We start from the raw sequence: 69,888 nt of genomic DNA on the forward strand, positions 1-69,888 counted from the left end.
CTTTGCAGATGATTGACAGATTGGAGTTTTATCCCTTTTTTAACAACTGTTTTATTGTTAAATACAGTCCACATACCCCAAATCACAGGAAACATGTTTAGCTTAAGCTGTTAGAAGGTGACGATCCTTGTAATTGCATCCCCAGGACAAGAGATAGAACCTAGCCAGCCCCGCAGAGCCCCCCACATGCTGCTCCCAGACAAGCCCAGCCCCCCAAACCAGTACCCCGACTCCTACAGCAGCACCCACCACGTTCCTTCATCATCGTACCCCCAGTGGGCCTCTCTGAACACTATACCACAGTTTTGCCTTTTTTTTAAACCTCGAGGTACTTTTTTTTTTTAAACCTAGAGACTCTTTTGTCTCCTTGCAATGAGTTTGCTCATGTACCTTTTATGCTCAAATTGAATCAGTCAGTCGAAGTATAAACGCTTTTTATTAGTTCCAGAGTAAAATGCGGCACTAACTAATAACCGTGAAAGCTATTCATTTTCTGAAGAAAAAACAATAATTGAGCTTTAAACAGTTGAATCAGGACATAGGCTGATGGTTAATATAAATAATAAGATGTATTTGCTTATAATTTCAGGGAGAAATAGACAGTTTGAGCTTATGAAATTTCAATAACAATAAAGGCAGAAAATAGAGATTTAGTTATAATCCTGATCTCTATAGACTTACCAGCAGAGTCTCCCATTCCTTACAGGGAGCAGGATCCCTCTGAGAATTCTGTTTCAGTTTGTAGACGTTTAATTCCTTTTAGGCCATAGATCCTTAAAAAAAAAAAAAAGTCTCATTTGAGAATTGTTCACATCTTGTGAAAATACATTAGAAGCCACATGTCAGTTTGGCCATGTGCAACTTTCACGAAGTTCAAAACTCCAGATCCATGACAAATCATTGTGGAGGCAGACATGATGAAGAGAAATACACATAAACCAGGCTCCCCACACACATTTTGTTCTTATTGTTCAAACCTCAGAACAACAGACATTACAAGAGCGCCTCAGGAAGGCCATTCCTCATAGCTTCCGGCCCCGGGAGGCTCACATTTAGACAAAATGCTTGAGGAAGTGACGGCTGCCGACTGCCAGCCATTTTCCGAAGTTGAGGATGAAGGCTTTGGGGAGCTGCCTGAGCATCCACCCTCAGTGCAGAGTTTTTTCTAGAAACATATTGGCCGCAGCTTTTACCTGAATGATCTTCGACTGCACTGAGAGAGGACGGATGTCGTCCGTCCCAGGCACTGGTTGAATAGGAGTGTTTACCAAGCATCACCGGGGTGCAGGAGAGGAGACCGGGAGCGATCTGCACCGACAGGGCTGAGAGATTGCTATGATGACCCAGGAAAATGTCAGCATGTAAAGTTTGGAGACTCACATTTATAATAATAAAATTGCATTATTCCCCCCTTTTCCCCTAATCCTCACCCGAGGATATTTTTCCCATTGATCTAGAGATAGTGCATGGGAGGGAGGGAGGGAGAGAGAGAAACATTGATGTGAGAGACACACCAATTTGCTGCCTGTGCACCCACTCCAACCCAAAGCCAGGGATCAAAACTGCAACCCAGGTATGTGCCCTTGACCAGGAATTGAAACTGTGGTCCATGGACTGACACTCTAACCACTGAGCAAAACCAGCCAGGGGGGCATTATTCCATTATTATTCCATTTCTGGTGGGTAATGTTCCAGGTTTATGATTGGATCCCAGAAGTTTGTTTGAGGACATTGATGGTTGACTCGGGCTCCTCAGGGCCCTGGGCTCTGCTCCTGGGGGTGTGGGCAGAGCAGAGAGGGATGGAGGGTCCCCAGGCCTGCAGGTGCTGGGCGTGGGGCACAGGCTGGCAAACGTCACCTGTTAGCCACATGTCACAGATGAGGAGACCTCAAAGCTATGTGATCTCCCTTCCACCATGGGCCAGTCTCCCAAGTCCCCTCTGGGCAGCCCTGCCCCTCCCACAGCCAGCAGCCACGTCCTGAGCCCGAGGGAGCCCGGGTCCATGTGACCCCAGTCTCTCCTGGTCCGGCAGCAGGTGGGCGATTATTGCCTCCCCTCAGCTTTGGAGATGGTGCAGCCACTTTGGAAGACAGCTTGGCAGTTTCTTACAAACTAGACATACGCTTCCCATGGGATCCAGCGCTCATGTTCCTTCGTGTTTACCCCCTGCGGTGGAACATGTCCACACGAAAAACTCACATAGATGCTTCAGCAGCTTTATTCGTTTTGCCCAAACTTGGGAGCAGCCAGGATGTCCTTCGGGAGGTGAACGGACGTGAAGACTCGGGCCCGCTCGGCTCCCCTCGCAGGGAAGGACCCGCCGCTCAGCTGCACAGCCTCCAGCTCTGGCTCCTCCCCTCTTCTCAGGGTCCCCAGCTGATGACGGACACCACGAGGGCCCCCCCGGGCCGGCCATTCCTGCCCCACGTGGGCCTTTCGAACAGGCAGTTTTTGCTCCAGAGTTCTCCGCGGCTGGCAGATGTTCCGCCAGGTCTGGAAGGTCTGATGGCTCCTCCTGCCCAACTTTGCTTCCTTCCTGTTCCTTTCATGCCCAGCACGTCCTTTGCACGTCCACCTCCACCTCAGGGACAGCTTCCTGGGGGTCTCCAGCGGGGACGACTCCTTCATCGTCACCTGCCACACGCACAGTTCTGGGTTCTCAGGGAGCTGTGGTCCTACACAGCGGGTCTTTGGGACCTCAGTGAGTGAGAGCTTGCACCGTTATATTTGGCTCCCAGAGAAACACAAGCATTTCGTGGTCACCTCTGTCCCAATGTCCCCCCTCCTCCAGCTTGGTGTATGGATTTTCCTGTCTTGTCAAGCAACACGAATCATCTCTCGCCTCTATGTGTGGTGAGGGACCTTGCTTTCAAGGGCAGGCTCTGAACCCCGGGGGCCAGGGTTCAAATCCTGACTCGGCTACCTTACTCTGGCTGGTTGACCTGGGACAAGTCATGTAACCTCTCTGTGCCTTACTTTGCTCACTTAGGAGTTCCCTCACGGAGGATAAAGACAGCGTCGGCCTCAGAGGGCTGTGGAGGTTCAGTGAGCCAATCCCACTAAATCGACTGGGCAGTGCCTGCCAGAAATAAGCTCTCAATAACCCTCAGCTATTCTTATGGGGAGCTCAGTCTCGTAACTTAGTTCTTCCCTCTCTCTCTTTTTTAAAAAACATATTTTTATTGATTTCAGAGAGGAAGGAAGAGGGAGAGAGAGATAGAAACATTAATGATGAGAGAGAATCATTGATTGACTGCCTTCCGCACACCCCCTATTGGGGATCAAGCTCGCAACCCAGGCGTGTGCCCTTGACTGGAATCGAACCCGGGACCCGTCAGTCCACAGGCTGACGCTCTATCCACTGAGCCAAATCGGCTAGGGCAGTTCTTCCCTCTCATGGGAGGGCACACACAGGCCCCCAGTTATATTTGAATTTCAGAAAACAATGGACAATTTTTTCAGTGTATGTCCTTTATTACCCCCCCATCCCCACCCCCATTGTCTTCTCCCTCACTCCCTCCTGGCTGCCCCAGGAGCTCCCCCTGCTGGGCACAGCACTCCTGTGCTCGGGCTCACACTACCCCAGACTCACTGCAGTGCCCCAAGACCAAACAGCCTCCTGGTTAACAGAATTCATGCCTCTTACTGCCACTGAGGTTTCAAACAGCACCCCTCCCCACCTGCTCCCACACATTACATACGTTTAGGGCTTGGTTTTATAATAAGAAATATTTTATTGCAGTTTCTTTCAGTTAACAATGTCTGAGACCTTTTGGAATGAATGGCTTGGACTTCTGTCTAATACACATAGGTCTACCTCATTCATTTTAAACACAGGTTTGTACTTTAGAATGCACAAAAATTGTTGTTATTAATTTCACTACTGGTGAATACTTCGGTTGTTTATAAGTTTCTTTGGCCACAGACATTGCTGCAATGAACAAAGATTAGTGAACAAAAATGCCAAGAATATTTGTTCTGAAATGTATTGGAACCTATTACAAAGCTAGCAAGAACCACCCAAACGGCGGGGCGCCGCGGAGAGAACAATGTAATAAAATGAAAAGCCTAGAAACTAAGTACATGCGGGGCCTTTCTGTCTGGTAAGAGGGGCCTTGCAGCTCTGTGGACGGAGAACAGGTGACTCATCGAATAAAGCCTGCGGCCGGCCCTCCATCTCACACGCATACGGCCCCAAATCATTACAATTTTACATGAGAAGCTTGAAACACAAAAAGAACGAGAAACAAATAAATCAGGACAAAAGGGCTTTTGAAGCGGGAAGGCCTTTGTAAATTTCACACCCACACCGGAGCCAGGTTGGCGTTCCCCGGGAGACCGCTCTGTGGACACCCACAAGCCTCGTCTACACAATTAAAAGACAAACCACAAATGAGGGGGGGCGGGGGGGGGAGTTGGCACCATCCGTGAAAGACCATATAAATAGTTTCAAAAACTCCATCAGAAAACGAGCACCCGACAGAACAAAGTCCTGAATGGCCTTATTCCAGTAAAAAATAAAAATAAAAAAAATACTAAGGCGCACAATATAAAAATATGTGCAAACTTGAACGTTAGGAAATAATGCAAATTAAAACAATTTAATGCTATTATTTTTGCAGAGCAGGAAGGCAGAGATGTAAAGAACCATCATCCCCTCGTAGGCCTGGACATGGAGAGGCCTAAAGCCCTCACACTTGGCTGGTGGCAGTTGGAGGTGAAGGACTTTCTGGGAAAGAGGCAGCCGGGCGATTTGGTCTATAAGCCCGAGCGTACGTGCCCTTCCGTCATTTCCTTGGCTGAGCCTTCTTTCCCACTTCCCGCAGTGGACGTGGGTTCCGGGCTCCCCTCTCCTCCTGACCTCCCAGCCCCCACCTGGGTGCGGGAAGGAGATCGCCAGGAACCTGCACCTCACCCCCTCAGGGCAGCGGCCTGTCTCCAGTGCAGGCCCTGCACCCTGACACTTCCCAGTCACCTGGTGAGCCCGCCAGGCTTCCATGAGCTCAGAACAGCTCTTCCCCTGCACACCCCTTACCACGCCCATTTCTCGGGGTGACTGTCGAGTCTGGAGCTTTGTCACCACATCTGGGGCCGTGGGGCCTGAGAAGGCAGGCCCAGTCCTGTGCTGCTCTTCCAAGTGCTCAGCCCCCAGGACTCCTGCCCTGAGCCCCGCCTCCCGCCGCCTGCACCCGGGCTGCAACCTTGAGCTCCTGACTGCCTGGAGCAGACACAGGTCCCCCAACACAGCCAGACACGGCATCATCAGAATAGGCTCTGACCGAGACATGGCATCTCAGGACAGGCAGAGCTGGGACCTCAAACTCGCTCGAATAATAAATCAGGGAAAAGAGAAAGAAGGAACGAGCCCAAGCAGGGAAACCTTGTGACAGAGAAAACGAGGGCAAATGGAACGAGAACATATGGAACTTTCTATCAATTCAGAACCTGAAAGTCTGTGAACTTGAAAGAAAAGTACGTGGGTGTGTGTCTGTGAGACGGGGGCGGGAGGGAGGAGGAAGAGAGACAGACAGAGAAGCCTGACCTTGCTCAAGGTCAAGGGAGAAGATAGGCAGTTCACGCATTTTCCTGGCCCCTCTCCCTGGCTTTGCAGAAATGAGTGTGGAAAACACTGAGGCCGGTGGGAGAAAGGCAGGGCAGGAAGGAAGGCAGACCCTCTCCTCCCACGTGTCCCCCCAGGCCCTCGGGGGCTCAGCACACCTCCCCTGGCCTGCTGACATCCCAGGGGGGCAGCGACAGGTAGTCCTGCTGCTTCAGGGCTTTGAAGAGCTGAATGGCGGGCACCTGGGGAATGGCCGGACAGGAAGGCTTCTTGGCCGGGAAGCCCTGGTCCAGGTCCCTGCTCTCAGGACAGGGTCCAGGAGAAGAGGACTTACTCTGGGGGGACAAGGGGCCAGATCCCATGCCGGGGAGGAAGCAATAGTCACCCACCTGCTGCAGGACCAGGAGCCCCTCGGGGTGCGGGGAGACTGGGGTCACATCGACCCTGGGCTCCCTCGGGCTCAGGACCTGGCCGCTGGCTGCAGGAGGGGCAGGACTGCCCAGAGGGGACTTAGGGGACTGGCCCATGGTGGAAGGGAGCTCCACATAGCTGTCAATCACTGATTTCATGGGGGCGGGGCCTCCCAGGGGCCCACGTGCCAGTCCGGGACAGAGGCTGTGGTTCTGCTCCGAGAGGAGGCCAGGGGGAGGAACCCGGGAGGCAGATGGTGCCTCCGGGGGTAAGGCGAGTGCCAGGTCTGCGGTGCTGACATAACCAGAGGCCACGATGCTGTCGGCAGGGCGCCCGGACACAGCGGACACAGCTGTGGGGCTGTCCTGCAGGCCCTGACCACCCACCTGCAGCCCAGGAGTGTGAGGGACAGGGCCCGCCCCAGTCTCCATGGAGGGGCTCCCCTCCGCCCTCCAGCAGGGTCTCCTCTCCGCACCCCTGGCCTGGCCCTGTCCCATCACCTGGGCCAGCGGGACCAGCTGCACCTGCTCCCCTTGGGGCAGGCACAGGTACTCCAGGGACCCGGGGGGCAGGGGCTTCTGGCTCCCACCCATCTGCGGGGGCTCCTCCTGGCCCAGGAGGTCCGGCAGGGAGCGGCTGTGGGGCGGCCCCAGGTAGGGGCCATTGAAGTCGAAGCCGGAACCCTGGCTCTCGGGGCTGCTTGAGGGGGCCGACAGGCAGGGCGCGGGGCCTGGGGGCAGCTCCACGGGCAGGTCGGCGGCGGCCGGAGTCGTGCGAGGCTCAGATGGTGAGTCGTGGGCATTTTTAGGGTCCTCCACGGTGAGAGGTGACACCTCGCTGTGCATGCGGTCTTCAGGGGACACCCTGTGGGGAGAGCAGGTGCAAGATGTTGGGACCACCCTGGGCAGACACCTCAGCTCCTGCAGGAGGGGCTGAGGGGGGCTGGGACCAGCAGGGCTCACGGAGAGCACAGCCGGGGCGGGGACCCTAGAGCAGGGAACCGGCCGTGCTCCATCGCCCTGTGGGTCTGGCCCTCCAGCCTCTTGTTGAAGGGCCTCCTCTCCCAGGTGAGTCCCTCTCACCCTCTGCTCCTTGACAGGCCCAGCCTCAGGGCCCAGGCCGATGCCCAGTCCATGCATGCTGTCACCCCCTCATTCCTCACCTGTGGCCTGCAGTGCCCTGTCCGGGGGTTAGCAGTGCTGGGGGCGCAGGTGCTGACCCCATGAGGCCGAGGCAGGGCTGTCCCCAGGCAGCAGGGCACAGAGAGGTCACCTGTCAAACCTGAGCTCTGGCTCTTGCTAGCCTGGGAATCAGGAAGTTCTTCCAGCTAGCCCACTGGGATGCTCCTTGCTTTAGTGCCAACCGCCTCCTTGGGCCTCTCCACACTGAGCCACAGGCCAGAGGCCACCTCCTCGGAGCCTCCCATGTGCACGGTGGGACCACCCTCCCGCCTCCCAGGGATCCCAGACCCAGACACTCACCTCTCCAGGGGGGTGACAGCCTCCAGCCCAGGGAAGCGGCTGTCCCAGGGTCCCTTGTGTGCGGGGCTCCTGCTGGTGAGGGCCGACAGGCCGCCGGGGGGCCAGCGCCCCGCACTCACGTCCTGGAAGAGAGGGCGTGTGTGCCGGTGGGTGTGGGACCGCGGGATGGTGTTGGTGGAGGGAGGGCTGTGGGGGTGGCAGGGGATTCAGCGAGTCCCCAGAAAAGGGGGGCAGCTCAGCATGGTCAGGACCAAACACAGCCTCTGGCACCAGGAGGGAGGCCAGAGAGGGGCGGGACTTCCTGGGGTCCTCCACCCCAGCACTGAGGACAGGGACCCTGCTCTGGTGAGTCTGCTTATTGGGGTGTTGCTACCTCCATACTCACCCCCTAGTCTTCCCACACTGGCCTTGAGACCCTCCCCACCCTCGTTCCCTCTGTGGTCCCCTCAGCCTCCTGGGATGTGCCCAGCCTCGTGGCCCACCCCCCTCAGTCCTGTCTCATCCCCCCGCCCCTGCCTTCTGCCTACAGTGACCTTTCCCCCCGGGCTACCCGGATCCTGCTGTCCTGTCCTCGGAGAGCCATCCTGCCCCCCCCCCCCGCCCTACCTGCCCTTCCTGAGCCCACCTGTGCACTCCTGGCATCCCACCCTCACCCCCTCCTGCTCCACGGGGCCCCTGTGCACTGCGAGGGCCGAGGGTCTTCAGGGATGAACTCACAGGTGCTGGCCTCGCTCTCAGAGCCTCCCAGCCCCTCCTGGCCACCTGTGCCCCACTCTCCACGCCCCCAGGAAGGGAAGGAGGACGTGGGCACGGGGACATGGGCGCAGCGCAGAGGAGCCTTTCCCACCACAGCCGCCCTGACCGCAGGGTCCTACCTGGAACAGTCGGCTCTTACTGGGGTTGGGGATTTTCTCCTCCCACTTGTGGGTCAACCTGGAAAGACAGCAGGGAGGTGACAGCCACCAGAGACCTCAGGGCAGCTGCCCATGCTCAGATACAGAGGGGAAACTGAGGCCCAAGGAGAGGGTGAGATTTGTCCAAGAACCCCCAGGGAGTGGGTGGCAGAGTAGGGACTGGAGGGATCTGCTGTGGGATCCCTGTGCCCCTCCTAGGGTCCCGGGTACCCCCACCCCCACTCATCATGGAGTCCCCTTACCTGTACCCGTACGTGCCACAGAGACGCAGGGCCAGGAGTAAGGCCAGGGTGGTGAAGACTAGGATGAGGGCCAGGCCCCACGTGGGCAGCACTTCCGGCAGCCAGGAAAGAAAAAGGAGCATTAGCCTCTGGGAGGGAGAAGCTGGGGCTCAGGTAAAAAGTGAGGACGAATGCAAGTAGCAAGTGCAGGGAGATGGGGAAGATAAGAAATCTGACCCAGACCTTCCCAGCTCAGACCTCTGTCCGGAGGCCCTGATGTTTGTGGATGGTAACTAGAATTTTGTGCTGAGCGGTCACTGGCCAGTGGCTGCCACAAAGGCTAATGAAGCCATGGGTCATATTAATAGAGGACTAAGGTCCAATCTGAGGGAGGCATGACGGTGAGACCTGCTCTTCTCTGCTCTCTCAGGGCCTCATCCGCAGTCTGTGCGGTACAGCAGGTGTCATTTTTCAATGACTAGTGTCACACGGGAGGAAAGGATGCTGGGGTGGGTGCAGTCACACCTCTGTGTCTACATCGCCCCTGCCCCTCACCCCAGCTGGGCTGTAGCGGGAAGGGAGAGTGTTGGGGGGAGGGCGGGGGAGACATACCCCACTCGGTGTCCCAGGAGCTCTCCTCACTCCACTCGCTCCAGATCCCGCTGTAGCCTTTGTAGGGCCTGACCCTCACTCTCGCCTGGTACCTGGTGGAGGACTCCAGAGGCGGCAGTGACAGGACGCGCGTGTTCTGGAGGGGCTCTGTCTTGCTCTCCTGCGGGGGCAGATGTGTCAGCAGGTGTGCTGAGGCTGAGGCAACTTCCGGGGATCATGTGGGCACAGCTGCAAACCCCTCCCTGCCCAGGGCTCTGCTACCCGCCAGCCCCCACCCCTCGCTGTGGCTGCATCCTCAGGTCTGCGGCAGGACCTCTCCCACCAAGGAGGACCCTCCTTTAGACCCAGAGAGAGAGAGAGAGAGAGAGAGAGAGAGAGCACTCCGGGTGGGACCGGGACCACACCTCTCACAATGCACCCCTGTGACATCGAGGCCCAGAAACCCTAAGGGATCACCCAGTCCCATCCTCATCTTGAGACCCCTGGACCTCCCAGCTCCCTGGGGGGCAGCCTGGACCCCAATTATGGCCTCTCAGGAATGCAGCGCAGGGTGACTGGACTCTGAGCTCTGAGACGGGGGTTCAGGTGCCCGGGGCCTAATCCCAGACCCACCCCTCCTGGCCTCTTTCTCCATTTCCAGCCCGCAGGCCTGGGACTGGCTCCAAGGTTCCTGGCCTGGCCTCTGTGGAGCCCCAGGTTCTGGACACGACTGAGGGCTGCCTGGGGGCGGGGACCTGGATGGAGCCTTGGGCTGGGCCCTGCCTGCTTCATCGGGAGTGGCTCTGCTCTGAGCGGCTGCACTGCTATGTCAGGAGGAGGGTCCTCTGCAGAAGGGTCCCCTCCATGGCTTTTGAAAACCCTTCAGCCAGCACCTCTCAGCCCTGACGTCTAGGTTGCCTCCAGGGTGACATGTGTTCATTTTGACCACGTCACTTCAGCTCCCTGAGCCTCAGGGTTGCGATCACCAAGTCCCAGTGGCTTCCTCTGACTGTCACCTGCAGGTGGCGCCTTCCAGGTGTTGTCTCACATGCCTCCCCCACAGCAGGCCCCTCCGGGCCCCTCACCTCCCAGGAGGCTGCGTCTTTCTTGTACTGGACCTCGAAGATGTACTCTATGTGGCCGTAGAACATCTTCACTTCCCAGCGCAAAATGTAGCCATCTCTGCCCTTGGTCACGTTGAGCGTCGGAGGAGCCATCTGGACTGGAGGGAGGAAACTTTTAGGGAACATTCTTCTCAACATTCCTCCCCTGGAACATCCCCTGCCTTCCATGCTGGTCACAGGTGCTGTCTTCACCGGCCCCAGGACCCCAGGTCCCGCCCATCTCAGGCTCTCTGCACCCCCATTTCACCACATCATCCGACTGGACCTGAGCGGCGCTGTTCTTGGCCGAGGCTGAGTTTCACCTGTTTTGTAGTGAGGTGACGCCGAGCATGGGTTACTCATTGCATTTCAGTAAAAATAAAATCACTATCATTGGTTCTAGTCCAGAGCGGGGACTGTTCCAGGCACTAATAGACATGCCCGCTCTGCATGAATCCCCATCAACGTGTCACAGACAGAGAAAGTGAGCCCCAGAACAATCAGTCTCTTTCAAGGTCAGGCAGCTAGCAAGGGGCAGAGACCAAGGTTGCAACCTGGCCGATCCCCAGAGAGGAAGTGGTGGGTTCTAACCCAGGCGGCTAAGACCGATTGGCCGCTGCCGGGGACACGCACTGGAGCCGGGAGGACGGAGAAGAAGAACCTGGTCATCCTGAAGTCACGTGGGGGTTCCTTTGCATGGGCCCCTGATGCACACCAGGAACCAGGGCTATTAATCAGGGAAATGAACCTGCAAGGAGCTCCAGCTTTGGGCCCGCACCCCAGGCCCCACCTGAAGTAGTCATCGGGCTATTGTTTTGAAGACGGAAAAGATCCCTCAGGGAGGACTTTGGAAACTTAAAGCAAAACCCCCAATCAGGGAATGGACAGGCAGGCTGGGTGGGAGCGCCAGGAGGCCCCATGAGGGCGGTAGACAGCGCAGCTGCGAGTTGGGGAGGAAGGAGGAGCTGGTGGGAGGGAGGGAGGGCGTTAAAGATGCGTTCCTGTGGCTAACAATGGAACCTCCTACATGTTATCGGTGGTTGCCATTGTCCTGTTACTGCTTCCTGGGAACTTTGAGAGGAGATTCTAATGACCTTGTTCACTTTGCTCACGGGACTGTGTTTGTTGAACGTCGCAAACGGAAAGACGGGGCATAGGAACCCTGAGTTTACATGGTTTATACAAGGAGACACAGCTGTCCCAACCGCCCCCCGCCATCCCCACCCCCACCCCAGAAGGCTGGGGCACACTCACTGTTTTCCGAGCTCTTGATAAACTTCTCTTCCCGCTTTGGCCGAACAGAGACGAGGTACTGGCTGTGGTTCCCGGGGTCGGCCACGGGCACCCGGCACCGGTGGCGGACATAGGGGCCGCGCGCCTCCTTCAGCACCGGGGAACACTCCTGCTCCCTGAGGGTCATGGCAGAGGTGAGGGCAGGAGGGGGCAGGGGCCACGGGAGGGAGGAGACCTCGGGGTGAGCTGGGGCCACTGCTGGGCACCCAGAGGCAGGAGGAGGCCTGGAGAGGGCAAGGCCGAGAGGAGGGGAGGGGACAGAGGAAGGGGACACTCACCCCTCGTCGGGGCTGGGCTTGTAGAAGAGGGTGAAGGAGACAGAGCGGCCCACCTCGGACCTCACTTCCCAGGAGCAGCTGAGCGCGGTGGCCCCATCAAAGAAGCACTGGAGGTTCTGGGGCTGGGCCTTGTCCCCTGCGAGGGAGACAGCCCTTGCTCGTTCCCTCCTCCATCCATTCCTAGCTCAGTGGCCGCCCGCCGTGGGACTCATCACAGAGACAGCCTGGGCTTTGGGGCCCAGACCGGGGCTTCACCTTCAGTCTGAACCTGCTAGCTGTGTGGCCACAGGTCAGAGGGAATCCTGTGAGCCTCCATGCCCCCCGCCCCCCCCGGGAATAGGGACAGCGTCTGGTTTCAGGGTTTGGGGACTGAACAAGAATGGTGGTGTCCGCACTGGGTCAGCTCTCAGGGAGGCACAGCTGCTCAGAGCGCGGCGGCGGGGGGGGTGGGGGGGGGGGGAGTTGGGGAGGGTAGGGAGGGGGGGATAAACCACCGTTGTAATGGTTGCTGGGCAGAAAGTGTGTAGACCCTGGGGCCCAGCGGGAGCCGATGCCTCTCGGAGCTACAGGGCGGGTGGACCAGGGAAGACACTAACACGTGGCACAGAGGTTGGTGGCCCCGGACTCCTGTGCGGACCTGTAATGAGCCGCCCTCCACAGAGGGGCGCCGCCCCCACCCGACTCCCTTACCGCCTTACCTGGCTGGGAGTCCCAGCGAACCTCTGGGCTCCACGGGCTGGGCCGGCCCGAGAACCCTGAACCCCGGCCCAGCCGGGTGCGCACTCGGGCCACGTAGGTGCTGCCGGGAATGAGGTGCCCGGGCCCCAGGTGGGCCTGCGGGGCGGTGGAGTTGAGGCTGGAGGCATCCTGCGGGAGAGGGGGGCTGCTGGAGCAGGTGCCGCTGGGCCGGGTCCCTGTGGGCTCCGGGCCGAGCCGGCGGAGGTCCCTACCTCCCAGGAGTCCTGAAGCCGCCTGTAGGCCACGTCGAACTCCAGCTTGGACAGCCACGGGCTCTGGGAACCCCCGGGGGCCACACTCCAGGTCAGCAGGAACCGGTCCCCGTCAGCACTGACGTGGAGGTCTCTGGGCGCCGGGGGCTGCACTGAGGGAGAGGGAGTTGGGGCCTATAAGGGGCTGGAGGACTGTGGGCGGGAAGGGCCTGCAGGTCTGTGTGTGGATAGCTGGGGTTCCAGGGGGAGCACTGCCCCCCGCTCCCCAGCTCACTGACCTTGGACAAGACCCCAATCCTCGGTGGGCTGCAGGCCCTTCATCTGCCAAATCATGGGATTCAATGTGACCGTGAATGAAGGCTGTGCAGATAGCGGTGCACATGCTAGCTCTAAATGCAGCCTCCCTCCGTCCCCAGCCCCCACTGCCCAGGATGTAGCCTGTATGGCACCCCCGACCCAGCAGAGGGCGCTGTGGCTCATGTTACTCTGTGTTGTCCACCTGCCAATGTCCTGCACCTCTCAGGGGCCAGCAAAAAGTCTCCTCTAGAACCTTCTTGGATCCCCTCCCCCAGACAGAATCTTGGCTCCTTTTCCAGCCCACCTAGCCACTTGTACGGTCCTTACCCTGGGGGCTTATGTGTTCCCACATCTGCCTCCCCGAGTGGTCCACAAGCTCGTGGGGTGGCAGGGTTGGGTCCTGGACCCCTTCCCTCTCCCCAGGGCCTGCGATGTAGAGGTTCAGTGGATTTGGGGAACAAAGTGAATGAATCAATGAATGAGTGCATGTAGGCAACCTTCAGATGCTTTTTCATGAACTCATTCCATCAACCGCCAGCAAGCCTAGCTCTGCTGGGAGCTACAGGGCTGGGCGAGAGGTTCGTTAGTGAATGGCCTGGCCCCCGCCCTCCCGAAGCTTCTGTGTCTGAGTGCCCAGGGCTGACATTCAAGCACAAAGCGTTCAGTAAGAGCAGGCAGGGTACAGATGTTCTGTGCTGGGCACGGAACACGGCGTGTTAGAGCAGGTCAGAGCTGCCCTTCGGAACATCTTCAGCCCAGACTGGCCGAGACGGGGCACCTCTTTCCCACCCGTGGATTTTTAGAGAGAGTGGAAGGAAGGGAGGGAGAGAGACAGAGAGAGAAACATCGATGTGAGAGAGACACATCGACTGATGACCTCCCACACACTCCCCGATTTGGGGCCGGGGATCGAGCCTGCAACCAAGGTATGTGCCCTGGACTGGAATCGAACCTGGGACCCTTTGGTCCGAGGGCTGATACTCTATCCACTGAGCCAAACCAACTAGGGCTAACCTGGTAAGTTTTTATGTGAATCATGAGAACGGTTCTTCCAGAAGGGAAACCTTCAGTGCTGGAAGGCAATGGCCTGGCAGGTGGTGGAGCAGCCAGGGTGGGGGTGCCTTTAGCCAGGGGGTCCTCACCTTGCACCTGCTCCAACAGCTCCATCATAAGGAGACATATGTCCTCTTCCCTCAAGAGACCAACTCCAACCCCAGGCCCATGTCTCCATCCCTTGAAGACTCACTCCCCGGCCCACTCTCTGCAGTGTGGCCACTCCCTGGGCCCACTGTCCACACTGGGGGCCACCCCCAGCCAGGGACCCCGAGCTCACCATGCTGGGCCAGGATAACAGTGAGCTGGGTGCCCAGAGGCCTGTCGGGTTGGAATGAGAAGTTGTCCTTGTCGGCTATGACGAACCGCTTGCTGGGAATGACGCATTTTCTGGGCACACAGTGGGAAGCCGGGCAGTCTGACCAGGGCATGTCGTCACTGAGATCACAGGACACTGGCTCTGGGGGGGACCTGCAGGAGAGGACACAGGTCAGCCTAGAATGAAGAATCGCTCACTCGCAGCATTATTGGGTGGTTTCCGTGTGAACAAAACACACACCAATCTCTGTCTGGGGAGCCAACGTCCTGCTGGAGGGAGACAGACAGGAAACAGCGGAGTGAAATAAGCCGCGTGTCAAACAGGGAAAACTTTACGCAGACCAGGGCAGCAGGAAAGGGTGAGGAGGAGGCCAGAAGGTCTGGGGTGGGGGATGCAATTGGAAATAGGGGAGACAGGGGAGGCCTCCTGGAAAAGGTGACATTTGAGTAGAAACTTGGACGAGGTGGGGGAGGAGTCATGCAAATTCTGGGGAAAGGGAGTCTCAGGTACTTGCAAATGCACAGGCCCTGGCGCAGGCTCAGGTTTGTAGTGTTGTTCGACTAGGCAGTTAGACATTATGCATAGAGTTTGTGAGGTTGGGGTCTAGGAGGCTAACTGAGTGAGGTACAGGAGGCCAGCACTTAAAAGGAATTTGGATTTCACTGTAAGTGGGAAGAATTAGAGAGCTATGCGCAAAGGCGTGATCTATTGTGACATATGCTTTGAAAGAATTCCTCTGGCTGCTGGGTTGCGGACAGATTGGTTTAAGGGGGAGGGGGTTGGGGGGGCAATATTGGAAGCAGAAGGACTAGTTAGGAGGCTTCTGGAATATCCCAAGAGACAGGAAATGGTCTGGACCAGGTAGCGATGTTAATGGAACATTGGCCAGATTCGTGTTCTATTTTAAGATAAAGTCGGCTGCATTTGCTGATGGATTAGATGCTCTGATGGGGAAGGAAAGGTGGTAAAGAGAAGAAAACGACATCAACACGACCCTCCCGGTGTTTGGCTTGAGCCACGAGGAGCCCCCGTTTAGTGGAGAGAGATGGGAGCAGGGTCTTCTGGGGGCAGAGCAGGAATTTGGTTTAGGATGCTTGGGGTTGAAGACACCCATTTTCTTTCTTTTTGTTATTTAGAGATATTCCTTTCATTCTTTCTTTTTAAATATATATATATATATATATATATATATATATATATATATATATAATTGATTTCAGAGAGGAAGGGAGAAGAAGAGAGAGAAACATCAATGATGAGAGAGAATCATTGATCAGTTGCCTCCTGCACACCCCTCACTGGGATGGAGCCTGCAACCTGGGCATGTGCCCTTGACCGGAATCGAACCCGGGACCCTTCAATCCACAGGCTGACACTCTATCTACTGAGCCAAATCAGCTAGGGTGAGATATTCCTTTCTTTTTTAAATATTTTAAAATTGATTTGAGAGAGAGAGAGGACAGGAGAGGTATAGGGAGATAGAAACATCGATGAGAAACATCAATCGGCTGCCTCCTGCACGCCCCTTATTGGGGATCGAGCCCGCAACCTGGGCATGTGCCCTGACTGGGAATCGAACCGGTGACCTCTTGGTTCATGGCTGCTGCTCAACCCCTGAGCCACACCAGTCAGGGGACACTTATTTTCTAAGGGATGATGTGGAGAGACGGGTGCCCCGGCGGGGTTTCAGCTTCGGGGGAGGTCTGGGCTGGAGAGAGCAGTGAGAGGCCCAGAGCCTGAGGCTGGATCTCTGCCACTGGGTCGAGGTATGAGCGGAGGACTGAGCCCTGGGGCTCACTCTTCAAGTTCAAAACCAAAGAGGGAGCCAGATGAGGAGACAGGAAAGGATGGGCCAGGGAGACGCAGGGCAAGGGGTGAGCGTGGCGGCCAGAAGCCAGGAGAAAAAGTGCTTTAGGAGGACCCTGCGGTCAGTCCAAGTCAGGGGTGCCCGGGGTCAGGGAGGGAGAGGCTCAGACTGACCACTGGGCTTAGCAGCCACGAGGGCTTTGCTGACTCCAGCAGGAGCAGGTGACCTGGGGGGCAGCAGACTCCTGGGGGCGTCGTGTCCCGAGAGAATAACTGGAAAGACACTGGGCATGCTGGGTCTGGACTGCTCTTTAGAGGAGTGTTGTTACAAAGGAGGCAGGGGTGGGCCCCGGCTGGAGGAGATGGGGTCAGGGGGCACCCTGGCGCTGCACCCCTTCATCTGTAAATGGGGCTCAGGATGGTAAATGATCCCAGGGGACGGCCCATCCATGGCCCAGGAGAGGGGAGACCTTGAGCTGCAAGACCAGATGAGACCCCGGCTGCACAATCTGCAGGAAGTCACCGCAGGCGACCCAGGGAGGCGGCGGGCGTGGCCGGGCAGCGAGAGCACAGAGGGGCTGGGCTTCTCTTCCGTGGGGTCTGGGGTCTCAATGGGGGCGGGAGCAGGTCACAGCCAAGGGCGGGGGGTGCAGTGGTCATGAGGAGGGGAGAGCGAGAAATACAGAGGTTCTCAGGAGAGCAGGAGAGAGGTGGGCGGCCATGCTCCCTAGGGCGGTCTTGAACCCTGTGACCCCAGCTGTTTAATGATCTCTGTTACTATGAGTTGAACTCTCACCAAACCCCAGCATGGCTCAAGGCACCTCCCCGAATGACACACGCCCCAGACACCATGCGAGGGAAAGGGCAAACTCCTCAAACGGGAGGGTCAGGGCTTGGGGACACCTGGAGCCCAGCCTCTCAGGCCAGACACCGGTGTTGGCCACCCTCAGCCCCACAGCCTCGGTTTCCTCATCTGTGAACTGGGTGGGCATTTCATCCCCACCATGCCCGCCTCTAAAAGGCAACGAGTGCGGGCGATTTTGTTAAATTGTGATGAAATAAGAGAAGATTATCACCATCCACAGCAACAACATTAACGCACATGCTCTTCCCGGAAACCCTGGCGTCAGATACCAGTTCCTGGGCCTGGGGCCACCCCATGAGCAGCACCTCCTGGGCAGGGGCCTCCCTCCTCTGTCCTCTGTCCAGCCCCCACCCGGCACAGCCTCACACAGCAGCCCCTCCCTGCCCTCCGGCCCCCGGGCCCCAGAGTCACTCACTCGTTCAGCCTGTGGTAGAGGGTCAGGTTGATGAGCCGCTGGGCGTCCTGGGTGTCCGCCCACCGGCAGGTGATGTGGCTGGTGTAGTCATTATGGCAGCGCAGGGTCTGCAGCGGGACGGTCTCTGACCCGGGAGAGGCAAGAAGGGGTCACACCCTCCCCTCCAGGTGCCTCTTGTCACCACCCCTCCCAGCCCCTCCTGGGTGCCCGGCACTGGGGAAGGGTCACCCAGAATCCTCTAGAGCAGTGGTTCTCAACCTTCCTAATGCCGCGACCCTTTAATACAGCTCATCATGTTGTGCTGACCCCCAACCATAAAATTATTTTTGTTGCTACTTCATAACTGTAATTTTGCTACTGTTATGAATCATTCCTGGATGCCAGACAGAGGTCTGGGGCCCTGGGCAGGGCCAGGGGCTCCGCAGGTGTGAGGGTGCTGGTTGCAGACCCTCCTGTCTGGATAGAGACACAATATCCTCGTTGGTTCACAGCCATGTCTAGCCCCTGCTGTGTCCTTCTCCTGGAGCCGGGTCCCTGCCACCCCAGGACAGGGACGGGTATCAGGCACAGGCCCTGCCCCTGGAGCCCTCGGCGCATCCTGGGAGGAGAGGCACAAACCACTCCTAAGAGGCAGCGGGGCAGAGCCCTGCTCTGCGACCCCCTGCCCATGTCCTTGCTCAGCTGCCAGGCCTGAGGGTTGGAAAAGGGGATGTGGTTGCCATGGTGACCAGAGACGCCAAGTTCTCTGGGAGCCCTCGGGGAGCGGGTTTCATGGGCCTAGCGTCCCAGCTGCTGGAGCCAGAGCAGGAAGAGACCCCCAGGCTGAGGGTCCCAGGGAAGTGGGGATCGATCAAGGCCACTATCAGAGGAGCAGAGTGGGAGTGGGGTGGGGGTGGGGGAGAGAAGGGGCAGAGAAAGGCTGGAAGGGCCGGCCTGGAGGTCAGAGGCCTTGGATGCCACGCTGAGGAATGTGGGCAGAGGAAGGACACAGTAGAGATGGCCTCTGCAGGGGCCTGAGAGCACTGAGCGCGAGTGTGGGAGGGGCCAGAGGCACCTGGGAACATGAGGGAGAGAGAAGGCATGAGGGAAGGGAGGGAGGGAAGGCTGGAGCCCCTGGGGTCTGGAGCTTCCTGGGAAACATGTGGTGGACAGCCTCACCCAAGGGTCCCAGCAATGGGAGGGGACTGGGGAGAGGAGAGAAAGGGGAGGGAATTGTCGGCTCACCTAGGTCCCCTGCCATGCTGGGCTCCCGGCTCAGAGCCAGCAGGGCCATGGGGAGCAGCCACCGGGTCAGCGCCATCTCCCGGTCAGCTCTGGGCGAGCAGGGCCGGCAGGGTGGGTGCAGGTCTGGGCCAGGGCGGGTCCTCACTGGCCTGGAATCCTGTGTCCCTCCCCAGTTGGGGGCCAGGCCAGACCCATGTCATCCGCTTGCTCTCGTGAATCTTCCCTGCAGGCTCTGGCTTCTCTGGCCTGTGGAGGAAACGTCACCTGGGAGCTGCCCTCCCAGACCTGCGCCCCCAGGCACTCGGCCCACTTTTGGGGTGAACCCGAGAAAGGTCCTGATGCATGGGCCTCAGCCTGGCACCTCGGACAGTGCCTTCCCCTTCGCCTCAGTGTCCCCCTGTGTGACCTCGAGGGAGATGCTCTAAAGGCCTGTGAAGACGTGGGTCGGGCACCCGGGCAGGGCCCTGGTGATGGGAAAACAGGAGACAGAGGCCTGGTATTGGATTTGCACCGAATCCCCGTGGGCCGCTGACCTACATCTGCTTGGGGGAGTCACTGGGTGTGGGGGACACAGTGTCCTCCCTGGATGTGACCACGTGCACACTCCCTCACACACTCGGGGCCTGGTGCTCTCCCCACCTCTGCCCCGGTTCCTGGCATTCCTCCCACACCACCCTCCCAACACCAGACACCAGACACCAGTTCCGCTTTCTCAGCAGGAGGCTGGGGGTTTCCTCTTTTCATCCCTAGGAAGAGAGTCTGAAACTTCACTCAAGATGCAGGAGCACGAAAACACACACACACACACTCACACACACTCACACTCACACACACACACACACACACACACACACGACATATCAGTGGACCCAGACCAGACAAACTGTTTTACCCAAGGATGTGCTATATGACGAAAGAGAAGTCATGAGTCAACACGCAGTGATAAGAAATAAGAAAAAGAATAGGGATAAAAAAAAGTGCTAAGATAATTGAATAACAACATAAAACGTATCAGATAAATCCCTATCTCACACCATTCCCCAAATATCAGGCTACTTTACAATTTAAATGGAAGAAGTCAAAGCATATTAAACTTGCAGACCATAGAAGTGAATATCTTTACACTATTCCAGCTTACAAACAGTGGAAGAAGTCAGCGAGATGAAGGCTGACAAATAGAAATACATAAAAGTAAAATCTTCTATATTTTATAAAAATAACCAAGACCATGAAGTAAAAGGACAAAATGCCAAAGAGAAATGTTTGCAGCAATATGACGAGGAACAGATGACTATCTTTACATTGGAAATGTTTAAAAAAGATTAATGTCATCAATGAACACACGCAGAAAATTCACAGACACACAGAAAATTCCTATCAGTGGCTGACAGAAAACACTGACCGTGAGCCAGGCCCGGCTCAGGGCTTCACAGGTGTGAATACATCACTGTGCAGTGACTACTGGAAACCCCACTTTACAGATGAGGAAACAGGTAGGTGGTCCAGGATCGCTCAGCCAGTAAAGGACAGGCTGGGACTGAAGCCAACAGCAGGCGGGCGCTAGAGTCTGTGCTCTTAACCGCTACACCAATAGCGGTTGTACTTCCCAATCATTGGTATCATACGTGTCTACCGTGAGGAATACTGACCCGGCAGGCATTTCTACAAACATGCGTAAAAACGAAACATCTGATTATTGAGTTTAATACTATTGATTTTTTTTCATTCTATAAGGGAACAATTTTTTACTGTAAGTCTTATTGGTTTCTTTTCTTTTCTTGCCACTGATTCCAGTATCACATGCTTTCTTTCTTTCTTGGACTCTTTTTTTCTTTTCTGAAATACATCCTAGAGCAGTGATGGGCAACCTTTTGAGCTTGGTGTGTCAAACTTCGCCAAAAAACTGAGCATAACTTGGGTAGTGTGTCACTTTGAGGAAAAAACATTATTTCGCAAATGTTTCATCCTCAGCATGCGGCCGCCTCAGCGGCCGCGTGTCATCAGAAATGGCTACGCGTGTCAGTGCTGACACGTGTGTCATAGGTTCGCCATCACTGTCCTAGAGTAACTTGTTGTTTTTTTGTCGTTATATTTCCAAAACTTTTTTTTCCCTTGAACTTTCTTTTTATCCTCACCCAAGGATATGTTTGGAGAGAGAAAGGGAGGGGGGGGGAAGAGAGAGAGAGAGAGAGAGAGAGAGAGAGAGAGAGAGAGAAGATCTATCGGTTGCTTCCCATTGCTCTGACTGAGGATTGAACCTGCAACCTAGGTGTGTGCCCTGACTGGGAATCGAACCCGCAACCTTTTGGTTTATTGGATGACGCTCCTACCCACTGAGACACCCGGCCAGGGCCAAAACAAAACTTTAAAACTTCTTGCTTAACATCCTCAGGGAGATTTGAGAAATCATGGCCATTTAAAAGAATAGACTGCTACGCAAACAATAAATAGACAGAGATCTTGGAATTTGATGGTAAAAACATCCATGATTTTTAAAAAAACCCTCAGTAACAGGCCAAATGACTGAATGAACACTACAAACAATCATGTTATGATGGTATATGCTGAAGACAGAGCAAATGGGCAAGGAGAGGGAAAGCCTGAGAGAAAAGCTGAGACCTGGAAAAGAATCCAGGAGTTCCAACATCTGGAAGCAGAGGACAGAGAGAATTGCATGCAGGTGTGGCAGTGTCCGCCAACTAGCTGCCCTTCCTCCTCAGTAACAGAAGTGCAGGTTTTATTTGAACCTTTTGCTGCACAGAATTAAAGGCTATATTTCCCACAGTGTCCTATCATTAGGTGTGGTCATGTGACTAAATCTTATCCAAGGAGATACGAGTGGAAACATTGGATGTGCTATCCAAAAAGGCTATTTAGCCCTAGCCAGTTTGGCTCAGTGGACAGAGTGACAGCCTGCAGACTGAAGGGTCCCAGGTTCGATTCTGGTCAAGGCCACATGCCCTGGTTGCAGGCTTGATCCCCCATAGGGGGAGTGCAGGAGGCAGCTGATCAATGATTCTCTCTCATCATTGATGTTTCTATCTCCCTCTCCCTCTCCCTTCTTCTCTGATATCAGTAAAAATATATTTAAAAAGAAAAAAAAAAAGGCTGGAGAGATTAAAAATGGTGACAGAGTAACTGGATGCTGCACGGATACGCTCCCAGGTCCAAACTGGAATTACAATGAAAATATAGAAAAACTTCCTGAATAATCAACGAAAGACTCGCTGGAGAGAACCCTGATACCCAAGGACAGAAAGTGGAGATGGCATAGAGACTGGTAGGAGGGGTGGAGGCGCGGAAAGGCTGGCTGGGGCCCCCACAGACAGCAGCTAAAGTTCTGGGGAGATATCTCATTTGCAGGGGGTTGCCACTGAGAACGCTGGGGTCTAATCCCCAAGTGGGGCCCCCCAGTAGAGAGCACCAGAACTGAGGGTACCCACATAACATCTGGCTGTGAAAAGCAGCAGGGTTGCTGTCTGCCAGGGAGAGACAGCTGGAAATTCAGGCCCCCTCTTAAAGGGCCAACACACGAAATTCCCTGTGTAGCCACTCACCTTGTGCTCTGGCAGAGGGAGGGCAGAGTGGACTGGAGCTGTGTGAACAGAAGCCAGGATCGGGGGCTCAGGAATTAGAGCTCAGAAGGCAGACATCCCGGTTTCCTGTGCTGAGTCATTCCCTCATGTTGCTGAGGACATCTTTCTTATGTAGGCATTACCTATACAGGCAACCTTGCCTGGGGGAAAGACAGCTGGTCCACCCTATTGGGAAACACCTTGCCCCACCGCACAGAGTTGCTGAAGCCCAATAAGAGACTGAGAATAACAATTAGCCTCCAGGCAGAAACAACGGCCCCACCCTGTTGAAAACAACTCTTGCAACACCTGAGGTCCATAGTCTGAGGGCAATTTAACATAGAATCTTATCAGTCTGTAGACAGAGGCAGTCTCTGGTGGCTTTAAGTCTTTGCGTGATCTAATCAATCAGAAACAGCTGTTTGACACTGTCCTGCACTAGAGATTGAGAGGTATATCAGATCTACCTAATACATAGCCACAAACCCAAACTGGCAGCCAAAATGAGGAGACAAAGAAACAACCCCCAAATGAAAGAACAAGAGAATTCTCCAGAAGAAGAGATAAATGAAATGGGGATAAGAACAGCATGAGAAGCCCTAACCGGTTTGGATAGAGTGTTGGCCTGTGGACTGAAAGGTCCCAGGTTCAATTCTGGTCAAGGGCATGTACCTTGGTTGCAGGCACATCCCCAGTGGGAGGTGTGCAGGAGGCAGCTGATTGATGTTTCTCTCTCATCGATGTTTCTAGCCCTCTATCTCTCTCCCTTCCTCTCTAAAATCAATAAAATATATTTTTAAAAAAAGAATAGCATGAGAAAAGATATAGTAACTGAAAACAGAAATAAAGAATGACATAGCACAAATAAAGAACACTTTGAAAGGAATACATAGCAGATTAGGGGAAGCTGAGGATCAAATCAGTGGATTAGAAGATAGGGTTGAAAAAAATCTCTGAATCAGAGAACCAGAAAGAAAAAAAAATTAAAAAACAGGAGGACAGCTTAAGGGAGCTGTGGGACAATGTGAAATATAACAATGTTAGAATAGCAGGTGTGCCAGAAGAGGCAGAAAGGGAGAAAGGGATAGAGAACGTGTTTGAAGAAATAATGGCAGAAAACTTCTCTAACCTGCTAAGGAAAAAGGTACACAAGTTCAGGAGGCACAAAGAACCCTAAGCAAGAAGAACCCAAACAGGCCCATGCCCAGACATATAATAATTAAAATGCCAAAAATTACTGGTAAAGACAAAGAGAGAATCTTAAAGGCAGCAAGAGGAAAGAAAACTGTTACTTACAAAGGAGCTCCCATAAGCCTGACACCTGATTTCTCATCAGAAACACTACAGGCCAGAAGAGAATGGCATGAAATACTCAAGGTAATGGAAAGCAAGGATCTGAGATCAAGATTACTATATCCAGCAAGGCTATCATTCAAAATAGACCGTGAAATGAAGAGCTTCCCAGACAAAAAGAGACTAAAGGAGTTCATCACCACCAAGCCAGCATTACAAAAAACACTAAAGGGATTGCTGTAAGGGAGAAACCTAGCCATACAGAATTAAAATGGCTATAAATAAGTACCTCTCAATAATAACCCTAAACGTAAATGGATTAAATGTTCCAATCAAAAGGCATAGGATAGCTGAATGGATACAAAAACATGACCCAATTATATGCTGTCTACAAGAGAACCACCTCAGAATAAAAGACACACACAGGATGAGAGTGAAGGGATGGAAAATTTTTTCCATGCAAATGGAAAAAAAAAAATAGCTGGAGTAGCAATACTCATATCCGCCAAAATAGACTTCAAAATGAAGGCCATCACAAGAAACAACAAAGGTCACTACATAATACTAAAGGGATCAATCCAACAAGAGGACATAACCCTGGTAAACATATTTGCACCCAATATAGGAGCACCTAAATATATATATATATTTAAAGCCTGTTTAAAGGGAGTTGGCTCCAGCAGCCACTTTGGACCATGAGGTAACCCTGAGGATGAAAGCCACATGCCACAGCAAGAGAGAAACCTGGATTCCTCTTTTCACTGTGGAGCAACCATTCCAGCCTGAGATTGCTTGCTTCTAGCCATTCTTTATGTGAGGGGGGAAAAAAAAGTCTGTATTGTTAAACCACTGTTGTTTGGGGATTTTCCATGTGCACCCACATGGGTACAGTTAGAAATAGAAGAAAACTTGCCCTAGCCGGTTTGGCTCAGTGGATAGACTGTAGGCCTTTGGACTGAAAGTTCTGGGTTTGATTCTAGCCAAGGGCACATGCCCAGGTTGCTGGCTCAATCCCCAGTAGGGGGTATGCAGGAGGCAGCTGATCAATGATTCTCTCTCATCATTGATGTTTCTCTCTCTCCTTCTCCTTCCTCTCTAAAATCAATAAAAATATGTGTAAAAAAAAAAAAGAAATAGAAGAAAACTTCACAGGGCTTTGAAGGAGACAACAGGTCACTAAGTGAAGAGTGAGATTCATTTTCCATAATGCCTACTCAGTCTCAAACTGGTGAAGTTTCAGTCATCCAAGAATGAAAGGGTAATTCTAGCAGTTTTCCGAAGGAAAAAAACAAACAGGTTATTTTTAATTCAGCAAGGGCCAGGTTGGCAAGATTTTCTCAAGAAGTTAGTGACTCCAAACTCCAAATACACAGGGATGTCTTGAAAATATGGAGAGAAAATAGTTTAAACCTAGAATCGTAAACAATCAAGCTTACTTTGAAGTTCAAGGGCAAACACCACAACATTTTGGAAATGTGAGGACAAAAAAAGCTTTTCAGATATTTCCTGGGGAAAAAAATTACTCTAGGATGTATTTCAGAAAAAAGAAAAAGTCCAAGAAAGCAAGCAAGCATGTGATACTGGAATCAGTGGTGAGAAAATAAACTAATAAGACTTACAGTTAAGTCAAGAATTGTTCCTGTGCAGAGTGAAAATAAATGAATACAAGATAGCAATGTTAAATTCAATGATCAGATGATTTTACCGTAGGAGTTGGCTGTGAGGTTGCAGTGGACAGTGGAGAAGTGAAAGTTTGCGAAGGGTCTCGTCTTGTTTTGCAACAGCATCTAAATGTCAATTTCCAACTGCTGATGGAAAATAAAGGTTAAATATATGTGTTCAAAACCTAAGGGTTAAAAGTCACTAAGAGTGAGAGGTAACCACAGGGGCAAGAGGGTGACAGAGAGGAGAAGGAGGGCGAGGGAGAAAGAAGAAGAGAAAAACCAAACACCTTCTCACTCAAAATAAACACGCAAACCAAAATTCCCAAACTCTTGGAGAAATTTCATGGTAGGAAAAACAACTGAAAACGAACCTCCCCCCCCCCCCCCCCCCCCCCAATTCACGGCAGACAAAAAGGATTTTCGAGGACGATCTGACAAAGAAAGACTGTATCATGGTCACATAGGGATTATTCCAGAACTGGACAGAGAGCCATTGAGAAATCTACTCATGATCAAAAGAAACAGATGAACAGATTAAAGGGAGGAAAAGGGTAGGTTTATCCTGATAGATGCTTCTAAATATTTGATTGTACAAAAGCCATTCCTGAGTAAAGAAATAAATAAATAAACCTCGGCAAATGGGGAGATGAAGGGAGGCTGGCATCTCTGGTATCGACTAGAACCCCGTGGCAACACCCAAGGCAAAGGGTACGTTGGAGCCCCCTGGTCAGGGCATAAAGGAGAGGCTGCCCACAATCGTCAGTCTCCCAACTTAACCTCTAAATTCAATGGAATCTACCTCAAAATTCCAAAAATGTTTCAAAAGGATTTTTAAAAACTATATATTTTTATTGATTTCAGAGAGAGAAAGGGAGAGGAAGAGAAACATCAATGATGAGGGAGAATCATTGATCCGCTGCCTCCTGCACGGCCCCTACCTGGGATCGAGCCTGCAACCCAGGCATGTGCCCTGACCAGAAATAGAACCTCCCAGTTCATGGGTCGACACTCAACCACTGAGCCACACTGGCTGGCTCAGAAGGATTTTTAATGGGCTTGACAAACTGATTCTAAATTACAACAAACCAAAGATGAGAGACTTGCTCTATTCACTATAAAAGTAATAAGGGATATAATAGACAGATGGAACAGAAAACAGTAAGGAAAATAAGCAAGTAGGAATTTGGAGAGTAATAAAGGCATTTCAAATTACCAAGTCAAGGATGGGCTGCATTCACATAATTAATGATATTGCCACAATTAGCAGATGGTTCTTCAAGTTAGATTATTACTTTCCATATTACCCACCCCTCTAAAGTCTAAGTGGGTCAACGATCTACAAACCAAAGCTAAAATAATAAAAGCATCACCAATATTTCTTTAATCTTGGGGGTTGAACAAGGCATCCAATCCAGAAAGCATTAAGTGAAAAATAATGACAGATTTGAGTTAGAAGCAATTCATACACTTTTATATGAAACAAGATACCTTAAACGTGGTGAAGAAAACACACAAGCGATAATCTGGAAGAATGTATTTTCAACATACAGGAGTACACTGTTAATACCCATAACGAGTGACTCACTCCTAGAGCGAGAGGTACAGGCAGAGAACTCATCAGAAAACGGACAAAAGACATTTCCGTGTCCGTCTCTGAAGGACGTCATTGGTGAAGACCCACAGCTTCACCCCTAATCAGAGGAAAACGTCCACGCAGAACCAGGCAATTTTCATCTATTCCATTGGACCCGATTAAAATATTCTTTTTCTAAAGAGAAATCGGCCCTTTCATGCATGACCATGCGGGCATATGTTAATTTTGCTACTTGGAGGATGATTTGAAAATATTTGCATAAATTTTAAACACGCACTCTCTTGCCGAGCAAGTCGGCTTCCAGGAATCTGGGCTGCAGGAACACGCTCACAGGTGTGGATAAACCAGAAACGACCTACGTGTCCCTCCGTAGGGCCAACTGTCACGTGGCCATTCTAATAAAGGCCACGTACTTCTTAGGATTAACACACGAGTTAAATCTACATGTATATTGTAGAAAGTTGCTAAAACTTACTAGGCGAGAAAATAATTCAGAACGATATGTACGTAAAAATCCCATTTATGTACAAAGAAAAACGATATACTTACATTAAGCTTGAAAGTGTTTGGGAGGGTACATGTGGTGAAGAGGGCGGAGCGTGGGACTAGGGGATAGAGGTGTCGACACTGTCTTCTATGCTGCATAATTCTGGGCTATTCTAATTTTTAAAAATATATGTTTATTGATTTCAGAGAGGAAGGGAGAGGGAGAGAGAGAGAGAGAGAAACATCAATGATGAAAGAGAATCACTGATCGGCTGCCTCCTGCACGCCCCACACTGGGGATCGAGCCCACAACCCGACCATGTGCCCTTGACTGGAATCGAACCTGGGACCCTTCAGTCCCCAGGCCGACGCTCTGTCCACTGAGCCAAAACAGCTAGGGCTAGTCTAATTTTTCATAGAGCAGATATCCATGCATTTTCTTGATTAATATTAAATATGCTGATTAAGTCATGAACTGTCCTGGAGTATTGGTGAATACAGCGCAACATCCGTGAAACTGATGAATAAGAAGAGTGACCGAGAGCTACCAGGAAAGGTCTTACTCATCATTAAACTGGTAAGACAGTAGGAGGGGTGACAGGCAGAGGAAATTGGCACCTGGTTACACAGAATGTAACAGGGCTTGGAAGAGGAGAAATCGCACATGGGCAGCTGTCACTCAAGGCTGTCTGGGGCGGCCCCACAGGCTTGGACCCTAGTTCGGACCCCTAGACTCACCTGCCCTCCCATCCACAGGGCGATTGCATACACCTGCACCTACCGTCATACACCTGCACATACGTGCCGGCACCCCCAGACACCCACCCAGACAACACACTTGGGGCCAGAACACACACACCTGAGTCCAAACCCAGCTAAGTGACAGCAGCTCAGGGCGGGTGTGGCAGCCAATGCATTCTTTGAGGGAGAAACATATGTCTGTGGGGAATGGGACTGGGCCTTCTCATTTACAAAGAAAAACTATATGCTTACACTAGGGGCCCGACGCACGAAATTCGTGCAAGGCGCTTGGCCCTCGCAGCCCTGGCTGCCTCAGTCCTCGCGGCCAGGGCTGCCTCGTGGCCCTGCAGCCCTGCCCACTGGTCATTCTGGAAGGTCATTCCGGAAGGTCATTCCACCGTCCAGTCTAATGAGCATATTAGCTCTTTATTATATAGGATTAAGCTTAGCAAGTGTAATGTAAAGTAGCTTCCTCCCAAGCCCTGGGCCTGAGCCTGGCAAGGCTCTAGGTTTCCCCTTCAGCCTCCCAGTCTCTCTGAATCCTCCCTCTCCTTCTCTCTCTCTCTTTCTCCCCCCCCCCCCCCCCCCCCCATTCCAGAGGTGAGGACACAGAAGCAGGGAGCAGGGAATGGATGTTCCCACGGCCTCCTCGACACCTTAGTAAACAAAGCAAAGATGACAGAACACAGTGTCTGACTCCCAGGCCTGAGCTCTCCATCACCCCGGAGATAACTCCCCGTTTCCAGGACAGCTGGACCCCACCAGTGAGGCCCCCCCCCCATCCCCCCGGCCCCTCACACAGCCCACCAGCTGCCCGAGGAGTCTGGGCTCAGGTCTTTCCAAGAGGCCAAGCCTTAACTTCCCCAAGTCCCCAGAGCACACCTGCCCATCAGCACCCCCAGCTCTCCCTGTCCCTTCCGTCCCAGTTTTCCCACACTCCCCTGCTCCCCACCCCACCTGTCAGCCTGCCCCCTAAAGCCAGGTCATACCTCCTTGTGGGGGGACACACCAGGCTTCTGCTGGAGGCTCCAGGCGGCAGCGAGCCTCTCACGCTTCCTATTTATGCTGACGTCGTTGTTAGGAAACCGAGAAGCAGAAAGAGGAAGCGATGCCCGGGCCGTTTCTGCGCAAGTGGCCCCTCACAAGATTGATGGGCTTCTTAGAACTTTCATCCCGAGCCTTACCGATTGTGCCCTCTGCCCCCCATTGTCTCCTGCACATCCTCTGATGGTCAGCTCAATGCCAAGTTTCTCTACGGAGACTCCCCTGATGCCGCAGAGGGTTGTGGGGGGGAGGTGGCTGCAATCCCCAGAGCAGGGGAGCCCCCAGAGAGCATGGACTGTGGACTCCGCTGGGCTCCCACCTCCACGCCTGCTCCCATTCCCTGCGGGTAACTGTGCCAGGTCTCAGGTCCAGGTCTGCTACTGACAAGCATCTAAAACGTCAAAGGCCCATTGAGGCAACCAAGGAGATGCTGATGGCGAGACGGGAGCTCAGACCTGGCCACAGTGACCCCCGAGGGTTGGTCGGTATGACTTGGATCCCCCCATGTCCTTTTGCCTTGCACCTGCCCACACGGTCCCACAGTCCTCAGCATCCATGGCTGTCTTTCCCCAACGCTGCCTTACGTGCGGCTCGCACTCTCTCCCCAGCACCCAGCACACGCCCTGGCACAGAGGGGCCCTGAGTGACTGCAGGTGGAATGAGTGAAAGACTCCTGAGCATGGCAGGGCTGGGGTTAAGGCAAACTGAGTGAGGCACGCCCTTGGGTACAAAATGTAAGGGGGCACCCAAACAGTCAGTCATCAAGATACATCATGTTTTAATGCAGTATTGTGAAAAGACAAAATTCATTCAAGAAATTAACAATAAACCAAATACGACATTTTAAATCAAGTCCAGCTCAATAGCACTGCCCCCTCAATAACAGACGCCGTAGTGGAGTCTGAGGCAGAAGGAAAAGCAGAGGCAGAGTGTAGAGGAGGAGGGCATGGGGGCAGGGACGGGGACACGGGGCAAGAAGGTCCGGGAACCTGTAACAAAGCTCTTGGACTCTGGCCTTTTCCTGCCAGGAAGGGCAAAAGCCTGGCCGGGAGCAGGAATGAAGCCCAGGCCGGAGGCAGAGTGCTGGCAGCAGGGCCGAGTTCTCTCTCGGGACTTCGGCTGGAGTGGAATTCCTCCCTGTGGAGAGGCAGCAGGGGTGTGTCCAGGACTGAGAGGCGGGAGTTAAAGTGACAGCAGGGCCTGCCTGCTCTCCTGGGCTCTCCCACCCAGCTCACCCTCCCTGTGCATCTCTGTGTGCTGGGCAGGCTGAGGGCTGGGGACCCCAGCAGGGGCCACACCCAGGCCTGGTCAGTGAGAGCCCAGTTTGGGGAAAGAGGCCTTTCTGGAGGTCAAGGTGATGCTGTTGTAATTAGCTAGTTATTAACCATAGGAGAGGAGCAGAGGGAGACAGCAGGCACTATAAGCAGGGCCGTTTCAGGCAGCTTCACCAGGGAGCTGCAACTTTGCACGCCCCAGGGAGCCACCGGCTCCTTCCCTGCAGATCACGGGGGAAGGGACTGGACAAGGGGAAGGCGGGCCCATGCGCAGTGAGTCCGGGGAACATAGGCAAGGTCCTTGCCTGTGGGTCTCACCTGGGAACAGAGATCACTGGCCAGGGTCGCTGGGCTCTCCAGGGCGCTGGGGATTTCTGCTGCCAGGGAGCTTGGGGAGGTCCATCTCATTGCCCCAAAGAAAGGTCTAACCCCACTGCCTTCAAGAGAGGGCAAGAGACCCCAACTGTGAGGAGTCAGGCTCCCATCGGCCTGGCCGAAAAGCTGCCCTCCCTCCGCACCAGACTCCTGCACGCGCTCCGGTCTCCGGGCAGGCTCTGAGGGCCTTGAGGTCACATGCTTTCATGCCAAAACCTCTGTCTTCTTCAGGTGCCTCTAAGAAGGCCTCCTTATTGGGGAAGAAAGGGAAAAACACCTGTGCTCCCCGCTGACTCAGCAGCCAGTACTTTTCCACTCCTATTCCTCTCCCCTCACCTCCTTCCTCTCACCCTCACCCCTCCCCTCACCCTCCCGGGCCCCAGGGAGCCTTTTGTTCTGGTTTCCTCAACAGTGAGAGGATCCATCTGCCCCTCCACTGGCACTTCACTTCATGGAGAAGAGTGGAAAGGGGGGTATTTGGTGCTTTCTTGGGTTTTACACTCTTGCTTCTACCATCACAGTAAGTGATGAAGGCTTAACTCTTTCCCTTTGGGGCTTGTTGCTGTACCTGGCCACTCCCGCCCCTGGCAGTCACCCCCCTCCCCCCCCCTCCCCCCCCCCCCCCCCCCCCCCCCCCGCTCCCAGCCCAGGTGAGCTCCTGACAGGTAGTCAGATCCCTTTCCCAGGTGGCTAAACTGCACCTCAGCTTCTGGGCGCCCCACGTGACGGGGACTCAGCAGTGAGGTGGCCTGAAAATAGACTATCAGAATTTAATTGTTCAACTTTGAAATATAAAATTGCCCATGATACAAAAACAAACGAGCCAGCGACAGCAAGAAGAAGCCAGAAAAAATAAAAAATAAAACAAGACAAGCTGAATCATGCTCACGAGGGTGGCTTTGATGTGGGTGTGCAATCCCACAGGGGATCCGGGGCTGTGGTTACTGATGTGGTTCTGATGAGAGGGGAGGGGAACGAACCCTTGCTTTTCTCAGCTCTGTAATTCCTGGCCAACTGCCTTGACAGTCATGGAGCCCAGCTCCTCTCTGCCCGGGACTTAGGAAGTTCAGCTCATGGAATTTTTAAAAAAGTTCTCTACTGGCCCTAACTGGTTTGGCTCAGTGGATAGAACCTCAGCCTACAAATTGAAGGGACCCAGGTTGCAGGCTCACAGGAGGCAACCAATCAATGTTTCCCTCTCACATAGATGTTTCTCTCTCTGTGTCTCTTCCCCTCCCGTCCACTCTCTCTAAAAATCAACGGAAACAATACCCTCGGCTGCTCTACTGTATCTGCTTTTAAATGTTTTAAATTTCCCTACTCTAAAGTACATGTATACAATCTTCAGTGCACAGGGCAGTGAGTATTTATAAATCTATACACCCATGCAACCACCACCAGGTCAAATGCGGAACATTCCAGACTCCCGCGGCCTCCTTTGCTCCCCCTCACTGTCACTATCTCCCAAAGTTCATCACCATTCTGATTTTTCTCACTATAAATTAGTCGTGCCTATTTTTTAATTGTTGTAAAATATAGATAATAAATATAAAATATGTCATTTTACCATTTTTAAAAATGACTTTTAAAATTGATTTTTTAAAGAGAGAGGAAGGGAGAGGAAAACACTGATCGACACTGGGAATCGAACTGGCAACCTTTCTGTGCATGGACAACGCCCAACCAAATGGCCAGGGCCACTTTTACCATTTTAACGTCCACAGTTCAGTGGCATTAAGCACATGCACGCTATTGCACAACCATCACCACCATCCATCTCCAGAACTTTTTCATCATCTCCAACGGAAACTCTCTGCCCATGAAGCAGTAATTCTCCATTCCCTACCCTCCCCGCCCCCGACACCACCCCCCGTCCCGGGCACCCATCATTCTATTTTGTCTCCATGATTTCGACTCCGCTAGGTACCCACAACCTCGGTATGTGCCCTGACTGGGGGCACACACATACTTTTGGTGCTTGAGATGATGCTCCAACCCACTGAGCCACCCGGCCAGGGTCGACTGATGGTCTTTTGGAGCAAGGTAGTGACAGAGCACTCTGGTGACCACTCAGGGTCACTGTTGCACAGCTCAGGGGGCACCATTTAGAATCCCATCAAGCACCGTGTGAATGGTGCCCCTGGCGTTGTCACAGCAAGGGTGCCTGTGAGGAAGGGCTGGTGCTGAGAGGGGTGCAGGGCAGGACAGTCGGATGAGAAGCTCTGGGAGACATAGTAAGGCCTGGCTAGGGGCTGGCAGAAGGGACAGACAGAAAGCTTCAGGACCCTGAGTCATTGCCAGAGGAGAGTTAACACAAATTCCGGTCTAATAGCAGGTGGGAAGGTCAGGTGGGCAGAGGTACTGATTGTAAACTGTTTCTGGAAAGACCTTCGGAACAGGGCTGGCTGTGTTGAGGAGATAATGAACTGAGGTTTGGGTAGTTGCACTTGCTCAAGAAAGAAGAGGAAGTTCACTTAGATACCATAACATTAAAAAAATATCTGATTGTAGATCAAGCATGTCAAACTTGCAGCCGGCAGGCTGCGTAAATGAGGCATGCGGTACACCGGCTGCGAGTTTGACACGCTTGTTGTAGATAAATTCCCAGACATGATCCATCAAAGGGAGTCATTCCTCATCCAAAGGGGACGAATGGAAGAGTCTGTGGCTTTGGAGATGGTGTAGGGAGGCCTCCTGTGTCCTCCTGAGATCATCCTTGGTGCCTTTACATTCCTATTTGATCCAATCCCACCTGTCCACTCCATTCAATGCAAGGACACTCTAGTCCAGCCCACAGATGGTCATTGAGCATCTACAACTCCTCAGCATCAGAGATAAGAAGTAAATGGTATGGTCCCTGCTCCTGACTGGGAGCAGAAATGCAAGCAACTACAGCAGAAGAGGGAAGATGCTAAATGGGAGGTTCTGCAGGCCATGGAGGGAGGGCAGAAGCAGGAGAGTCTGCTAGAACAGTACCCAAACCGGGGTGGCGCCAGGCAACAGAGGCTTACTGTCTCACAGTCCTGGAGACTAGAAGTCCGGGATCAAGCTGTCAGCCAGCCGCACTCTCTGAGGGCTGGAGGGGAGAATCCTTCCTGCCTCTTCGGGCTCCAGTGCTTGCAGGCGATCCGTGCTGTTCCGTGGCTTACAGATGCATCACTCCATCACAGGGCCGTCTTCTCTGTGAGTCGTCACATCTTCCACCCTCTGTGCACTTCTCTGTGTCCTACTTTCCCTTTTATAAAGACCCCAGTCATATTGGGTGAGGGCCTACCCTAATAACCTCATTTGTACTTGAGTTTCTCCTTAATGACCCTGTTTCCAGGTGAGGTCACATATGATGTTCCGGGGGTTAGAACTTCGACATACCTGGGGGGCGAGTACAATTCAACCCCATAATGTGGGTGTCAGAGCAGGTGGGTGAGCAACTAAGTCAACACTGGGATCGAGAGTCTGGCTTCTCGCAGCCAAGAGGAGAGGTGCAGAGACATGTGGAGGAAGCGGGAATGCTTCCTGGGGTGTTGGATTGGAATTGGGAGTGTTATGACTTTCAATAAATGTACCTACGTATGTTCATTCATTCATTCATCCATGTCCTGGCTTTGTCCTCAGAGAAGGTCTGAGCATAGTGACACCCCAGCAGCAGTGAGCCCTAAACACCATTCTCCGCTGAAAGGAAGACTGCTCCTTGGGGAAATGCCCAAGTCCAAGGCTGGGGCAGGAGAAGTCCAGAATAAGACAGGAGTGTTTTATGATATCTGATCACCAGGGAGGCCTTAATGGATGGTGGGAACATGTCTAAAGGATAGGGGACAGTCACCAGAATGAAGAGGATGCTGGGTGGGATTTTGGTGGTGACAGTAGTGTGCCACGCCAGCACGGCCAGGTTTGGTGAGCCTGAGGAGAAGCGGTGAAGGATTAAAGAAGACAGACAATAGAATACAGCTGGGGCTGGGTGGATCTCCCATGCCTGGATGAGGACAGAGAGACCCAGCCTGCAAGCTGAAGCTTTAGTTTATAGTCAGAGCACACAAAGCAAAACAAGGAAAGTGGTCAACATGTTTACAATGTTCTTGTGAGTTTCACTTTGTTTTGGCAGCACTTGTTGCACCTCCCACAGTCCATTAGCTACCTAGGAAGGAACTAGGGAGGACTATAAGGTCAAGCTTAATTATGCTAGGAGTGCTCTGCCCTCCAAGCTGTGACTTGTTTGTGGCCCTGCCACAGGTCAGTCCGAGGCTTGACTCTATAGCCGCTCCCTACAAGTAGGAAGAGAGAAGAGTGAGTAGACATGTTTGAAGGATATAATCACAGGATCCGGTGATGACATTATCACGTAACCTTACAGAGCCTGGAGGAGTAGCCACCAGGTGTTTCTTTGTGTAGCTGGCAGGGAGGAGGAAGGACAGGGGCAGGTCTGGGAGGGGGAGAGGACGCCTCCAAGAGCAGTTCTATGGGCCGGCTGCTGAGCCCTGCACGTGGAGAATGTCTTTCAGGGTTTGCAGAAGGAATTGGTTTCCCAGGTGGGGGAGCTGCTCTGACATCCTGGAGTTGGAGAATTTGTGGTTTGAGCCTTCAGGATTCCACCCCCATCATCAGACCATCTCATGTAGGACATTCAGACAATGGAACATTATTCGGTGCTAAAAAGAAATGAGCTATCGAGCCATGAAAAGAAACGGAGAAGCCTTACATGCATGTGACTAAGTGAACAAAGCCAGTCTGAAAAGGCTACATGCTGTATGATTCCCACTGCATGACATTCTGGAGAAGACAAAACTAGGGAGACAGTAAAAGGTCAGTGGTTGCCAGGATTTGGGGGAGGGATGAAGAGGAGCACAGAGGACTTTTAGGGCAGTGATACTGTTCTGTGTGATGCTCTCATGATGGATACATGCCATCACACATGTGTCCAAACTATAGAACATACACCACCTGGAGTGAACCCTAATGGAACCTGTGGGCTCTGGGTGATGATGTGTCAGTGTAGGTTCCTCAGTTGTAACAAATGTTCCTTCTGGTCAATTGTCACTATACCTAAAGTGATCTAGGTTTTCTCCTATGTTACCTTCTAGGAACTTCATAGTTCTTCATTTTATATTTAGATCGATGGTCCACGTTGAGTTAATTTTTGAGTTAATTTTTGTGAAGTGTCTAAATTCATGTGTGTTTTTTAATGTGGATGTCCAGTCATTCCAACCCCATTTGTTGCAAAGACTGACTTTGCTCCATTGTGTTGCCTTTGTTCTCTGGTCAAAGTTCAGTTGACTATATTTATGGAGATCTATTTCTGGGATTCTGTTCCACTGGCCTCGTCATCTATTCTTTCACCAATATCACACTGTCTTTAACAACTGCTGTAGCTTTACAGTAAGTCCAAGTCAGGTAGCATCAGCCCTCCAACTTTGTTACTTTCCTTCAATATTCTGTTCTCCATCTTAACTTTGCTTCTCCATATTAACTTTGTATCAGTTTGTTGATATCCACTTCCTAGGATTTTTATTGGGGTTTTGTTGGCTCTATAGATCAAATTGGGAAGAACTGACATCATGACAATACTGAGTCTTCCTGTCCATGAATATAGAATATCTCTTCATTTAGTTTGTCCTTCTTTGATTTTATTCTTCAGAGTTTCATAATTTTTCTCATATAAATCTTACACATATTTTTTGAGATTTATATATGAGCATTTCATTTGGGGGGCAATGTAAATGTTATTGTGTTTTTTAATTTAAAATTCTACTTGTTCATTGCTGGTATAGAGGAAAGAATTGACTTTTGTATATTAATCTTGTATTTGCAACCTTGCTGTAATCACTTATTATTTCCAGGAGATTTTTTTTTGGTCAATTATTTCAGATTTTCTACATGTCATCTACGAACAAAAACAATTTTATTTATTCCTTTCCAATATGCATACCTTTTATTTTATTTTATTACCTTATCACATCAGCGAAAATGTCCAGTACGATGCTGAAAAGCAGTGGCGATCTTACCTTATACCTAATCTTAGTGTGAAAGCTTCAGGTTCCTCATCATTGGTATAATAGAGATTGCTATAGGTTTTTGTAGATAATCTTTATCAAGTTGGGGATCACCTTGGAGAGTCTCAAGGAGAGCTGAGGAGCAGCTGTGACTCTGTGCATCCCTCCTGTCTTGGGTCAGGGCTAGTACTAGTGTTGAGGATGAATCCGAGTCTCCGGCTGGGGTGTGAGGGGGCAGGGGCTCAGCCATGGGAAAGGAGAACATGAAGACATCACTGATGGGAAGCATTTGGGGAGAGGCCTGGACAGATTCTGAGTATGACTCAAGGCACGGAGGTGCCTCTGACCAAAGGTGTCCTGAGGACAGAGGTGCGGATGGAGCAGCCAAGAGACCTGGGTGTGGAGTGCTGTTCTCAGAGGGCAGGCTGGGATGGGGCCCTGCATAGTCACAGGGAGCCTGGGGCACTGGCCCTGGTTGGAGAAGCTGACAGAGAGATGGGAGGGAGCTTAAGGACCACATGGCCCCTCTCCTCATTCTGGAAACCCCCACCCTCACCCCCCTTGGCAGGACCTGTCCAGGACTCTGTTCCTAGTTTCAAGCATACCTTCCCCGAGGCCTGCCTCAGATCCTGCTTCTCTCTAGACGGTCCTTTCAGTCAGATCGCTATCTCTAGACTGTTATCTCTCTTCGTGTTGCATAATTTGTTCCTTTTGAATTGGTCATTTCTTGAGTACAGCAGAGGAAGTGGTAAGCATGTGTCCTGGGGAGATTAGTATGGGAGTGGGGAGATGGCTGGACGCCTGTGGTCTCTCACCCCGCACCGCCTCAGGTGATGGGCAAGGGGAGATTGGGCTTTGGTGAGGAGGCAGTTGAGGACACTGAGTAGATGCTGAGTGCATGGGGTCATCAGCTCTGGGGTCCAAGGCCATCAGGGCCTCTCCCATCTGGGTGCTGGCCCAGGGACCTGACCCCCCACCACTGTTTCTTCCCTTCAGACTGGCCGGTGGGGTGGCCTTCGATGCCGTGGATTCTTGTGTAGGCTCTCCGCATCCCCTGCTTCTCTTCAAGGGGCCGCTCCCCCTGTAGCCTCAGGGATTCCTGCTCCTCAAGGCGGGAAGCCTGGGAGCTGCCATAAGCCCATCCCACATCCTCAGGGCTGTTGTTTTCCTACTTATTACAAAGCAAAACCTGACGGGATAAGCAATGTGGTTAATTGAGGGAAGTCAGAAAGTTCTGGAATTTCCGTGGACCTTACTCCACACAAAGTGGTCGTGGTGCTCAGAGATGCTAACCTGGTTCTGAGGCCTTCAGGGAGCCTGCCTGTCCTTTTATTTCGAGGAGGAGGAGCCCCAGCTGCCCTCAATGCTGCCTGAGAGAGCAGCCCTGAGGAGGCCTTCACGCCTCACAGGCACTGAGTGGGAGAGAGGGCATCTGGGCAGCAGCCCCAGGCCAGCCAGAACTGGCTACCATCTTCCCCAAGAGACCACAAGGGCGGGGCCAGCCGGTTGACTCCCTGCTTCACCCGGTCACTGCCAGAGTCCATGCTCCCCAGGCTCCCCCGTGACCCAGAACTTCACAGTCAGGGCCCTGGTCCGATCTCTCACCTTCCCAAACCCCTCCCCATGCTTGTGGGGACTCATGGGACTCACGGACAGCTCACTCTCTTAGCCTCTGCTCTGACAGTTCCTTTCATTCTTGTTAAGGTGGAACTGCCCCCCTGCCCCCAAATGCCTATGTTGAAGTCCTAACCCAACCCCCCCCCCCCCGTACTCCAGAATGCGACCTCTCATTTAAAGTCTTGACAGAGGTAGTGAAGTTCAAATGACGTCATCAGGGTTCAAAGAGGCCAAAATGAGCCCTTAATCCAATGTGGCTGGTGGCAGAGCTGAGTTCAGAGCCTGTTTCTTTCCACAGCACCACAGCCAACAGGTGAAGTGCATGGACACTGATTTCCCGTGTTAACTGTTTCCTGAGTCATTGAGTTCCCTGATGACTGTTATTAACTCACTAGAGGCCTGGTGCACGAAATTCGTGCACAGGGGGTGGGGGGTGGGTCCCTCAGCCTGGCCTGCACCCTCTCCAATCCTGGACTATTGGCTCCTAACCGCTCACCTGCCTGCCTGCCTGATTGCCCCTAACCCCTCTGCCTGATCACCCTTAACCACCTCTGCCTGCCTGCCTGATTGCCCCTAACCCCTCTGCCTGCCTGCCTTCCTGATCACCACTAACCACCTCTGCTGACCTGCCTGATTGCCCCTAACCACCTCTGCCTGATCACCCCTAATCCCTCTGCCTGCCAGCCTGATCGCCCCTAACCACCTCTGCCTCAGCCCCTACCACCGTGGCTTTGTCCGGAAGGAGGACTGGACAACCGGAAGATGTCCGGTCGACCCAGTCTAATTAGCAATATATTACCCTTTTATTAGTATAGATGGGGGTTCTAGGGATCCAGTTGCCCAGGTTTCTGAGGTTAAGAGACTTTAGGGTCTCCGAAGCTAATGTTGCTATTCAAATGCCTCACTTTCTAAGCAGAAAAGACACAAACCCTGGACCCAAATCACCAAGCATCCCGCCTGGCATTATTTGGGTTTGAGTGTGCCTGGTTGAAATGCCAAATGGGCGAACACATCCATCTGCCTTACAGGAAACCTACTGAATTCCCGTAAGGCCTGGGAGGAAAAGACCGTTTGTAAGTGTCCACTGACAGTAAGAACTGTCAGCAGTTCCTGGATGACTTTGTAGCGGGGCGGGGGAGGCAACTTCTCCTTGAAGGAACTGCTATTGGAAGGATCGGGTGGGGCGGGGGGCGGGGTGGGAGCCTGGCCCAGGTGTCTGGGTTCCCTCCAGGCTCCAGCAGCCTCCTCCGCCCCCCTCCCTGCCGCACCAGCGTCTCCAGCTCCAATGCTCACAGTTCCTTGTGAAGCTCAGAGATGTGCGTCTGCATTTACTGGGTGAGCGTTGTGTGTCAGGCAGTGGGCAAGACAGATACCTTTATTTTCACAAAACCCTATGACAAAGGAAGGTAATGTTATTATTGGCCCGTTTCACACCCGAGGAGACTGGGTCTCTTACGCAAGTTACCCCGCTAGGAAGTGCTGGAGAACCCATGTTTTCACCCAGGGGCCAGACAGCCGCCCCGGCTTCCCCTTTTCACAGCAGCCTCCAGGTGGGCAGCTGCCTCCCTGTCCTCTCCCTCTCCCGCCCCATGCCCATTTATACCAGCCCTTCCGTCCCTTAGTCCCATTCCTCCTTGGTCCCAAAGGCAGATGACCTTCCAAACCAGAGCTATTTAAGGGTTTGTTGTACTTACTTGTGGGGAAATAGAACATTAACCAGAATTTCATAGGTGGAAAGTCCCCAAGTTTTCAGCCCGGGAAGACAGCTCCAAACACCCCCCCACAACAGTCTAGATTCCATCCCCTGCCTCCTTTTCCAAGGCCCGGCTCACCAATCCACAACCTCGTCCTGCCCTGTTCTCGGGAAAGCCCCACTTCCATCACATTCAGCTGCCAAGAGTGGAGAAAACACACTGAGGTCACATTCCCTGATTGCCTGGTGCATTCTTGGCACAACGAAGAGTAGAAGTCACTCCCTCTCAGAACCACGGGCATCATCCATTCTCTGCAGAGGAGCGACCGGTCACCCCTCACTCCGGCTGTGCCCCTTCTGGAGCCAGGAGAGAAAGACTTGATCAGTGTCACTGTCCAAAAGTGTGTGTGGTCGCTGAACGCAGGGAGGGAGCGAATGCTCTAACACAGTGATGGGCAACCTTTTGAGCTTGGTGTGTCAAACTTTGCCAAAAAACTGAGCATAACTCGGGTAGTGTGTCACTTTGAGGAAAAAACATTATTTCGCAAATGTTTCATTCTCAGGAGCAGCGAATGTTTCATCCTCAGCATGCGGCCGCCTCAGTGGCCGCGTGTCATCAGAAATGGCTACGCGTGTCAGTGCTGACACGCGTGTCATAGGTTCGCCATCGCTGCTCTAACAGATCAAAACAAGTCATTCCCCAAACAATGAAGGCAAAGTTCTGAAACTGGAGAATATGAACCCCCCGTGGGAGCCAACTTTTAAACTTAATCTCTATTGTATCTTTAATGTCATAGTGGAGACACAGGAAAGAGAGTGTGTAACAGATGTGTAATATAACAAACAGCTGTTTCTAAACATCGTGGGTGGCTTCATGTGCGTGTCACCATTGTGTTACAGTCAACGAGTGAACCTACTGTTCTCTGGACAAGTGTTTTGGTTGCTGACATTGTGGTGGGCTCATGGGAAAGAGACCTGCCAAGAAAATTGGTGCTTATGTCTCAGGAGTTCATTGTTGGGTCATAAAACACATGAATGTTCAACTTCACAAAATGATGGCAAATGGTTTTCCAAAGAGATTGAATTAATTTACATTCCTCTTATTGTTACTGAACATCTTTTCATATGTTTATTGGCCATTTATTATTTTCCTTTTCAATGAAATACTCCTGTCTTTTGCTCATTTTTAATATCATTTTGTTTTTCTTATTGATATGTGGAAATTCTTCATATATTCTGGATACTAGTCTCTTGTCAGTGATATGTCTTTCAAATATCTACTAGCTCTTGGCTTATCTTTCCCTTGTATCTTTTCATGAACAGAACTTCCTAAGTTTAATATAGTCACATTTATTAATATTTGTTTATTTTGTTTTGTTTAAGAAACCCATCCCTACCTCGAGATTAGGTAGATAAGTATCCTTCCAGCTTAAGACATCTAAAATTGCCTTTTGGAATAGTTTGAATTGGGGATCTAGTCTCATTTGTTTTGTATTCTCTGCAGTGGAGCAATTTGCCCAAGCACCATTTTTTAATCTTCTTTTTTTTCCCCACGGATTTGTAAACCTACATCTATCACATGTCAAATACCACGAATATCAAATATGCACTGTACTTCTGGGTTCTCTCTTCTGCTCTATTGCAAAATTGTCAGTCCCTGTGCCAATAACAGCTTTCACTCCCATTTTTGTACTTTTTTGTACTTTTTAGAGTCATATTTTAATTTGAATAACTTTATAATAGTTTTATTTTCAATTAAATGTATTGGGGTGACATTGGTTAATAAGATTATATAGGTTTCAAGTGTACAATTCTATGATACATCATCTGTATATTGCATTGTGTGCCCACCGCCCAAAGTCAAATCTTTTTCTGAAACCATATATTTGACCCCCTTCACCCTACTTCCATTGCTCTGTAATGTCTTACTATACTGAGGGTATGCCCCATCACTTTTTTCTTCTTCAAGGGTATGTTGACTCTTCCAAATCCCTTTCTCTTCTATATCTATAAGAATAAAAGCCAAATATGCTAATTAGACCAGACATCCTTCCTTCCAGACAAAGCCGCGGCAGGCAGGGGCTAAGGCAGAGATGGCTGCCACGGTGGCAGGGGCCAAGGGCCTTGCACAAATTTCGTGCATCAGGCCTCTAGTAAATTTTATAATTACTTTATGAAACTCTAAACAAACCAACAAAACCAAAACAATATTGGAGTGTTTTTCTAATTGCATTAAACCCATAGATAGCTGTGGTTCAATGGGAAAACAAATATCTTTATATATTAGCTTCCTATCCATGAACATGGGGTATCTTTCCATTTGTTTTGGTCTTCTTTAATCTTTCAGTTGAATTTATAATTCTATACGTATGTATACAGGTCTTGTACACCTTTAGTTAGATTTATTCATGTTGTAAAATTCTTTTCAAATTGTTTACTGCTGGAAAGGCAATCAACCTCTAGTATTAATGTCTCATAGTTAAACTCGGTTAACTAGCTAATCTCTATTATCACATCTAACAATTTTCCCATACATTCTATTGAGTTGTCTATGTAGATAATTATATCAAATATGAACACTGACAGATGTACTGTCACCTTCCAATCCTTATGCTTTAATTTCCTTCTATTGCCCCATTGACCTTGTCAGGACCTCCAGTGTTGAAGAGCTGGGCAATAATGGGCATTCTTGCCTTCTTGCTTTTTAAAGGAACTGCTATTAATATTCTAATATTTTCCTATTAAGAATGATGTTTGCTGTAGGTTTTCTTGAAGATAGTCTTCATCAGTTTGAGGAAGTCTCTTTATTCCCAGTATACTAAGAGTAAGAGTTGTGTATGTGTATTTGTGTGTGTGTGTGTATGTGTATGTATAGGCATGTATGTGTGATTTAAGTATGACTATATATTTTTTTAAAATATATTTTATTGATTTTTTACAGAGAGGAAGGGAGAGGGATCGAGAATTAGAAACATCGATGAGAGATAAACATCAATCAGCTGCCTCCTGCACACCTCCTACTGGGGATGTGCCTGCAACCAAGGTACATGCCCTTGACTGGAATCGAACCTGGGACCCTTCAGTCCGCAGGCCGACGCTCTATCCACTGAGCCAAACCTGTTAGGGCATGACTATATTTTTGTTTCAATTTCCTTTTCCCACATTTGTTGGGATGACCATATAGTTTTTCTCCTTTAATGTCTTATGTGGTGGTGAATATTTGTAGATGTTTAAATGCTGAACCTCCCTTGTATGCCAGGTTTAAACCCAATGTAGGCATTTGGATTTTGTTGATGTTTTTTGTTGGTTTTTTTACCCTGCTGGATTTAATTGGCTAAAATGTTGGTCTATATTCATCTATGTGATTGGCTCATATATAGTACTATTTGTACTATCTTTGCTTGAGCACCAAGATTATTCCAGTTGCACAGAAGAGTTAGAAAGGGAAGTATTTTGTCTTTTATATTCTGGAAGGTTTTTGTTTGTTTTTGTTTTGTTTTGTATTGGTCATATTAGCATGCTCTGTTCATTGAACGTTTGGTAGAATTTGACAAAACCTCTATATGCCTGATGAGGCCCAATAATTCGGCTTCAATTTATTTAACTGTTAATGGAAAATTTAGGCTCTAGTTCTCTTGATTTTTTTTTTACCAAGTTATACTGTTCTAAGTATATGCTTTGTCTAAAATTTAAAATATACAGCTTTTGATAGACTTCTCTTAATTTATTTTAAATCTCTATTTTATCTGTAATCATACTTCATTTCTAATACTGTTTTTCCCCTTTCTTTTTTATTATTAGTCTTGTCAGAGTCTTTCCAAAGACCCCATTTTTGGCCTTAGTCATCTTTTTCTCTTGCATTTGTTGTTGACATTGAGTTCTGTGCTTATCTTCTTACTCTCCTTGAAGTAATCTATTATTTCTTTTTTTTTTTTACTAGTAACTTCTGCTATTGGAAGCTTAACCTGTTAATTTCCAGCTATTTTTCTGCACTTTGCGTATTGTTATATTTTACAACTTAAAATGTTTTTTAATCCTCACCAAGTTAGAAATTTAAAAACACTTCTAAGTAACTGATAGCTCAACGAAGGTGATTATAAATGAATTTAAAGAAAACACTTATGATAGAATGACAAGGGGACATATAAAAACTTGTGGGATGTGGCAAAGTCCCATTTTTAAAAATCAGAGCCATTTGGGGCTCCTTGGGCCACTGAACCATCAGGCAGAGAAAGGAGTCACTGACTGACTGGGGTGGGGGGGCCGTCTGGGGGAGAATAAGTCGTTGCTACACAAAAGAGGCAATGTCTGGAGCTACAGTGACTTGTGTGGGGTGCCTCAGTATTTTCTGATCCCCGAGACCTGGTCAATGGAACACTGAGGCAACCCAATTAAGACAAGAATTCTAGTAAGTCAGAGCCCAATAAGAATGAAGCCTTGGGTCATCCCACCAAATGAAGAGCCCTAGTTGCCCACCGCACTGGCAGAGAGTAAGGGAACGTGACATGAGTGGCGAGAGGAAGGAGCTTGAGCTATAAACTTCAGATGTGTGACCAGCAGGGGATGCAGGGACTGTGACAGCCATGTGCATATTATTTAAACCATCACCCTCCCACTATTTTACATAAAAAATACCCGAGACAGCTAACATTTAGGTTTCCATTTGGAGTATGGATTGATATTGTCCTTTATGTTATTGTAGCTAATGAGACTGCCCATGTTCCCTGCCCAGGGAACATAGGATTTTCATTTGGATGAAGGACAAGAGAGGATGGTGAGGGATAGATGAGTGGACTGAGCCAGATGTCTCCATTTGCCCATTCCTACCTAGTCTACACTCTACTCCACCCTGCTCTGCCCTAGGCAGCCGACCTGCGTGGATTATAATAGCCTAGTCCTCAGACTCCCAGTTAGGTCTGGCAATGGGGAAACCCTCCTCCAGATATCGGAGGGAGGAAGGAGGAGGTGGATGGGATATTTATTTCTCTGGTTCTCCTCTTGCAGGGTTACTTTGGGTCAGCTATGTCCACCAAGCAAACGTCACTGGTCCTCTCCAGTTGGCCCTCTCTACACAACTCTCTGCTTTCAGGTTTTGTAAACACTTCTTCTCTTTACTCCTGTGTGCCCAGGAACGTAACAGGTCCACAGTCCTATCTCTGGAATATTTAACTATATTTTGTTGTTTTCCTATACAAAGCATATCTTTGTAAGTGGCTCCCTTATTAAACCATCCTTGAATTATACTAATTTGAGGATGCCACAGTTTTCCTAGTGGAATTTGATTATGAGTCAGGAACAGGGTTCTCAAATAAATGAAGAAGTAGTGTTGCAATTGACTCATTTTTTTTAAATGATTTCTCCCCGTTAGCTTAGATTTCTACGTAAGAAGTCTATTTCTAAAGGTAATTTGCCATTACCTTCTACTCACTAGTAATTGGAAATTGTTCAAGGCCATTAGTTAACTGATCACAAATAGTCACCATATTATCAATGAGAATATTTTTATCTGTGTTCACGACACCACTGTTATCAGGATTGCCAGTCAGCTCTTATCTGCACTTACTCACACGGCTTCAACAACTTCCCCATCACGCAAAGAATGAATGATCGATGGATCACAGAGTTCAACGTTTTTCTGATATCAGCTCCTCTAACTTATTTACCCTTTTGGCTGATAAACATTTTGTGCAAGAATAAAGTTTGATATCATCATCTCTTCATTAGTTGCCAAAAAAAAATCTCCAAAGCCCATATGGGCAGGTTCATTTTTCAAACATCATTGTAGACAGAGTCTGTGCCAGCCCCTTGAGCAGGTTGATTAGTCAGCATCATTCCAAACATGGACAACTGTAGAAATGACATTCTTAAGGCTGGACTCTTTCGGGAGTCATGGAATCCTATGCCCTGTGATTGTAGCAAGCGCACAGTCTGAAGAAAGTGGTTATCCTTGCTCGACAGTTATGTGTACTCAGGCTATAATACACATATCCCACTGGGGAGAAATAAAAGCTGAAATCCTGCTTTTCACATGAAGTTTAGGAAGGAGGTGTGCATAGCAATTTTCCAGGAATGATAATGTCTTATAACTGGTATGTTTTTTTTCAGTCTGGAATGCCTGCAATGAGTCTGCACCAGTGATACAAAATGGCTATTAACTGGTCAGGACGCATTTCTCTGGTTACTCAGGCTGTCTTGTTTGCAAACCATGGACAGCAAATTGCAAGCACCCTTCAAAGATGGCCAATGTTGGCTTGTTCCAGGTAGTTCCACCTCTATCCTGTGTGTACCTGCAGCACCTGGCACACCAAAAACAGTCAACGGGGTGGAACCGATTGGTGGGCCTCATCAGCCATCTGCAGAGCAGGATTATTCCCACAGCTGATGGATCATGTCAAAGTTTTCATCAGATAATATCATAGCAAACCCACATGCAAATTTTCAGCAGACTCATTATCAGCAACATCTTTTTCATCTCCGATGTTGACATTGTCTTATTTCAGTTATACATCAAGTAAAAAATTATTCTCCCAAAGCAGCAACAACAAAAAGAACCACAGTGGCAAGTGTGGCTGGCAAGCATAACTATTCAGCTCAGGCTCAAGAACTGCCTCTAAATGAGTTTTGGTGCCAAGTTTACACAAAAATAGACTGTGAGTCTCATACCCGCCCCCCCCCCCCCCACACACACACACACTCCAAGTTCTCTTTTCTTAGTAGTTGGCAGAAATACCTTTTTCTATGCCTTTACTTTCAGTGTTTCCATGTCTTTAGAGTTTATGTGTCTCTCATGCATACAACACTCACATTGTCTTTTTTTTTTAATTCATTCTGACAATCTTTTATTTGGTGCATTGAGTCCACATGTGTTTACAGTATCAAAATTATTGACATACACTGAGTGGCCAGATTATTATGATCTCTGAACGCATAATAATCTGGCCACTCAGTGTATATATACACATATACATATATATACGTATACATATTCTATCTTTCTTTCATAAATTTGCCTGGTCATTCCCTTTAGCTTATTCATTGTTATGATTTTATTCTTTATTTCTTTAAACATTTTAGTCATGTAGTTCAATAATCCATAATCCATAATCCATAATCCCTGGGACCCTAAAGCTATTGTTTTTTTGTCACTACCTATTTTATATAGAGAGAAGAAGGGAGAGGGAGAGAGAGATAGAAACATCAATGATGAGAGAGAATCATTGGTCAACTGCCTCCTGCATGTCCCCCACTGGGGATAGAGCCCGCAACCCGGGCATGTGCCCTTGACCGGAATCGAACCCAGGACCCTTGAGTCCTTACTGCCTATTTTCATTCATAGAGATTTGTTGATCTTTGACAGTGAGTCTTTTGCTTCATCTCAATTTGAGTGACTCCTGTCATCCCAAACTGGGGGCACTTTACTCCAGGAGGGACTCTTTTCTGCTTCTGCTTGGACTCGGTGATGCCACTCTCTCAGGATCACCTCACCCCTCATCCCCAAGGCCTGGACCTCCCACAAGAGGCCCTGGTCCAGCCTCCCCACCTCATGGGCCTCCCCAGGACTCAGTTATTCTACCAGCGGCATTGCCTGTGCATTTGAGGACAATCTCAAAATGGGGGCCGAGTGGATTCTGGCCCCAGCTCTGATTTGGGGTGGGCAGGGGGGAAGAGAGGGAGGTCATTGGAGAGCCCCACCCCTTCTTGCAAGGCTCTTTGAAGAGTGTGTCTTATCTAGGGTCTCGCTGTTCCGCAGCAGTTGGAGCTGTCCATGAATCTGGTCAAGCAACACGTTAGAAGCCAAACAACTGGATTTGTGCGAACAGACGTGGCAAGGTCTGTTTAATTTTTCTTAAAGGGGAGTTTTGTCAGGAGCCCCCTCAGTGCCCAGGGACACCGCAGCTCAGGGGGCTGTGTTGTAGACCTTGTAGTCGCCCTCCTGGGTGATGTGCAGCTTCCAGGGGAAGAGGCGCTTCTGGGAGGGGAGCGCTTGGGCCTGCTTCACCATGAGCCTCACGTCCTCATCGGAGAGCAGCCGAACCAGGTCCCCGTCGGCGTCCCGGTAATTTAAGCTGATGTCCTCCCTCTGGAACTCCCGCCTGGGTGGGAAAGATCAGGGTGAGTGAAAGGGCCAGCAGCCTTAGGCCTAGGCCTGGGGGCTGAGCGTGAGGCCGAGGGAATTTTAGGGCCTGGTCCTAAAAATGAGAGGAAGTCAGAGCTTGACACGGGCCTTATCACCTGAGTGGTCCAACCTCCCACTGTACAGATAGAGACACTGAGGCCCACGGGGGAGGAAGGAGACTTCCACATTAAATTAGTGGCACAGCCTGAAGTGTCTTGGGTATAAATGTGTTCAACACCCAAGATCTGTCATGCGGAAGAGGAGTGGGGTTGGCAGGTACATAGTAGAGCAGAATAAAGCCCCAAGAGGCACCGGTGTGAAGCTGTTGAGGACTGGGACCATCTGATGTGGGGTACAGGTGGGTGGGCACTCTTACTGACTGGCCCAAGTGAAAAGCGACCTGACCTTCTATGGGTAACGTGACACGATGGGTCAAAAGCCTAATAGACTTGCAAACACCTTGATCCCCAAATTCCACCCCTAGAAAATCATCCGAAGAAAATAATCGGGCAAGTCACCAAAGATGGGATCACAGCGTGATGTCTGGTAGTCAAAAAGTGGAGGCTAACTTAAGAGGCCTTAAAAGAAGGGGATGGCCCCAGTAATTAAGGTGCATCCATAGAATGATGCTGTGTAGCCAATTATTCATGTGGGGGTGGGGTGGGGTGGGGTGGGGTGTGTACTGAAGAAATCTGAGTGCACATCCAATAATGAGAGGAGTGAAAATATGAGTTGATGTCACCAGTTTATACCTTTCTGTGATTTTTGACGTCTTTTAAAAAGAATGAACAGGTATTACGTTTATAGTCAGGAAGGTAGCAATGCGATTTCCATTCTGCAAAGTAACTGCCCTAACTGACCTGGATCTTGGGAGACAGTGCAGGATCCAAGTTCAAGGTGTTTACCTAAAGAGACTTTCGCTCCAGCTGCCAACCCACACTCACAAACTGTGTGACCTCATCCCAGCCCCTTCACCTTTCTGCAGCCCCCCACTCGTCTCTACCACGGGGAGCTGATGCCCAACCTGCAGGGCTGGGCTGTGCGTAAAACAAGAGGGCAAAATAGGTGCAGACAGCACCGGATGCATTGTGTTTCCCCTTCTGATCTCTCCTCCAGGGTTTGTGACCCATCCCGCCGCCCCATCCTCTCCCCACCCTCACCTCATGAGCTTCAGCAGGTCCTTGAAGAGCGGAGTGCTACTGAGGTCTTCCTCCACCGCGATGTCCCTGAGGGGACAACAGGCATCGGTGAGAGGCCTTGGGCCCGAACGGGGACCTGGGGATGAGGCTGGCCAGGCCACGATGGACCCTGACATCATGTTATGGCCTTATGGCTTCTCTGGAGGACAGGTAGGGCCACTGCAGGCTTTAAGTGTGTGCATGGGGTTGGGGGCCACATCACATAGTATCTGATGTGGGTCTCAGGGTCCAGAATGTGATAGGGCGGTGTGAGTGGGGACGGGCAAGGCGTGTGGACAGCCCCCCCCCCAGGCCACCCACTTGATGGTGCTGATGGTGTCCTCATAGTAATAGCAGCGCAGCCAGTTGGTGGGGTCGTCTTCCTCGGGGAAATCCTTGAGGATCTTCACGAAGGACCGTGGGAAGATGCCCGTGGCTCCCCGGACAGTGCCCTGAGGAGGCAAAATCAAGGCCGCCTGGTCTGCGTGAAGGAAGGCAGCAGGCCACGCCTCGGGGCCCCCAGGTCCTTCATCATGACCAGGGAAGGCAGACGGAGTCTGGGTTCCCTTATGTAGAGGGAGGAGAAGTGAGCAAGGTCATGAGCTATACCTCTAAAAAGAGTCTCCTTTCAGAATAGGTCGAGATCTGAATTTATCTGAAAGTCTGCTATCATCTTTCATTCATTCATTCATTCATTCACGCACTCATTCATTCACAGATTCCTGGAGCACCAGCCACGTGGCTGACTCCGGCACTCAGAATGGATGAAAGTCCTTGCCTTCCCTCACGGAGCTTCCACTATAATAGAAAGTGACAAGTGCAGGTAAATAGTGAACTTCCTGGAGAGTCCGGTGACGGTGGGTGTTAAAGTGGAAGACAGAACAGGGAGGGAGAAGGAGGGGTGGCTCCCACTCATTCCTTCCTTCATTCATCCCACAGATCCCACCGAACACCTGCGTTAGACGCAACAGCCAGCAGCCTCCCTCTCCGGCCCAGGCTCCCGCCTCAGCTTCCCCAAGACCCAGCCACTGCTTTGCACACGTGTTCTCTTCGCCTTCACAGCCCCGTGGGAGACACTGTCTATGTCCATTTGACAGACGGTTAAGCTGAAGCTCCAAGTAATCTCCTCACTTCTCCCCGAGTCTCCCCTCAGCCCGAGGCCAGAAGTTAGCCAGCACACTTTCCAGAAAACAGGAAGGGCACAAACATTCCCTGTTTCCGGAGCACGGCCCAGCGATACCCCTCGGGCAGCTGTCAGAGCTGAGGAACATGTAACACAGAATTCCAGGACGGGGTAAAATCAAAACCGCCAAGACTGATGGTTCCTGCTCCTCTGCAGCCGGGAAGCCGGGGCCCCTTTCCTGCCCTCAACGCTCCCCTCGGGGCCTGCCCCACATCAGCCTTCAGGCATCACGGCCCAGGAGCCCCGAGAGGAAGACATCTTATTTAAGAATCACAGGGCCCGCCCGGCTGGCGTGGCTCAGGGGTTGAGCATCGACCTAGGAACCAGGAGGTCAGGATTCGATTCCCGGTCAAGGCACAGGCCCAGGTTGCGGGCTTGATCCCCAGCAGGAAGTGTGCAAGAGGCAGCCGATCAATGATTCTCTCTCATCATTGATGTTTCTATCTCTCTCCCCTTCTCTCTGAAATCAATAAAAACATGTTAAAGAAACAGAAAAAAAAAAAAAAAAAAAAGGACAGGACCTAACATAAAAGGCTGCCACTGGGCCAGCGCCTCCCACCCGGTGATCTCCCACCTCCATCGACCGAGCCACTGTGAGCCGTTGTATGGGCCACACGTGCGTTTGCTGCGTGCGGGGACAAAGCTGTGACAAGACAGGCCCGGCTCCGGAGTGTGTTTAACTCTCTCAGCAGCCCAGGTCCCGGCGGACGCCCGCCGCACACGCAGGCTCTCTGTGGACCAAGCCCTGAGCAGCTACGCCTGGTTGACACTTCCAGGAACCCGTGAAGAAATTGCCAGCATTGCTCCAGTTCACAGAAAGGGAAACCACAGCGTTGAGCAAGTTCCCAAGGTCACTCAGCCCCTTAAAAGCAGGGCGAGGACGTGACACCAGACAGGCCGGCTCCAGAGCGTGAGGCCTCTACTGCTATCTTTTCTTGCGACGTCATGTTACCCCAGGTTACAGACCAGTGCGCCTCAACTGGGGGGAGGGGAGGTGTTGCCCCCCGGGGGCAAATGTCTGGAGACATATTTGGTTGTTGCAACTGGAGCCTTGCGACCGGCATCCAGTGGATAGAAACCAGGGATGTGGCTAAAGATCCTACAATGCACAGGCCAGCTCCACAACAAAGAACTAACAGGCCCAGTGTCAATACCGCCGTGGCTGAGAAACCCGTGGCAGACCAAGAAGTTAAACCCAGTAGGATAACCGAGTGGCCTCAAGCAACCATTTCTTGGGGGCAGGCAGAACTAAAGGCAAGTGTAGGCTCCACAATCATCTGTCTCCCCAGGGGCTACTAGTATATTCCCACCTGCCCAGACCCATCCTCAAACTGCATCTTCCCTGGGGTCTTCCTTAACCTCCCCTCATTCTCTGATCCTCTCACTAGACCCAACGCAACCTTACCTCCACCCTCACCTCCACCCTCACCTCCACCCTCACCTCCACTCTCACCTCCACCCTCACCTCCACCCTCACCTCCACTCTCACCTCCATCTTCACCTCCATCCTCACCTCCATCCACACCTCCACCCTCACCTGCACTCTCACCTCCACTCTCACCTCCACCTTCACCTCCATCCTCACCTCCAGCCAGTCTTTGTTGATCCGACTGAGAAGGAAGATCACATCTCCAGCTTTGAAATTCAGCTCCAGCTTGCTGTTCCCCGTGAAGTCAAACAGGGCCTGGGGAGAAGAGGGGAGGAAGACGGGAGGAAGGAAACAGTCACAGTGTTCCTACTAAAGTGCTTGCTTTGGTGTCCCATTTAACAGGCGAGGAAGCTGAGGCTCAGGGAGCATGGGGGACTTGTTTGAGGCCACTCCACTGGTTATCGGAACAGCAGGGATGAGAACTCAGATTCCAGAGGTGTGGTGAGCACGGAAGGGAGGGAGCCAGTCTCCCTGGATGCAGCACCTTCCCTGGCCCCCAGGCCTGTGTGGGCTCCAGCGCCCCCGTAACCCGCAGGCACTGACCACACGGGCCCTGAGATGCACGTGTTTATGTGTGTCCTCATGTGCTCCTTGAGGACAGGGCCTCGTCATCTCTGAGGCGTTAGTCCCCAGCAGGGCTGGCCCAGAGGGGGCCGGGAAGCTTGCTGAATGAGTGACTGGACACTCTCTATTGGGCCTCTGCATGCTCATCATGTCCCCTCCTCACAGCTGAGCTGGGGGCCTCAGTGACCAGTGACCAAGGCGGAGGCTGGGGCCTTTCCGCCCGGCAGTACCCAGCCCCACCCTAGACACAGCCAGCACCCAGCAGGAGGGCTCCCTGGCGGGGGGTGGAGCTGCCCAGAGGCAAGTGGGAGGGCTGGCCCGCAGGTACCTCTGCTCTCGGAGCTGCCAAGCGGTCTAAGCCGGCGCCTTGTGGGGACTCGCTCTTGCTGTGGAGAGAGAAGAGGGGCTGTCAGCCCTCCGGTTCTCTGGGCCCAGCTCTCTGCTTCTGTGCCAGAGGCAGGTGCAATGGCTCCTGTGGCCATCACTCACCCCCCTCCCTTCTTGCTGCCCCTGGAGGAGAGATTGGACCCCTTTGTAGACCAGGAAGCAGAGGCTGAGAAAGGAGGTGGGGTGAGAGTGGGAACACCGCCACTTAGAGCCCTAACTTGCCGGCCATCTCACATTTGTCTTTCTTCTACTCCCCACACCCAACCTCTACGGTCATGTTATTCATCCAATGCTTCACCGAGGACACGGGCGGCGTGGGGAGGGGACACGCCCTGCTCCAGGGCTGGGCTGGGATTCAGCCTGCACCCGAGATAGCTGGGCACTGAGGACACTCCTAGGTACTGGCTGGAGTGTGTGTGTGTGTGTGTGTGTGTGTGTGTGTGTGTGTGCGCGCGCGTGCGTGGGGGGGTGGGGGGGGGTTGGGCTCAGAAGTGCCTCCCCTGGAATCGTCAGCAGCAGCAGCCTCCCCTTGGGAAGCCCAGCCCATCTCAGTGGCTGATTTTCAATGATGATTTTCTGCAGGGAAGAACTGGTCTCTGTTTCCCCCCTGCCTCAGGGGAAAGAGGGGGACAGAGCACAGGGTTAGGAGGAAGTGGCCTGGGCTCTGGCCCTGGGAGTGTCCGGCGTCACTTACACCTTCCGGGTGCGTGGGCGGAGCCTGCGGAGCGCCTGGGGCACCTGCTCGGAGTCGTAGGGCGACTGATAGAAGAAGATGCGGATGTCCTCGTCCATCAGCACCCAGATGGGCAGGCTGAGGAGGCTCTGTGTTTGGGCGAGAGGTCGGGCCAGACGGGAGGGCGGTCATCAGCAAGGTGTGCACACCCCGGCCCCACGGCTCCCTCCCCCACCCGCACTGCACCCCCTCTTCTCTGCCTGGTAACAGAAAAGAGGCAGATGTTACCATTTCAGTGGGCTCAGGTAATATTTCACAAAGAAGAGCTCGTTTGGAAAAGACCTCCAGGCGGGACAGTGAAGGTGGTGCCAGGTCACATGACTGGGTGGAGCCTGTCCAGGCTCTGCACTGAGTGCCCCACCGTGTGACCTCACGCCATCTTACTGTCACCCAAGGGTCAGGGCCAGAAAGGCGCGGGGACCTGCCTGAGGCCACACAGCCCAGCGAGTGCCCAGGCGGGGGCACTCAGGGCCATCTGCCACCAACACCTATCCCTTAGCTCAAAATGAGATAATGGAGGGGGGATCCTCCAAATGATCCAAAATAATGGTGACATTATGGCCTAAAAAACACTTCCTATACTTTATCGCTATCACAGTTGGGGAAACTGAGGCGGGAGAGGGACAGTGCCTGGCCCAGTTGGCAGAGCTAGAAACTCTCACTCCATCGGAGGCTGGGAGCACCACCCCGATGCAGACCCTGAGGCGTGCGGACCCAGGACCTGGCAGGGTCCCCCTCAGCCGCACACGCACGGGCCCCGGGAGCTCTGTGCTTAGCTCTGGGTGCTGAACCCCCACGGATGCCCAGAACCCAGCCCTCCTCAGAGAATCTCATGGAGGCAGTGGTGGGGCGCAGCGGGGGGTGGGGGTGGGGGGGGTGGGGCGGGGCGGGGTGGGCAGGAACCCCATCCCTGAGGAACTGGGAGCACAGAGCCTGGCAGGACACAGCTGTCCCACAGGAGGGCGGGCTGGGAGGCAGCCCCGAGTTGGGCCTGAGCGCACAGACCCTGAGCCAGGCTGCACCCGGGATCTAATCCCGGCTCTGCCGCCCACCAGCGGGGTGACTCTGGGCCTCCATGTGCTCATTAATAAAATGGGGGTGATGCCAGTCGCTCCCTCCTGGGATTGTGTAAGGATCAAATAAAATGATCACCCCACAGAACCCCACCGGCACCAGGCGAGGGACCCGTCCCAGTGAGAGCTGCCGGTGCTGCTGCTGTTTTCAGCACCGAGGGGAGGAGCACAGCTAGAGTCTCAGAGAGGGGAGTTCCAATCCCGTCCCTCCTGCCTCCCTGCTCTGTGACACTGAGGGAGTGGCTACCTCTCTGTGCCTGCCTCCCGCATTCTAAAATGGGGTAACGGTATCTAATGCACAGCTCACTGAGGGAAGTAAATAAGCCCACTCATCTTCCCGCCAAATGCATACCAAGAGGCCCCCCCCCCCCCGCCCCTGTTACTAGTCAATAGTTCTAGGCCAGTGGTCAGCAAACTCATTAGTCAACAGAGCCAAGTATCAACAGCACAACGACTGAAATTTCTTTTGAGAGCCGAAAACCGACTTCTGTGCATGGGCCATGAAGTTTCAATCGCACTGTACGTGCGCGCCCGCACGTGGTATTTTGTGGAAGAGCCACACTCAAGGGGCCAAAGAGCCGCATGTGGCTCGCGAGCCGCATTTTGCAGACCACGGTTCTAGGCCATTGTTATCATCACATGACCCATATTCTCCATCAGGAGACCAGTGAGGGGAGGGAAACAGGCTCTCTTAAGAGCTATCCAACAGTGGGACGAGCCGCCCGGGTCAGGGGAGAGTGGTAGTGAGCTTCCCACCTCCGTAAGGGTGCAAGCACAGGATGGGGTCCCCCTCGCAGAGACTCCTGCACTGACGGAGCTCTGGGCTTCGAGGCGTCACATGGACTCAGCGAGGCAGGGATGGGATGCTCCAGGCTGCTGGCTGCTGAGACCAGGTGTGGGATGCAGGCTCCCAGCTCTGCAGCCTCTTCTGCCTCCCTCAGAGCGCGCTCCTCTCCCAGCTCTTTGACAGGAGGGTGGGCCTTCCAGCCACCGGCAGGAGCAGCTGCCACAGCGCCCCCTGGAGGGGAGATGCCTCCACTGCTGGTTCCCGCAGCCACCAGAGAGGGCAGGTGGGCCATCTACCCCCTCCTCCCACCTCCACAGCCCTCCCACTCCTCACTCCCCTGGGAGTCACGATCTCTCACGTGGGGGAAGCAGGTTCACAGTTTCCAAAGCGCCTTCATGTCCTTTGCCCAATGGATCCCAACGCCACTCCTATGAGACCCGATAACTGGAGGCGCTGCCGCATTTCATAGCCGGAAAACCATGCCCAGCGAGGACGGGCAACTCACCCCAAATCACCGAGACAGTCAACTTCCGAGCAAAGACGGAAGCGACTCCTCGCTCAGTGCTCTTCAGCCGTGAGAGTGGAGGAGGAGGGCGAGCATGCCTCTGGCCCATGAGGACGCTTCCTTCTCCCGTTTCCTGGAGCTGCCATCCAGCGTGGCTTGTATGCCTCCAGTGGCAGCGTGCTCACTACCACACGAGGAACATGGTCCCTTTCCTGCCCAGCTCTGTTCCATGAAAGGCCTTTCCACACCAGCCTGGCCTCTGCCTTTAAGATACCCCTTCCTCTGTCTCCCCGTCTCCTAGGGATGCCGACTATGTATAGGTTGGGGAATAAACAAGGGCACCCAGCCAAGGCCCATGAATGACACTCATAGCAGCCTATGCCCTGGCAAGGGGGCCTCCCTCCCGTTCGCACAGAGATGCCGTGGGAGAGAGCTGGGGCCCTGGCCCCTCGTGCCGCGTGATGCAGGCCAAGCCTCTTTGTGATTTCATGACCCACCTGCCCATATGCCCCTGGGCAGTGAGCACCTCGGAGGCGGGCAGCGGCCCCGTCACCTCGGTATCAGAACGCCCGGCACAGACACTGTATTTGTCCGTTCAAAGTGCGGCTCCTGGTACCTTCTCCATTGCTCCTGCGCCGTCCCCACCCCCTGGAGCCCTGAGGGCCAGGCCGTTAAGGGTTGAAGATGTGGCTCATCAGAGCCAGAGAACCAGCCCCAGTTCCCAAAGCCGCGCTCAGAGAGGGTGCCTGGCTCCCCCCTCCCTCCCAGTGCCGGGTGCGTGGCCCGCCGTTACCTTCATGTAAGCGTTGAGGGCAGGTATCCGCATCTCGGCGATCTCCTGCTTCACACCCATGTAGACTTTGGCTGAGGAGAGACAAAGAGCTGTCCTGGGGGCCCAGCCAAGAACCTGGTCTCTGGGCTCCGCCCCACCGGTCGAGGTTCCTCCCCTCATCTTTCCAGGCGCTGAAGCGGCCGCTCTGTGCCACCCCACCGTCCAACTCCCATTCTCCGAGTCGCAGTATCACCAGTTGGTGCTTTGCTTGTGTTAATTGTTCACGTGTTACCTGGCTGCCCCCACCACACACACACACACGCACACACGTGTGCGCGCGCGCGCGCGCGCACACACACACACACACACACACACACACACGCTCACAGCTGTGTCCCCATCACCTAGGAGAGTGGCCCTCATCCCTGCTGCACATCCAAGCCACCCCTCAGAAACCTCATTGTGCTGGACTCACCCCAGAGCCATTGAGTCAGAATCCCTGGGGCAGGAGCCTGGGCATTAGGATATTTTTAAAATCTATTATATTGATTTTTTTACAGAGAGGAAGGGAGAGAGATAGAGAGTTAGAAACATCGATGAGAGAGAAACATCGATCAGCTGCCTCCTGCACACCTCCTACAGGGGATGTGCCCACAACCAAGGTACATGCCCTGGACCGGAATCGAACCTGGGACCCTTGTGTCTGCAGGCCGACACTCTATCCACTGAGCCAAACCGGTTAGGGCAGAATATTTTAGTGCCGCCAAGGTCAAGGGCCACCCGTCTAGAATGTTGCCCAAATCAACACATACTTGCTGAGCGGATGAATGAATCCTTCTTCAAAGGCAAGGCCGAGTGTTTGGGGGGAGAGTGACAGAGACGCAGGCAGGGCCGAAGGGCCGCCTCCCGGGGGGCCCCGGCCCAGAAGGGAGCCCTGGGTCTAAAGGAGACCTTGGAGGAGCAGCGGGGAGGTAGGAAGGGAACTGGAAGACGCCGGGGCCACGGAAGTTTGGAGAGAGCTTCCTGGAAGAGTAGGCAAGTCCCTAACGACGAGGCCTGAGAGGCGTCTGTGTCCACCGACGTCAGAGTGAACAGGCCGCAGGCCACCGTCCCCACCATCGGAGGGGAGCTCAGTGGAGCAGGAAGAGCTGAGGCCAAGGCGCGGGCTGAGAGCGGGTGGGCGGTGGGAAGGGGAGGCGGCGGCGAGGACTTATTGTGAAAGGAAGAAGAGGAGCCCCTGGAGGGCTCTTGGGATCGAGGAGGCTGTGGCAGGAACGCTCACTCAGGGCTCCTGTGTGTGTAGAGATGGAAGAGGCCGAGCCTGTGTGGGAGCCGGGTGGAGTCCAGACGTGAAGAAGGTGAGGGTACAGGGAACATGGGGACAGGCTCCCGGGGAAACCCTCCGAGAGCAGGAGGGACCCCGCCTTCCTCTGCAGCCCAGAGAGGGGAAGAGGCAGGAACAAGCAAGTCCAGCTCCAAAGGAGGAAGGAGAAGCCGGAGTCCCTGGGGTTGGCCTCAGCCCCTCCCGGAGCTGGTGGGGAGGAACCTGGGGCATTTGTAGACAGAGAGCTGGTAGGGGTGGGTTTGCGCTTGAGGAAGGAAAGGGCCGAAGGGCTCTGCCTTTGGGGGAGAGATGCTTGTGTGTGGCCTGCAGGCGTGGAGGGTACCCCAGGACCGTGTGCGTGGGGATTCCTCTTGCAGGGCTCAACAGGGCAGGAGCTGCGAAGCCGGAGGTTTGGGCCCGTCCAAGGTGCAAGTTAGGCTCGAGGTGGGGAGGAAGGCCAGGGGGCGAGGGGTGAGGGGCTGTCCAGAAGCAGAGCCATGCCCACAGCCCCTCAGCAGAGCAGCGAAGGAGGGGGCGCCGTGGGCACTGGGGGAGCCAGGACTGCGCAGGCGGGAGGCAGTTCTCATGGAGGGGTCGGAGCGAGGGCTGCAAGATGAGTCTGTGTGCTTAGCGAGGGAGACACACGATGCCTGACTCATGTGCGCCACACCCTGGCACGGTCACTGGCAGGGGACTGAAGCGTGAAGGTCCTCAGTGCATAGAGTCAAGGGCTCTGAGCCTGGGGCCCGAGGGCAGCCGCCTGCCCGGGAGGGCGTGGGTCAGCGCCTGCTCCCACGTGGGCCAGCACAGGACCACCGAGCAGTGTCCACGGAGCTGGAAGGGGGCAGGTGGGCATGGCGTTGTCCTCGGCCAGGGGCCAGCTCTGCCCGCAGCAGGCCTGGGACCGGCGCCTACCTGGGAGGGTGGGCAGGTTGCAGGTGAGGGGGCTGGTCTTGCTCTCGGGCCCGTACCGCTCCTCCAGCTTGCTCTGCAAGGCGTGAAACTGGCGGTAGCGGCGGTAGATGAGGTACTTGGATCCCCCCTTCGTCTTCACCTCGATGACGAAGACCTAGGACAGAGGCCAGGGGGTAGGACCTTGGAGGCCAGGAGCAGGGGAGGGGGCGGCTCCAGGCTTCTAGGGTTGGAGCAGGGTTTCTCGACCTCAGGAGGACATTTGGGTCAAACGATTCTTGGTCGTGGGCCGTCCTGTGCACGGCGGCGTGTTGGGCAGCATCCCGGCCTCCACCCACTGGGCGCCAGTAGCACCCCCACCCCACGTGGTAACAACAAAAATGCCTGAGGGTATCGACTGCCACATGCCCCCTGGAGGGCAGACCGCCTGCCCAGGACCGCTGGGTCGAAGGTAAGAGACGGGAGAGTTAAGGTTCAGAGGTCAGAGGGTGAGGGCCCAGGGGTCTCTCTTACAAAGTGGCTGGTGAAGCCCCGCTTCTCCTCGATGTCAGCGATGTTGGCTGAGACGGCCACGTCGTCGGGAAGCTGCTCGAAGTCGCTGAGGGAGGACAAGGAGCCTGTCAGCGGCCCATCTGTTCAGGGGCCTCTGGTGCCCGGCCTCACGCTCCTCGCTCAACACGCGTTCCCGGCCGGGCACCACGACACCCCCTCCCGGGCCCCACGACACCCGCTCCTGGACCAGGCCCCACGACACCCCCTCCCGGCCCAGGCTCCACGACACCCCCTCCCGGGCCCCATGACACCCCCTCCCGGACCAGTCCCATGACACCCTCTCCCAGGCCAGGCCCCATGACACCCCCTCCCAGGCCTGGCCCACGACACCCCCTCCCAGGCCTGGCCCCATGACACCCCCTCCCGGGCCAGGCCTCACGACACCCTTCCTGGCAGAGCCACCACGCAGACCAGACCTCGGGGTGAGGGCATGTGGAGATGGGACATGTATCAACGGTGGAGTTAAAATCTAGCGAATCACGTTACAGCTGCCTGATCCACCCAGGACCAGCCCATCAAGCACCTCCCTGTATCCGACCCTGTTCTCGGCCCGGGCCACAACTGTGAGCAGAGTAGCACATGCCCCAGAGAGAGAATGGCCTATTATGCCCAGGTTGGGGAAATGTCACAGAGGAGGTGACATTTGAGCTAGGTCTAGAAAGACCTGGAATCCACTAGGTAGGACATGAGGGGAGGGCCTTGCAGGCAGAGGGAACAGCATATGCTAAGGTTCTGAGGCCTGAGGATTGGGCACAGGTCAACTGTGGCTGGAGTCCGATGTCATCAGAGCTGAGCAGGCGGCTGAGGCCAGACCGAGGAGGGTCTCCAGGGCCGAGCTGAGGGAGTTCTATAGGCGATAGGGAGCCATGCCCGGCTTCGGAAGAGAGTGAAAACAGTATGATCTGGCTTTAGGAGGCCAACTCAGGCAGCTGTGTGGAGAAGACAGGAGATCAGAGACTTGAGGGACAGAGCACCACGGGGAGGCTCTGAGGTGCTCCGACTGGGAGGTGATGTGACAGCGGGGATAGGAGGAAAGGACAGAAACGGGAGACACCACTCTTGGCAGACAGACATGGTTTCATTTGTTGTGCCCCTTGTTCCTCACTGCTGATCAGGTTCCAGTTTTGTTCAGGAGGCAATGTGCCCAGCTCCAAGTTGACAGATCATGATTGGGCTGAGCCAAACATATAGATCCCATTCCTGTCTCCCAGACTCTCTTGTAGCTAGGAGCAGCCATGTGACAAGTTTTGGCCAATGAGACCTAAGAGGGAATCTGTAGCAGGGGCCTGTTGGAGAGTGTTTGCTTTCCTGGTCCAGAGAGATGGGCAAGGCCAGCATGGCCTCCTCCTTTTCTCCCTTCTGCCTGCGTTGAAGGCAGGTGTGACATCTGGACCTGCAGCAGCTACATTGCATCCACGAGGCAAAAACATGTGGAATACCAACGGGGTCTCTGAGATGCTGGTCCTGGAGTCACTGAGCTACAAAACCAGCTGCAAACCTCTGGACTTCTTGTTATTAAAAAAACTAGAGGCCCGGTGCATGAAATTTGTGCACTGGGGGGGAGGGCGTCCCTCAGCCTGGCCTGCACCCTCTAGCAGTCTGGGAGCCCTCAGGGGATGTCTGACTGATGGCTTAGGCACGCTCCCCCGCCCGACAGGGAGCGGGCCAAAGGCATCAGTCGGACATCCTTAGCGTTGCTTTGGGGCACGAGAGGCTCCCACTACTGCCACTGCACTCACCAGCTGTGAGCCCACCTTCTGGCTGAACAGCGCTCCCCCTATGGGAGGGCATTGACCACCAGGGGGCAGCTCTTGCGTTGAGCGTCTGCCCCCTGATGGTCAGTGCATGTCATAGTGACCGGTCGTTCCGCTATCATGCCAAAACCGGCTCTCTAACCTCCCCCGAGGAGTTCCATATTGTGAGAGGGTGCAGGCCAGGCCAACAGACCCCACTGGTGCACGATCAGGGCTGGGGAGGGATGTGGGAGATTGGCCAGCTGGGGAGGGACCGTGGGAGGGCTGCAGGGTGTGTCAGGCCCATCTCGCTCAGTCCCGATCGACTGGACCCCAGCAGCAAGCTAACCTACTGGTCGGAGCGTCTGCCCCCTGGTGGTCAGTGCATGTCATAGTAAGCAGTTGAGCAGCCTTAGAATATCATTAGCATATTACGCTTTGATTGGTTGAATGGCTAACCAGATGACCGGACACTTAGCATATTGGGTTTTTATTATATAGGATAAATAAGTAAACCCCTGTTTGTTTCAGCTGCTATCAGTTCCTCTGTTCCCTGCAGCCTTATGCATTTCCAAAGGTCATACTACCAATTTGCCCCTTATTCCTGAGTTATGACCAGCAGGGCGTGGGGACGGTTTGGACGTGGAGATGAAAGAAACAGCAGCGTCAACAGTGACACCCACATGTCACCCATATTCTGACCAGGATGGTGGGAGGGGAGCAGAGTTGATGGACTCCGTTTCGGGCATGCTCGTTTGAGAGGCCTCTTGGGCACCCAGGTCAGGGTCCAGCAAGAGCTGGTGTGTGGCTCTGGAGCTGGGTTGGGGGCATCTCAGCTGCAGAGGGAGAGGTAAGGACCTCGGTGACTGTGATTAAGACCCTTAGCAAAGAGCAGTGAGCAGGGGGAAGGGCTGAGAGGAACAGGTGGAGGGAGAGCAGCTAGACAGCCGAGGTGCGAGGTGCGGACAGATGAGGAAACTAGAAGCAATTGTGACTCTGCTATGGTAGCAATTAGGAAACAGGGGAGGAGCCTGGGGCAGGGGCTACACCTCCAAAGCCTCAGAACTGACCAGGACTTTAGGAGAAATGATTCCCAATTCTGCACACCCAGGCCCAGCCGCTGCTGGTTCCCATGTGATTGGGCTGTTTGGGATCTCAGGCCACCTCAGGACGGGGGACGCAGGAGGCTGCCATGGGGCGGAGTGGGGGGTGTCTCAGGGGGGAAGTAGGGGGGCAGAGGAAATCCCCACCACTCCCAGAGTAACTTGTGGCCACTGGCAACCTCCCCACTCACTTTCCACACATGCCCTGTGGTGACACCCTTGGGAGAAACTTCCTCCTCCGCACGCTCCCCGGAGGCCATTTCATCTGCAGAGGCTGGGGGTGGGGCAGGAAGGAACTGAGGCTGCGAGCAGAGAACTGGGCAGGTTGGGCAAGAGTAACCACGGCTAACTGTTTCCTGAGCCCCCACCAGGCGCTCTTCTAAGACAGGGTCCCCTTGCTGCAGACAAGGAAACTGAGGCACAGAGGGGCTAACAAGCTTGCCCAAGAGGCTGGGCTGTCCCTGGTTTGAAGATGAACGCAGATAAACCCCAGCCCACCCCAGCCTCAGGCTCCCCATCTGAAGCAATAATAGGAGCGCACCCCAGGAGGCACCCACTGCAGCTCGGACGGTTCTGAGCACGTGGGGACCCGGCCTCTGCCTGCTGGGGCCTCGCTAACAAATGGCAGAATCCGATGGGCAGAGATGCCGGAAAGGAAAAGCACCGGCGTTCTGAGCTGCAGGGGGAGCCCGGCTGTTACTCCGTCCCTCAGGGAGTCTGTGTGCGGAGGGGCAGAGAGCTTGGCAACAGACACTTCTAGGAGCGGGGGCGGGCACACCCATCAGGAGAAAAGCAGGGCGCTGTGCAAGGACGAGGGCCCATGGGCCTGAGGGTGGCTAAGAGGAATTCTTCCCGGAAGCCTCCTTGACCAGCAGGAAAAGAAAAGAGAAACTGACCACAGGATGGCGGGCAGGGGAAACACGGAGTGTCAAAGGCCCTAGCCCTGCAAACGGGCAAGTTCCAGGATCTGCAGTGGGGGAGGGGGGTCGTCTGAGTGCATCTGAGCACAGAGCTGGCGGGAGAAAGCAATGAGAGGTAGCCAGTGCGGCCGGCAGGGCCCACTCCCGAGGGCCCATGGGTCTTGCCCTCAGTGGTGGGGTGAAGGAGACGTCATGACGGGAGGGCATCAGCCCATCTGTGCATACCCAGGGCAGGAGGGCACAGGTGGAAGAGGGAGACCTGAACCCCCAGTACCCTAGGACTCTTCTCTGTGCTCTGGCTCGCCCCCCCTCTATAAAACGGGGATCATACGTGCACATACATCACAGGAGGGTCAGGGGGCCCCACTGGAGAACCCCCATGAGAGCAGGGGCCTTGCCCACTCTGCATCCCCAGCGCTCAGAACTGCAAGTGGGCACACAGTAGGTGCTCAACAAGGGCCACTATCTGTATCTGTGCTTGAGCAAGTCCTCTGGTGGGCGGTGTGGGGATGGTCTGGCTGCCTGCTGAGCAGAGCCAGGAAGCTGCCAGGGTCGGGTGGGGGTGCAGCAACCCCAACTGGATGTCCCCCTAAAATAACCATTCCCCTGGAGACCTCAGCCAGGACCCCTCAGAGCTGAAGTCAAGTCAGAGCCCTCTCGGCCCAGGATGCTCAGGGCTCAGACACACGCATGCAAAGTCCACTCGGGAGCCTGGACAGGCGAGGCCGAAGGTTGGAAAGACCCTCGGGTGGCAGCTAGTTTAAGTTTTGTGGTTCCTGCACACAGTAGGTGCTCAGAACATGTTTGTTGGAACTAAACTCACTGCCCTTGCTTAGCCCTCTCCATCTTCGGACAGCTCGGGTCTTAGAGAGTCCCGCGGGGGGACGCTGTCGCCCGCCCATTGGACCCTCTGCCTTGCCCTCAAGCAGAACGCATGCGGGTCCCACTTTCAAAAAAGGCCCCGGGGCAGGGAAGCCAGTGCCCAGGACCTGGCTCCGGGGCCCCTGAAGGGCTGGGGAGGCGGCCCTCCTCTCTGAGAGCCACGGGCAGCTGAACAGGGGCAGGGCACCATCTCCCTCACCCACGTGCCCTGAGGAATGGGAAGCACGGCCGCCTCCCACAGCAGCTGTTTCCTGAAGGCTCGCGTCCCGTGTCAGGCCCGGTCTCCGAGGAGAACTTGTGGGGAAGCGGGGCTGGATCTGGGGGGATGACCTCACCCAGTGCCCAGACCAGCTCCGTGGCTCACCAAGGCCGTTCTTGGTCCGTGCTGTAAACACTGGCTTCTCCTGCCCCTCCCTCAGCTCACACCCAGACAAGCCTTCCTTCCGCCGTCCAGACCCGGAGACCCCACCCAGGTTCCATTTCCGGCCCGATGCCACCACGGCCCCTGGCTGCCCACTGCAGCCCCAACCATCCTGACGCATCTCCGGCCACCCTCAGAGTCACCTCCTCAGAGTTTGCACGCTCTTTTTTTGAGGTCACCTGCTGTTCCAGTCCCGGAGGGCAAGAGCCAAGCCCAGGGTCCTCAGAGCCCCCACAGTTTGGATCACAGGCTGGCTACCGAGGAAACATTCAGAAAATGCTGCTGCAGGTGGACCCAAGCGCTGGCGAGGCTGTGCTCCACGCCCAGGCCTTGCCACTGACTCCCTGTGCCCCGAGGAAGTTCTCTATCCTCCTGGAGCCTCGGTTTTCTCATCTGTACAATGACAGGATTGGACCAGAGGGACCTGAGAACATTTTCCTACTCAAAGATCCACGCATTCATTCATTCAGCATAGTTCGTACCAGCGTTGTTCTACTTTCTAGGGATACAGCAGTGATCAAAAGAGACAAATACTGTACCCTCATCAAACTGGCTTCTAAAGGGGGAGCCAGTGATAAGGAAAACAAATGAGTTAGAACAGCATTGCAGTAATAGGAAGACTGTACAGAAAAAGAAAGCAGGGCAAGGGGGTCAAAGAACAGTGATGGGGCAGTCAGGGAAGGCTTCTTGGAGGAGGTGACACTTGAGCCAAGCCCTGGCTAAAGAGGGAAGAACAAGCCAGATTCCGTATTCTGTTTGGATAAAAGATGAAAAGCCATCACTGACCACAGTGCGGAGCAGTGAGCCCAGCCTGGGAGACAGATCACCTGAGTTCCCATCCGGACTCTGCCACCCACTCCTGTGTGGCCCTGGGAAAGTTACTGCCCATCTCTGAGCCTCACGTCTTCATCTGCGCTTGAGGGAGGTGAAACCGCAGCCTCATTTCCTTAAAATAGTTCCAGGACTCTACATTTCTGAGTATTTAGGTTCTGACTCAACTCCGCCTCTCTACTTTTGATATTATTAAGGGGCTGCAGGAGGCCGACCTCTGTCCCCAGGCCTGCTGGGAACAGTGAGGAGGCCCAGCTAGGGCAGCGCCCTGCACTCACCTCTCAGCCCGCAGCTGCTGGGCCCCGGCCATGGCCGTCAGTGGTCCAGGCGAGTGGGAGACAGAGGGTCTCACCCAGCCAGGCCCAGACTGAGTTGGCCTCTCACTTCCCTCCAGACACCCTGCATCTGGGCTGTGGTCCCAGGAGTCCCAGGGAGCCGCCTTTGGGGAGGCCCCACCCCCGCTTCTCTCGGCTCTAGCGCAGGCCCCTCCTTCAGGCTCTGGGTCTGGCCAGTGGCCCATGCTTCCTCTTTCCCCCCTCCCAGCTGCGCTGATTTGGGGAAATGCACACCCCCAGGTTTCCAGGAGACCCCTGATTTGGGGCCTTTGGGAACTCCCTCGAGGCCAGTTCTGGCTGCCAGGCCCCAGGTGGGCATCAGAGAGCCCCACTTCATCAGAGACAGGGTCTCAGTGCTGGCTTAGCCACCAAGGGCCCTGGTGACCTTGGGGAGTCACTCCTCCTCCTCGGGCTCCTCAAACCAAATCCATGCACCCAAGTGATTCCCTAGGCCTGGAGTGCTGACCTCTACCATGCCCGCCATCCCTCAAGCCCAGCTCAAATGCCACCTCCTTCAGGAAGCCCTCCTGGTTTCCCTGACAGAGTTAGTGCTCACAGGCCCCTCTGTCATACTAGACTGTGGAGGTTGGTTTATGTTAGTCTTCCCCTGCCCCTGGAGCTCTGGGCTGTATTTCCTCATCCCTAGATCCTTGGGCCTACGCAGGCCTGGCGCAGCCCATCCTCTGCAGGGCTGCCACCCAGAGTGAGCCCCTGACGCACACCCGATCACACCTCCCCTGCTGAGACCCTTCAGCTGCTCGCCCTGCACTAGGAGTCCAAACTCCCAGCCCCGCTCCCTCTGCAGCTCTGAAGGTTCCGCTGGCTTCCCTCGCCCCTCTCCCAGGCCGTCTTCTTCCCACACTGGCCACCATTCCCTTTCTAGAAGGCTCCAAGATGTCTGCGCCTCAGGGCCGTTGTGCATGCTGTTCCGCTGCTGGAACGCCCTTCCCTGCTCCTTTAAGGCTCGATTTGGAAGTCACCTCTTTAGCGAGGCCTTCCCTGCCCCTCACCCTGAATGAAGGCCCTCCCTGCGACGTTCTCTCCCGGATCCCGGTCCTTCCACTTCAGAGCAGCTGGAAGGGCTGTCGTTTCACATTTGTCTGCACATTTCTATGTTTAATGACTGCCCGCCGGCTCGTCCAGTGTCCGCACAGGGCAGGCGCTGCGCCCACATTCTGAAGGGAGCTCGCCGAGACGTCCACGGCCACACCAGCAGCCCCAGCCTGTCACACCCGCTCACACGCACGCCTGCGCGGCAGATGCACAGCAGGACCGCAGAGAGGACGCAGGCGAGGATGCAGACCTGCCTGGGCGCCCGTGGGTCACAGAAGGGGCCCTCCTGACTCCTGCTGCCTTCGGACCCCCAGGACTGGGGCAGGGGTGTTCGGGGTCAAAGCCAGCGGGGTGGAGTCTGGAGCCAGGGTCTCCCACTGCAGGCCCTTTGTCATTTCCCAGACAAAGGGACTGAGGACAGGCGCCACCCTCGGGATCCCGAGGACTGTCTGGCTCCAAGAATGGAGAGCAGCTGGCAGCCTCAAGGCCTTCGTCTGAACCTCGTCTCTGCTCCACCCAGGCACCCCGAGGGACCTGCTGCCCCAAATAGAGTCAGGGCAGAGCAGAGTGCCCGGGAGGAAGTGTGCTCGGGGCCCAGCCCTGCAGCCCGGACCGAAGAGCCGTCCCTCTCCTCCCCCAGGCCGGCCAGGGCCCGGGGCTCTGGAACCAGATCCTTAGGGACTCCTTGGGCGGTAAGGGCAGAGCTGGGCAGAGACAGAGGCGAGGACCAGAAAGGAGAAGAAGGGAGAGAGATGCTCAACCAGCTATTGGCTGAGCAGGGCACTTGGAATACAGAGATAAGTCAAGATGGCAGGGTAAACACAAGGTGAAATTTCCCATCCTCCTCCAGCCACATGAAATACGCCAAATAATATACCTTTAAACATATAGTATCCAACTCAAAAGCAAAAAAAAAAAAAAAGTACATATAAAATTCAGGCTCTAAGAGAGGAGGAAACTATACCAGTGAGAGGCTGCTGCCCACACCCCATGGGAAAACCGAGGTTCTTGGGGTCGAGATTTCAATGCTAATCTGGGTCTGGGTCCAGGCTTTGGGCCTGGCACTGGTAGGAAGCTCAGCTGAGCTCCCAGTAGGAAGCCGGGTGTCAGAACTGATTAGAGCCGTGGTCGGCAAACTGCGGCTCGCGAGCCACATGCGGCTCTTTGGCCCCTTGAGTGTGGCTCTTCCACAAAATACCACGGCCTGGGAGAGTCTATTTTGAAGAAGTGGCATTAGAAGAAGTTTAAGTTTAAAAAATTTGGCTCTCAAAAGAAATTTCAATCGTTGTACTGTTGATATTTGGCTCTGTTGACTAATGAATTTGCCGACCACTGGACTAGAGGAACCAAATCTCTCCACCATCAGCCTGGGTCGCTGCAGGTCTCTCCCAGCCATGGGTGGATTGAGCATTAGAGACACCAGGTCAGAGCATCGAGCCTGAAACATGCACTCATGTGAGCCCCGGATCAAAACTCTCCACTTTGTGTAGAACTCCAAAGCTGAGACATCAACATAGTCTGGAGTCCACGAGCCTGCGCGGGCACGCAACCCCGAGTTACCCACCACGCGAAGAACACCTGCGCGGGGAGCCCAGCTCGTAGACTCAATGTGCTAAACAAAGAGTTCACACCTGAAGAGCTAGAAATAATACAGACAATGACTCCAGCTCAGTCACTGTTGTCTCGGGGCTGCCAGTGTGGAGGACGAAGCAACCTAACGAGCAGTAACAGGCAGGGTTGAGTGTGGCAGATGCAGCAGGTAAGTCCCAAGAGGTGTAAGCACCTCCCCATGGCCAGGCACACGGAGGCGCTAGTTTAAAGTTGGTCAGGATGACAGGAAGTGACACCGAATTTTGCAAGAAAGTGTCATCCAGCCTGGCATGTGATTGTGTGTATCATCCTATGTGTATAGTTGTGAACATATATTGTTGTACATAAATGTCGACGTAAGAAACATCCAAGCCTGTAGAGAATTTGTATAGTTTATGTGAGCCAACTGCTGACAATTTCTAGGAAGCGAAATCTCAGAAGACTGAGAAATGCTCGTGGCAGTTTTGCAGCTTATTTTAGACATCAGGATAAAAGGGGAAGGCGCAAGGGGGTTACGTGAAATCCATGGGTGATAGATTAGGAAGGTGGGAGAAAACAAAGGGGGAAATCGCTGGCATTGGATAAAAAGTAAAACGGAGAGACATATACCTCTTTGACAGCGGTGGGTACAAGATAGCTAATAATTAACATTAACAGCACATAGAGATGGTATTTGGGGAACAAAATAACAATGAGGGGTTCTGTGGTCTGTGCTCTGAGGGGTGGAAAGGAGCTTACTCTGACATTTCAAAGGTATGTTATCTTGCCCTAGCCGGTTTGGCTCAGTGGATAGAGTGTCAGCCTGAGGACTGAAGGGTCCTGGGTTCAAATCCAGTCAAGGGCATGTGCCTGGGTTGCAGGCTTGATCCCCAGTAGAGGGAGTGCAGGAGGCAGCTGGTCAATAATTCCCACTCATCATGGATGTTTCTATCTCTCTTTCCCTCTCCCTTCCCCTCTGAAATCAATAACAAATATATAAAAAACAAAGTGATGTTATCTTAGATGCAAAAAGAGAACAGGCAGGCTCACTTACGGTAAAGACGGACCTTTGTCAGGGAAGCTACTATCGGCCTAGGATGTGACTACCAGCCTGGGCCCCCTTTTAGTTAGGAATTGGTTTGTTCAGACCATGCTATGTGGTTACTTCCACTCTCCGAGTTTGTAGGGCCCACCATGTAGGCCTGCCCTGAGCTTGTTGGGTTCAGTATGGGGCCCCTTTTTGTCCATAGTAACGTACAAATGAAGACATACAACAGTGTGGGCAAGTGTGGGTGTGTGTACAGTGGTGACTGTGAGTATGAGAGGACATTTAGATGCTCAAGTCTAAGTGGGTGCACAGTGTACTCATAAACACGAGTACGTTTATGCCACGTGACCTTGTGT

At 53.2% G+C, this 69,888-nt stretch overlaps 2 protein-coding genes across 3 annotated transcripts; both read right to left on the reverse strand.

Moving 5' to 3' along the window:
* Positions 1–3,820: 3,820 nt before the first annotated feature.
* CSF2RB (colony stimulating factor 2 receptor subunit beta) lies at positions 3,821–29,201 on the reverse strand. 2 transcript variants are annotated; one of them, XM_079775722.1, is made up of 14 exons: positions 29,125–29,201; positions 18,783–19,028; positions 17,559–17,682; positions 14,434–14,624; positions 12,804–12,955; positions 12,552–12,720; positions 11,854–11,989; positions 11,537–11,691; positions 10,265–10,401; positions 9,201–9,360; positions 8,610–8,700; positions 8,329–8,386; positions 7,454–7,575; positions 3,821–6,836 (listed from the first exon to the last, which is right to left on the reverse strand). In XM_079775722.1, the coding sequence occupies exons 2-14, from the start codon at positions 18,856–18,858 to the stop codon at positions 5,711–5,713; spliced, it is 2,697 nt and encodes an 898-aa protein (XP_079631848.1). In that variant the 5' UTR covers positions 18,859–19,028; positions 29,125–29,201; the 3' UTR covers positions 3,821–5,710. The 2 variants fall into 2 exon arrangements, with proteins under 2 accessions (XP_079631848.1, XP_079631849.1); XM_079775723.1 differs by lacking the exon at positions 29,125–29,201 and adding an exon at positions 22,340–22,479.
* A 17,862-nt stretch (positions 29,202–47,063) lies between these two features.
* NCF4 (neutrophil cytosolic factor 4) lies at positions 47,064–65,937 on the reverse strand. The gene is made up of 10 exons (XM_079775947.1): positions 65,806–65,937; positions 59,599–59,683; positions 59,089–59,242; positions 56,871–56,941; positions 53,674–53,801; positions 52,921–52,978; positions 52,185–52,283; positions 49,738–49,868; positions 49,399–49,464; positions 47,064–48,215 (listed from the first exon to the last, which is right to left on the reverse strand). The coding sequence occupies exons 1-10, from the start codon at positions 65,835–65,837 to the stop codon at positions 48,020–48,022; spliced, it is 1,020 nt and encodes a 339-aa protein (XP_079632073.1). The 5' UTR covers positions 65,838–65,937; the 3' UTR covers positions 47,064–48,019.
* Between the last annotated feature and the right edge of the window lie 3,951 nt (positions 65,938–69,888).

Source organism: Cnephaeus nilssonii (assembly GCF_951640355.1).
Source record: "Cnephaeus nilssonii genome assembly, chromosome: 6".
Classification (NCBI taxonomy): Eukaryota; Metazoa; Chordata; class Mammalia; order Chiroptera; family Vespertilionidae; genus Cnephaeus; species Cnephaeus nilssonii.

Excerpts from the sequence above, each read along its gene's own strand:
- CSF2RB (XM_079775722.1), bottom strand. The coding sequence starts at position 18,858 with ATGGCGCTGACCCGGTGGCTGCTCCCCATGGCCCTGCTGGCTCTGAGC. Across the intron at positions 8,701-9,200 it reads CTCCTGGGACACCGAGTGGG|TGCTGCCCACGTGGGGCCTG; the intron begins GTATGTCTCCCC and ends GGCTGCCGGAAG. Across the intron at positions 6,837-7,453 it reads GCTGTCACCCCCCTGGAGAG|GGTGTCCCCTGAAGACCGCA; the intron begins GTGAGTGTCTGG and ends CTCTCCCCACAG.
- NCF4 (XM_079775947.1), bottom strand. The coding sequence starts at position 65,837 with ATGGCCGGGGCCCAGCAGCTGCGGGCTGAGAG. Across the intron at positions 56,942-59,088 it reads CAACCTGCCCACCCTCCCAG|CCAAAGTCTACATGGGTGTG; the intron begins GTAGGCGCCGGT and ends GTCTCTCCTCAG. Across the intron at positions 53,802-56,870 it reads CCCTCAACGCTTACATGAAG|AGCCTCCTCAGCCTGCCCAT; the intron begins GTAACGGCGGGC and ends GCCCAAACACAG.